This window comes from Peromyscus californicus, unplaced genomic scaffold (genome assembly GCF_007827085.1).
Source record: "Peromyscus californicus insignis strain IS unplaced genomic scaffold, ASM782708v3 Scaffold_13__1_contigs__length_99412109, whole genome shotgun sequence".
NCBI lineage: Eukaryota > Metazoa > Chordata > Mammalia > Rodentia > Cricetidae > Peromyscus > Peromyscus californicus.
In genome coordinates this window covers 6,605,861-6,676,405 of record NW_026294424.1, presented here as the reverse complement: position 1 = coordinate 6,676,405, position 70,545 = coordinate 6,605,861, and the positions used below count along the sequence as shown (strand labels likewise).

The following is a 70,545-nucleotide window of genomic DNA, read 5'->3' as shown; positions in this document are numbered from 1 at the left end:
TTTTCAGAGACAGAGTTTCCTCTGTGTAACCTTGACTGTCCTGGAATTAGCTCTGTAGACCAGGCTGGCCTCGAACTCATAGAGATCTGCCTGCCTCTGCCTCCGGAGTGCTGGGATTAAAGGCGTGCACCACCACCAAGCATTTGTTTGTTTTTTTTCATAGCGATAAAAAGTAAACTCAGGCCAGGTAGTGGTGGCACACACCTTTAATCCCAGCACTCATAAGGCAGAGGCAGGCAGATCTCTGAGTTTGAGGCCAGCCTGGTCTACAAAGTGAGTTCCAGGACAGCTGGGTCTACACAGAGAAACCTTATCTAAAAACAAACAAACTAATAAAAAACAAAACAAAGTTTAAAAAGATCAAAAAAAGTAAACTCAGACAGTAACCAAGCCCACTGCACTGGTCTCAACAGCCCACCATGGCAGCCGCCAGAGGTACAATAAAATCAACCAACCTCATGGCCAGGAAGCAAAAGAAAAAATATGAACCAGGGCCCACAACCCCCTTCAAGGGCACTTCCTCAGTGGCCCAAAGACCTTCTACTAGCCCCCCCTTTTTAAAGGTCCCCCACCTCCCAGTCATGGCACAGGCTGTGGACCAAGTCCTTCACACACAGGCCTTTGGGGAACATTTACCACCCAAACCCAAGGGCTGAAGGATGTTCAGAGTAAAATGTAGCTCAGCGGTGGAGTCTTTGCATAACATATGAGTTGTAGGGTTCAATCTCCAAGAACCCCCGCACACCACCATCATGAAGGGGCTCAGCTTAAACCCGGCTTTGCCTTTTCTTAGCTCTGTGACACTGGACAAGTGAGTTCATTATCTACGCCTCGATTCTCTCAGGTGTAGAAAGGAGATGTAATTCTGCCTCCCAGTCTCAGCCCCCTTCAGTGCTGGGGAGGGAACCTAGGGGCCTTCTACATGCTAGACAAATGTTCTACTGGGCCCCACTTCTCATGGTCTCTGGGAGAGCTTCATGACACCCTGTGGGTGGGGCCTCAGGGGTTGGGCCGTGACTGTGACTCCTTCAGTCCCAAGGTCTTTGCTGTCTGGGGAGCCCAGGCACTGGGCACCAGCAGCCCGTGACGCTCCCCGATGCCCTCCCCCGTGATTCACTGGCTGCCCTTGGGTTTCCTGTGGGTCTCCCACACAACAGTCGCAGTCCTGGTCTCACAGGGCACTAGGTTTCCAGAGCAGCTTCAGTTCCGTAGTAATAGTGGCTCATTTCTTTTTCTGTAAAAGAAGTTCAGGCTGAGGATGGCGGTTCCATCTGCAACCCTCACCCTTGGGAGGAGAGGCAGAAGGAACGAGAGTTCTGTCTACCTGGCTCTTCACTCCTGTCATCTCGGTACGCGGCTGAGACAAAAGGATGACGGGTTTGAGGCCAGCCTGGGGTACCACGTGAGCCCCTGTCTCAAAACAAAACACACTTAGATGTCTGTAATGGCCACTCAGCTTAACTAACTTGCTAGAAGTCATTGAATTCTACTCTCCTAATGTGTTTTATAACATGTAAAATTATACCTCAAAGCAATTTCTATGAAAAGATGAGGTTAATATGGAAAAACAGAGAAAATGGAAAAAAAAAGCCCAAAATATAAATGAAAATGCTTCACATGAATCTGAATACATAATGAACAGCTATGCCAAGGCCTATCCTAACGGTCCCTCCCTACAGTTTTGACACCTGATCATTATGTTTTTACAGATGGGGTCTTGGGCTACAGAAAAAGACCCTGTCTCAAAAACATGTAGGTTCTGGTGGTGTGGCCCAGAATTAGAGCTCTTGCTCAGCTTATACAAAGACCCCAGATTCCACTTCTTACAGCCCAGAACAAAGTGTCAACTATGTGTGGGAGTCCAGCAGCTGGTGGACGTCAGAAGACAACTCTGTGGAGCCGGTTCTTTTTCCACCTGCACATGGGTCCCGGGGTCGCCAGGCTGGAGCAGATACACTGTTAACCACTGAGCCGCCCCACCCCCCACCCCCATCCTCTTCTGCACTTATTAGACCAGTGGGTTTAGGCAACTGGCATTTTAAACAGTGAGCTGGGTGTGTCAAAATTAGAACGACTTAGGGAATGATCTTGTCTAGTCCTTTTGTTCTTTTGAGTGGGGAAACTGAGGCTCAGGGAGGGGCCGGAGCTCAGTGGACCCCAGGCCTAAGGCTGCAGTCCAGGCCTAGCCAAGGCTCCCAGCGCCACCCCCACACTGTGCTCTGAACAAATTGTTTCGTGTCTCCAGGAAAGGGGAGTTTATAAATTTGGCCACATTTTGGAACAACAGAGCCATAAATGGCCATGGCTGAGGGAGGCTGGGACGTACCTGACCTTTGAGGCTGGGGAGTGGGGGGAGGGAGAACCGAGCAGGCAAGGCTCCACCACAGCCCAACTCCTTCACCAAGGGAAAAGAAAAACAGGGAGAGGAGCTAGCCCAGCAGGAGGCTGCGTGGAGGCAGAAGCACCGAGAGGCCAAGCAGCTGGCTTCCCGTGCCTTCTCTTCTCCCTCCAGACCCCCGGTAAAATATATATATATATCATCATATATATCTTCAAGTTACAATCAGGCTCTTCCAATCCAAGAACTGCTGCGGGTAACTGTGTTTCCAGAAGCATCCAGGACTAGTCTGCTGAGCTAGAGCAGAGGGATAGTCAGAGGTACACAGCATCAGGTACCTAAACAGACTCCCAAGGATCAAGACTCACCACTCTGGCCTGGGAAAGCAAGCCCAGGCTGCTTAGCACGGCATTCAAGGCCTCCACACAACCTCTTCAATAACTTCTTTACCTGCAGATGTTTCATACATCCGCCCCTCCGGTCCAGCAGCAGATAAAGAGGGCCTCCCCTGCTCCACTTGAGATCAGGCCCGAAATTCCTTTTGTTGTTGTTGTTTGTTGGTTGGTTTTGGTTTTGGAGACAGGGTTTCTCAGTGTAGCCCTGGCTGTCCTAGAACTTTGTAGATCAGGCTGCATTCAGAGACCCACCTGCCTCTGCCTCTGCTGGAATTAAAGGCGTGCGCCGCCGCCGCCGCCGCCGCCGCCGCCGCCGCCGCCGCCACCACCAGGCCAGACCCTAATTCTGTAGTCTACAGTTCTCTTCCATTCTCAAAGACATTAACACACCGCTATGCACCCTTCTGTCTCCTTCATGAAGCTCCTAGGTATCTGCCCACCCAGACTGCATCAGCATGCCCTCTGGGATCTACTAGCACTGATGAGCGGATGGATGAAATCCTGACTAGCTGACCTGTAGCCCTGTTCATTGACGTACAGTGAAGCCTGGATTTTCTGAGACAATTCTGTTTTGGTTTTGGTTGTGGTTTTATCGTTGGTAGTAGTGGTAGTGATGGGAGGGGGGATGCTTGTTTGTTTTGAGGTTTTTTTGCTTTTGTCATTGTTTGGGGGGGGTTGTTTGTTTCTTTGTTTTTTGAGATAGATTCTAACTCTGAAGCTCAGGCTAGCCTTCAACTCTCCAAGTAGTGCAGGCTGGCCTCTAACTCAGAATCCTCCTGCCTCTACCTCTCAAGTGTTAGTTAGCACTACATGTGTGCACTACCTGGCTCTTTTTTTTTGTCTTGAGACAGAGACTCATTATGTAGTTCAGATCAGCCTCAATCTCATAATCCTCCTGCCTCAACCTTCTAAATTGTGGGGATTACAGACATAAACCACCACACCTAGCTCTCCTGAGTCACTTCAGTCTGAATGCAACCATTGAACAGTTCAGTCAACAAACATTGACTGAGAACCTACTATGTGCCAGGCATGTGCAAACAAACCAGATCATCCCAGGCATCGGAGGGGTTATGAGCGCCAAAGGACAGTGAGATTATGAGGGGCTGGTTCCACATGGAGCGGTCATGGAAGCCCCTTGCAGGAGCTGGCGTCTGAGCTGGGACCTAAAATAAGATAGAGCTGCTTGCTGAGTCCTGAGGGTGGTGACTTGATTTGGATTTATCAGCGCTCTGTGAGCCCAGCTTTCTGGCAGAAGCAAGAGGAGGAGCCCCAGCTGAAGGCCACCTAGAGAGTTCCAGGCCACCTGAGCTCTAGCTATCAAGACTCCTCAAAAAAGGCTGCTTCTCTGTGGTGAGTGGTGGCTGCGGTGGTGCTGAGAACAGTGACCAGAGCCAGGGACAGGATTAAAAGAGGGGGCAGGAAAGGTGAAGCCCAGTCTTAGGAAGAAAGGGGCCACCATGGGGGCTTCCTCTTGAGCCAGACACTGGCCCCCCGAAACCTTAGACGAGAGAGAGAGAGAGAGAGAGAGAGAGAGAGAGAGAGAGAGAGAGAGAGAGAGAGAGAGAGAGAGAGCGCAAACAAAACCTTCAGAGCCCCAGCATTTGGCTAACACCCAAAGAATGTTTGTTTATTTATTTATTTTTTTAAAGCTATGTTTTCCCACTGACTCTTCCGTTTTGTGTTTCTAGCAGCTGGAATCCACCCAAGGGAACAAGTTAGCTGGGACAAGCAGCCTTCCGCCCTTGTCATTGTCCTCCGGATCACAGCTCGTGGCTGCTAGAGCCTCATTTCCTGTGGCCTCAGTTGGGGCGGTCAGGGCGAGGTGTGGGGGCTAGATCTTCCCACGGATGCAGCTGGGTCAGCCCCGTTTCCCGGGAGGCCACTTCACTGGGGGAGGGGAGGGAGGGAGGGAGGAGCTGCCCCTCCCCCAGCTCAGGCCAGCAGCTGGCCCAGCAGGTTCAACAGTCCCCGGAGGCAAGGCCCCTAGGCAAGCCCACAAGAAGAGCCTCCTGCGCTGACAAGTCCACCAGAAGCCTAGGCCACGTGGCTTTAAAATTTACCAAATTCAGGCCATGTGACCTGAGAATGAGGTGAGGCTGGGGGAAAAATGCCCTTCCCATTTCACTTGAGTGCTGGAGGTCCAACCTCTAAGACAGAAGGCTCCAGGCATGTCAATCAAGCACCCCACATTTATTTATCTCACACACACACACACACACACACACACACACACACACACACACACACACACACTCTTTCTGCTGTCTCTCATCTGGGCCCCTCCTGGTTACAGTCTGGTTTTTTGTTTGTTTGTTTTTTTTAATTGATGCTACTGCTGGCTACCCACCCCCCAGGGCAAACTTACCACCTTTACGTCAGGATTATGTGTGACACGACACTCTTCTTTACAGACTCCCTCTAGGCAGCTTTGAGTCCTTCTCCGGATTTGCCCACAATGTTCCCCTACCTGCGTCACAAAGGCCAAGTGCCCGAGATACTACATCACTGCTTCCCTCCTGGAGCTAACACAACAAGCTGTGATGGTTTGCATAGCAATCTGTGTGATACTGTCTTCTTCCAAAGTTCTGTCAAAGATGCGTTGAGACAGACCGGAAGAGCAGTCATCTACATTAATGAGCCAAGCTTGAAAGCGCCACACATCCTTGCAACTTTCATTTCATTTTGGTGTCTGGAATCAGTCCCGAGGCCCTTCTTAACTGCAAGGGAGGCTGGGAGGTGTAACCTAGATGTATTTGAAGGAAGAATACAGATCTTCAAGTATAAAGACAATTCGGACTTCCCTGATAGAAGAAAAGGCGATGGAGCTCTGGCAGGAAAAAAAAAAAAAAAAAAACCTTGCTGTGCACTGCATATGACCTCTGCAACCCCTCCCCAGGGATAGGAGACAAGTTTCCTGGGCCTGCATCCTCCTTTTCCTGTGAAGGTAAAGTGAATTAGTAGTCAGCCCCTGGAGCCAAATGGCCCTTATCTCCCAGACAATCACCTCTACCTACGTGACGGTGTTGGGATGCAGGATGAGAACCTGTATAAATGCTCCAGCCTCCTTGATCAGGTTATGTCTCTGACAACTCCCTAGAGGGAGTGAGCACAATGGCCCTGAAGCAACGGCCCTCTTAATTTAACTTCTTATACGGATCCCACTTCCTTACAAGGAAGCCCTTGGGTCTCCTCTTGCTCATGCAGATTCCTGAGTACTAGGTGAACAGGTATGCACCCCTCCCCCAAGTACAGCTCAACCATCTCCCTCTATTTTGAGAGAGTGTGATATGTAGCATGGGTAAGTCTTAAACTCACTATGTAATCAAAGATGACCTTGACTTTGTGCTTGTGTGTGCCCATGCATGCTGCTGCATGCTTGTGGAGGTCAGTGAGTACCTGGAGGCTTGCCGGAGTACGGTTTGTGGGCAACAGTTCTCTTTCCACCATGTGGGTTCTGGGAATCAAACTTGGGTCATCAGCCTTGGAGACAGTGTCTAAACCTGCCGAACCATCTCACCAGCCCTTTGCTTTGTTTGTTTTTTTAAGGCTTTATTTAATTACATGTGTATGCATGTATTTGTGTGTGGGTATATGCACATGAGCGCAGGTGCTCATGCAGGCCAGAAGACAGCATTAGATCCCCAGGAGCTGGAATTTCCTGTTGTTTTAGTTAGGGTTTCTATTGTTATAAAGAGACACCATGGGCCGGGCAGTGGTGGCGGCACACACCTTTAATCCCAGCACTCGGGAGGCAGAGGCAGGCGGATCTCTGTGAGTTCGAGGCCAGCCTGGGCTACAGAGTGAGTTCCAGGAAAGGCACAAAGCTACATAGAGAAAACCTGTCTCGAAAAACCAAAAAAGAGAGAGAGACACCATGACCACAGCAACTCTTATAAGGGAAAAACATTTGATTGGGGTGGCTTACAGTTTTAGATATTCAGTCCATTATTATCATGGTGTGACATGGTGGTGGGCAGGCAGACATGATGCTGGAGATGTAGCCGAGTGTCCTATATCTTGGTTTGCAGGCAACAGGAAGTGGACTGTCTCACTAGCGTGGCTTGAGCATATATGAGACCTCAAAGCCCACCTCCACAGTGACACACTTCCTCCAACAAGACCACACTTACTCCAACAAGGCCACACCTCCTACTAGTGCCACTTCCTTTTGGGGACCATTTTCTTTCAAACCACCACACATATGGTCAAAACTACCTGGCATAGGTACTGGAAACTAAACTTCCTCTGGCAGACCAGTACTTGCTCTTAGTCACTGAGCCATCTCTCCAGCCTCTTTATCTTTTGAGACACAGTTTTCTTTTTTTTTTTTTTTTTTTTTTTTCTGAGACAGGGTTTCTCTGTGTAGCTTTGCGCCTTTCCTGGAACTCACTTGGTAGCCCAGGCTGGCCTCGAACTCACAGAGATCCGCCTGGCTCTGCCTCCTGAGTGCTGGGATTAAAGGCGTGCACCACCACCGCCCGGCTGAGACACAGTTTTCTTAACCTAGACTGGCTAACCAGCAAGACTCGAGCATCTGTCCCTGTCTGCCCAGCACCAGGGTTATAGGCAGACACCAACCACTCTACATGGCTTGTTTTCTGTGGGTGCTGTGGGTCCAGACTCTGAGTCTCATGTCTCTGCCTCTTAAGTGTTGAGATTACAGGCATGGCCCTGTGTGTGCTGCTGGGGACAAAACTTGAGAGTCTCATGACCGCTGAACTAGCAAGCAAGCGTCTCTAGCCTCGGCCGTCCCTTTCAATGACTGTTACAGAAATACATAAAACACATGTCCGTGGTGGAAGTTCATGGCCAAGGCTGCTGCCAGCTCACCAGGGAGAAAGTTTCATGCACTTGGGGAAGAGGCGTGGAGGACTTATCTGCTCATCCTGTCTCTCCCACACACAGGAAATCCTGGACAGGTCTTGAGCTGGAGGAGCGTCCAGCAGGAGAGCCTCAGGAACCACCTCCACATGAAAGGAAATGTTCGGGCAATGAGGGAACTGTGAAGCAGTTCTCACTGCCCAGAGACAAGGAAGGCTTGATGTTCCCAGTACCTGGCCCTGCTCACCCTCACTCCTGTTCAATGCCACGCTAAGCTGCCCTGTCTTAGGTTCCCTCCTGTGGAATATACAGATAGAATAATTGTGCTTTGGGAGTACCCTCAAATCCCCACACTCGACATCATCTGGCATACGATTTCACTTGTGAAAACTTTCAGGGGATTCAAGAAGCCGAAGAAGTCTGAGTGTGTTGGAAGCCAATGTTTGCAGCCATGAAGAAGAATTGTAGGTGGAATTTTCCATGGAATAAAAGTTTTTTAATATATATTTTCTAGATCTAGGAATGTAGCACAGTGGTAGGGCATTTGCCTAGCATGGTACCTGCATCCTCTTTCTGCCGTCTCTAGACTCAGCCCCTCCTGGTTCAAGGCCTAGCATCACAAAAGCTGACCCCTGGAAACAAGAGTGAGACTTTCAGTTTTCTCACACCTTCTGCGGGTTAGATATCCAGGAGTGAATTAGGAGCGTATTTCTGGTTCACACCATCTATGAGTTGATTTGCGCCTAGATATTAACTTAGAAAGGTGACCTAGGTGACAATATAGAGGTCAAATGCCATTGAAAGTCAAGTTTAAGCCCAGCAGTGGTGGTGCACGCCTTTAATCCCAGCACTCAGGAGGCAGGGGCAGGCGGATCTCTGCGAGTTTGAGGCCAGCCTGGTCTACAGAGTGAGTTCCAGGATAGCCAGGGCTACAGAGAGAAACCCTGTCTTGAAAGAAAGAAACAAACAAACAAAGAAAAAAGAAAAGGAAGAAAGAAAGAAAAACAAAGTCAAGTTTACTCTTATAATTCCAGTAGGAACTGTAGGCCTGACATGGCATGAACGGCCCAGAGGGAAGCACCAGTGTCAATCATAAAGCACGAGAGCCTCAGAAAGCACAGGCCACAGCTCCTGGGGAGGGCGTCATGAGAAGGCAGTGCAGGGTAAACAGTTGAGGACTGGCCACACTGGATCATTTCATTGGCTTTGAGGGTGTAAGGGTTGATGCTAATTGTTGGGAATGATAGAGGGTGGAGTGTAATAAGCTATAAAACAGATGGGGGTAGGTAGGCATGGCATCAAAGGCCTGCAATCCAGTGTTCAGGAGGCAGAGGGTATATGGGTTTGAGACTGGTGGCTAATACCTAAATCCCAACACTGGAGAGTCTGAGGCAGGAGGAGGATTGCTATGAGTTCAAAGACAATCTGAGATTGAACTCTGAACAGATTGAGACCCTGTCTCAAAAGAAGGAAGGGGCCGGGCGGTGGTGGCGCACGCCTTTAATCCCAGCACTCGGGAGGCAGAGCCAGGCGGATCTCTGTGAGTTCGAGGCCAGCCTGGGCTACTAAGTGAGTTCCAGGACAGGCGCAAAGCTACACAGAGAAACCCTGTCTCGAAAAACCAAAAAAAAAAAAAAGAAGGAAGGAAGGAAGGAAGGAAGGAGAGAGAGAGAGAGAGAGAGAGAGAGAGAGAGAGAGGAAGGAAGGAAGGAAGGGAGTGCTGTGGGATGTCTTTCTGTATGCTGTAAATGTGTGTTGCTCCCATTGGCCAATGCATTGGCCAATGCATTGGCCTATGGCAGGGTAGGATGGAGCCAGGCGGGAAAATCCATGAGAGAGAGTGGGAGGAGACGCCATCCCGCCATCCAAGGAGCAACATGTAATGGGGCACAGGTAAAGCCACGGAACACATGGCACTACACAGTTTAATAGTCATAGGTTGAGTTAAGTTGTAAGAGCTAGCTAGTAAGAATCCTGAGCCACAGGCTATACAATTTACAATTAATATTAAGCCACTGAGTGATTATTTTATAGGTGGCTGCAGGACTGTGGGGCCAGGTGGAACCAGAGAAACACAGGACCATGGGGGCCAGGTGGGACTGGAGAAACTTACGACTACAAGGGAGGGAGGGAAGAGAGAGAGAGAGAGAGAGAGAGAGAGAGAAAGGAAGGAAGGAAGGAGAAGAAAGGAAGGGAGGAAAGAGGGAAGGAAGGAAGGGTAGTTAAGTTCACTAACAAGTTATTACCAGCCTGGGCAACACAGCAACACCCTGTTAAAAAATTAAAATTAAAAAAAGAAGTATAATGAGTAGACTAATGTACCCACATCCAGCACATGGCCATTATCCTAGCATTTGGGAAGCTCATAAAGTTAATTTAGGAGGATTATAAATTAAGATTAGCCTGGGCTACATAGTATGACCATATCTCAAAAAAGAAAAAGGAGGAGGGGGGAGGAAAGGAGGGGGAGGGAGAGAGAAAGAGGGGAGAAGGAGGGAGGGAACAAATGACAGGTCACCTGCTCTTGGTAAAGTCAGAATGTTGGCTGTAGCGAGTCTTTCTCTGCCTTGTCAACCAGCTCCCAAATAATGACACGGAGACTTATTATTAATTATGAAAGCTTGGCCTTTAGCTTATGCTTGCCCCCAACTAGCTCTTATAACTTAAATTAATCTGTTTCTATTAATCTATGTTCTGCCACCTGGCTTAGTTTTTAACCTCTTCTCCATTTCCACATGCCCGACTTGTTCTGTGTCTCCTGGTGTCTCCCGCAAGCTTAGATTCATCTCAAGTCTCCTCTCTCTCTCTCTCTCTCTCTGCCCGGAAGTCCTGCCTATCTCTCCTGCCTAGCTATTGGCCATTCAGCTCTTCATTAAACCAATCAGAAGACACCTTAGGCAGAGACACACACATCTTTACATTGTAAACAAATATTCCACAACAGTTAGCCCATGACATAGTCACTCAAAGCCACTTCCACAGTGGCCCATTCTTATGCCAGGCAAGTCAAGGCTAGTTGTTGATGGGAGGACCTGACTCCTCCCACGTGGGCCTCACTCAGTGTCCCTACAACATGGCAGCTGGCAGCCAGCTTGCATGCTTCCCCTGGAGTGAGTAAGAGAGTGAGGCAGAGGCAACAATGGCATTTGTGAGCCACCCTCCGAAGTCCCTCTTTGGAATGAGTCACTGAGTCGAGCCTACATCCAAAGGAGGGGATGAGTCTCTGTCACTGTCTGAAAAGAGAGATGCTAAGGGAATTGTTTTAAAACCACTAGAACCTCCCTGATGACAGGAGTATGAGAAGACCAAGGAGACAAAATTGTCCAGGACAGCTTGAGCCTATTCTGATTCAACACCTGGGGCATAGCAGCAAGCCAGAAAGAAGGAGGAAGGCTGACAGGGAGGTGGGTGAGAATGTCCCACACTGAAAGTGAGCAACAGGAAAAAGAACTGGTTGCCAGACAGGTATTCACCTGATATTCCATGAGACATAGGATCTACGATGTCACATTTAACTCTGCATTTTTAAAAGGGTGTATTTCTATCATTTTTAATTACATGTATGTACGTGTCTGTGTGAGAGTATGTGCACATGAGTACAGGTGTGCTGTGGATATTGCTCTGTATAAATAAAACACTGATTGGCCAGTAGCCAGGCAGGAAGTATAGACGGGTCTGACAGAGAGGAGAGAGGAAGAGGAAAGGAAGGCAGAGGGAAGGAGACACCAGCTGCCATTCAGGGAGCATCATGGAGAGACAACAGGTAAAGCCATGGAACACGTGGCGACATATAGATTAACAAAATTGGGCTTAGTATAAGAGTAAGAGCTAGATAATGGTAGGCCTGAGCTAATGGCCGAGCAGTTTAAATAATGTAAGAGTTGGTGTGTTTATTTTATAAGTGGGCTCCAGGACTAGCGGGGATTGGCAGGAGCTGGAAAGAAAGCTCTCCAGCTACACAGGTGCCCTCAGAGACTAGAGGTATAGGATCTCCTGGAGCTGGAGTTACAGGCAGCTGTGAGCTGCCTGCCATGGGTGCTAGGAATCAAACGACAGCCCTCTTTAAGAGCAGTATTTGTTCCTCACCACTGAGCCATCTCCCCAGTCCCTTAATTCTTATTTTTATTAGCTAAATCCAGCAGCCCCAAATGGGCTATTATTCTTCAGTGGTCATTGTAAGAAACCATGAGTAAGTTTCTTAGGAAAGGGTCACAGAAGGAGGCCTTGGATGATCAAGAGAGGAACAGATAGCTCAAAGCCTTAGGCAAGTCTAGGGTCAGAGAAGAAGAGGTGACCTCATATCCAGCCTGGCTGAGATCTCTTCTGGTCCCATTCACTCTTCTCTGCTGCCACCATCCATTCAACACCCACCACTGCCAGCATCGCTATCACGGCCATCTGGTCTACCTTAATTCATTGCTGCTGTTGCAGCTCACTGGTACACTGCACGCCTGGGAGTCCCTGGGTCCCATCCCGGCACTGCAAATATATACCTAATGAAAAATAAATAAATAAATAAATAAACTAACAGGGTCAGAGATGTAGCTGTGTTGGCAGAGTGCTTAGCTGGCATACAGGAAGCCCTGGGTTTGTGTCCCAGTCTGCATAAAGCAGACATGATGTCACACAATGGAATCCTCACACTCAAGAGGAGTAAGGATGAGAATGTAGACAGATGAGAGGTGTAAGGTCAGCCTCAGGAACATAAGGAATTGAAGGCCAGCCTGAGCAACATGATACCCTGCCTCAAAAACTATGCTTTTTCCTTAATCTCTCTGCTTAAAAAAAAAATTAATGGGGTTGGGGATTTAGCTCAGTGGTAGAGTGCTTGCCTAGCAAGCGCAAGGCGCTGGGTTCGGTCATCAGCTCCAATAACAACAACAACAACAAAAGAAATTAATAATAATTGCACAGCCAAGAAATTGTAAGCAGAAGCACCTCTCTCTTCAACACTCTGAAAAATAACTCCTATAGATGAAGTGGGGGCTGTGGGTCATGATGCAAATGCCTCTGAGAGTTATGGGAATTCGTGTGTCCTCCGGGAGATCCTCTGAGCCTCCCACTCCTCTACCAGCTAAGCAAAGGTTTATCTGAACGGTGGACAGGGCCCTTTCCCTTGGACTGCATGTTTTCCTCCCAAAAGGAAAAAACAGGGACTAAAAAGACCCGGGTGATTCCTCTCGTCCCATCTCCAAGCCAAATTCAGACAAAATGTCCAGAGTGACCCAGATTTAATATAAACAATGGTGCATTAATCCTCACAAATACCCCAAAAGGAGTCCGAGATGGACTATTTTTAGCCCTTAAAACACACACGCACTCGAACACACTCCAGTCCCCATCACCCCCACTGGCTAAGTTTCTCCAATCGGTTTTTATAAGAAGATAGAATTCCCGTTAAAGGCGCTAATGGAACAGCTTCAACTCGAAGAGGAGGGAGGATGGTAAGAGGCTCCTGGCTGGGCATGATATCACCACAGTTGTGTTTCTCATGACCCAACAATGTGAGTGTTTGCTTTGCACGTTGGAGCTAGTGATGTAAAGACAGCTGGTAAACAGGCCCCAGACAGGCGGGCCTTGTGCTAGCCTGTGCTGCAGAAGTCTGGCCAGGGCCCAGACTCAACTTAACTCCTTCCTGGCCAAACTGACTGAGGTTTGGCCCAGGGACCTCCTCTCCCCAGGCCCTGCCTTTCTCCCAGACTCAGACCTTGGTGGGTGACAAGCCTCCAGTGAGGACTCACCCAGCCCTGTTTTCCTACCCACCCACCCCCTCTGCTCACCCCGGGGTCTTGAGTCTGTGACACCCCCACTCCCTGCACGAAGCCTCTGCTTCTCATGTTCACAATGGGGGAAGGAACCAGGTCCTTAACCTTTCTTTACACACCCATGATCCTTAAAAAGCCGGCCACCAGAGACTGTCATGTACACTCGAGGAATGCTCCTCTGGAGCAAAGCCTAGGCCACTTAACGGTAATACTGTCACAGAGCATGGTAGCATACATGCAGCCCCAGCTACTCAGGAGGCTGAGGCAGGAAGAACTCAAGTGGTTAAAATTAGCCTGGGCAACATAGTGAGATCCAGTCTCACAAATAAACCAATAATAATAATAACTACAACAATAACAACAACTTCTAGTTTGCTTCTCAGAGCCCACCAGGTCACTTTTTGTTGTGTTTCATTTATTATCATTACTATTACATTTAATTGTGTGTGTAAACGCACAACTGAGTGCACAGGCTACAGTGTGAATGTCAGTCAGAGGCTCCTGGGGATCGAACTCAGGTCATCAGGCTTGGTAACAAACACATACCCACAGAGTCATCTTGCCGGCGCTGTTCTGTTGTTTGAGACAGGCTCTTGCTATATACCCCAAACTGGACTTAAATTCCCAAGTTCTGGGATTAAAGGCCTGCACCACCACGCCTGCCCACCCTCACCCATAACTTTTTAAAACCAAAAGAATTTTTTGAACTTCGAAATCCATCCAGACTCAAGAATGTTGATCAGGGCTGCTAGGCACCAGGCTCCTGCCTCAGGAGGAACAGGATAAATTTTAAAAGTGGCAGCTGCCTCCTGCCAGCATGTCAGCCCCCCCAAAGATGGAGGGCTCTCTTCCTCTGGGTTCCCAGCAGCCAGCTCCACCAAAGAGCTTCATGCCCTGTAAAGGCTGAAGTGGTGAAGATGATGGGAAACTGAGGCCTGAGCCTGTAGATTGGCCTGCCCTGGATCTTTTCCCACACATGGAGCTCTGACTTCCCCAAAAAAGGTAGCTGTTCAATTTCTCTGCAGAATTCTCTGCTGGCTGCTTACAAGCAGCTCCGTGACCCTCCTCTGACATTCCAAGGCAGCCTCCTCCCAGCTAGCTGGTTTTCAGGCACTGATGAGTTTTCTTTGGCAGAAGGCTCAGCTGATATTAAAAAAAAAAAACACCAGGGGGCCCTATGCATTAAAGCCAGGGGTAGGGAAAGATGGCCCCAGGGGAAGCAAGAAGGAGGCCGGCAGGTAAGTCTGATGACCTGCCTGGGACCTCCAGACCCATTTTGTTTGTTTGGGGATTGTTTTGTTTTCTTTGGGATGGGGGAGATATTTGTTGTTGTTGACACAGCAGCTCATGTAGCTCAGGCTGACCTCTAATTTGCTATGGAGCCAGGATAACCTTGAACTCCTGATTCTTCTGCCTCCACTTCCCAAATGCCAGGCTGACTGGTATGTACCACTGTACCCAGCAAGTTTTTCTTTTATTGGTGTCGGGGATTGAACCCAGGGCCCTGCTCGTGCCGGGCAAGCTCTCTCTCAGTGCTCTGCATTCAGTCCTTTTAGACCCCTCTAGGACTGTACATGTGTTCATCGGGCCCGGCCTTAATCTTTTTGTGTGTTTCTTTGTTTTGTTTTGTTTTTTGAGACGAGGTTTCAATGTGTGGCCCTGGCTGTCCTGGAACTCACTCTGTAGACCAGGCTGGCCTCAGACTCAGATGTCCTCCTGCCTCTGCCTCCTGAGTGCTGGGATTAAAGGCGTGTGCCACCACATCTGGTCGGTCCTGCCTTAATCTTAACCCTGGAGAGTTATCAAGACCCATATGGAGTTGTCAGGAGGCCACTGTGGTCTGACCTACCCTTGGTGACTGTGGGACCCCAGATGAGTCTCTCACCATCTCTTAGAGACCCCAGCAAGTGCACCAAAACTGAGACCATGAACACAGATTCAGTCTCTGCAGGAACACTGGGTTACCGAACGCTGTCCAGATGAGTATGCTTGGCCATGAGCATGATAGAGAAACGCTGCCTGGCACTATGCTCAGCATGGGATAATTCTCCAGAAGTGGTGAGAACTTAAGCACTTGGTGTATAAACAGCTCGTTGTCAGGGTACCCACTGGGTTCCAGGGACAGTGTAAAGCATTTCGCAAGTTCTGCTTCATAGCAGCCTCTGAAATTCCTCCAACAGGGACTAGAATTTCCTCCCACTTCCCACAGGAACCAAGGCACAGAGGGGCAACGTGACCCCCACCAAAGGCTGCAGAAGTGGATCTGTCAGGCTCTCAGCACTTCATGCTGCCCCTTCAGGAGGAGCTGTATGCTGCTCAGTTCCTTCAGGTAGCTGATACCAAGCCCAAGCAGGCTGCCCCCTACTATGGCATATAACCTTAGGCTGTGGTGAGGTCTAGGGGAAGATTCCGAGGCCTGCCACCACCACCACAGGAACACTAAGAACTTTTGGAAAGTACTTTACAGGCTTTGAACTAAGACAGGCACCCTCAAAACCTGGTCCAGGTGGAAGCATAGAAAGGATGTAGTGGGATCCCAGAGTAGCTGGAGAAGGGAAGGTGAGGGAGGGGCTGGAAAGGCTGTTAGTTAAGGGGACCACCAGCAAGCCAAACCCTGAAAGAGTGTGGGTCCCTGCTCTTGCCTGTAGCCTGACCCTCAACATGATGCCCCCTCCCACTGGTACTCGAGAAGTTCAACCCAGCAGTTAAGAACTTAGCTTTAAGACTAGGAGGAGTAGCACATGCCTTTAATCCCAGAACTCAGGAGGCAGAGGCAGGCGGATGTGGATGTGTTCCAGACCAACCTGGTCTACATAGTAAGTTCAGGCCCAGCCAAGGCTACATAGTGATACTGCTGTGGATGATTGATTGATAAATAAAATGCTGGTTGGCCAGTAGCCAGGCAGGAAGTATAGGTGGGACAAGGAGAGAAGAGAATTCTGGAAAGTGGAAGGCTGAGGCAGGGAGATGCTGCCAGCCGCCACCATGAAAAGCGGGATGTAAAGTACCGGTAAGCCACGAGCCACGTGGCAACTTATAGACTAATAGATATGGGTTAATTTAAGATATAAGAACTAGATAGCAAAAAGCCTGAGCCATTAGGCCAAACAGTTTAAATAATATAAGCGTCTGTGTGTTTATTTTATAAGTGGGCTGCGGAACTGCGGGGGCTTGGTAGGACCCAGAGAGAAACTCTCCAGCTACATGATACTCTGTCACAAGCAAACAAACAACAATAAAAAAAGAACTTACTTTCAATGTTCTCTGGCTGTGTGTCCCTTTGACCCTCTCCCCAAAGAGTGACACTTTGCAGCTGTGAAATGGGATGTGAAATGGGCATCATGACAAAGCCCCCTTAGAACTGTCCTGGGACATTGCTTTGGTCTGTTCCTTCTACTGTAACCAAATACTTCAGACTAGGTGACTTAGAAGGAATAAAAATGTATCACTCATAATTCTGGAGGCTGAGTAGTCCGAGATGAAGGTGCCAGTAGATTTAGTGTATGACCTGGGCCCAGTCCACACAGACAGTGATTTCTATATGTCCTTGCATGGGAGAAGGTGGGATCAAGCTTCCTCGGGCCTCTTTTACATTTCTTTTAGAGAGTGATGGGTGAGACCGGGACTTGACTCTCTCCATCCTCCTAGCTCACCCTCCAGAGCATGGCAACTGTACCTGAGGCATATCTTAGGAGTGCTCTAATCCCATTCAGCAGGTAGAGCCCTCATCATCCAACCACCTCCCCAGAGCCCAGCCTCCTACTATCTCCACATCGCAGACTGAGTTGTAACATACACAGTTTATGAGAAGAAGGTGTGGTAGAACCTGGTCACAACTGTTCCCAGCACTCAGAAAGTAAAGAAAGAAATCAGGAACTCAAGGCCACCTCCAACTACATAGCAACTTCAAGGCCAGTCTGGGCTACATGAGACTGTTTCAAAAACCAAAAATAGGATGGCCACAATGGTTCAGCAGATAAAGGCAATTGCCACTAAGCCTGACAACTTAAGTTCAATCCCCAAGATCCACACAGTGGAAGGAGAGAAGTGACTTCTACAAGTTGTCATCTACCCTTCACACTCATGCTATAGCATGAGCACATGAATGTACACACATACACACACACACACACACACACCACAACAAAAACTTAAGAAAACAAAAAAAAGTTAATAATTTAGTTAATTTGTGAGTAACACACTAAGGCTGTTGTATGTGTGGGTAATGGTTGAAAAATCACCCTCTGGCATCTGGTCTTCAATCCTCGGAAGTTTCTAATCTAGAAGAATATATGAAGGTCCTTGCATTAGTAGCTCACTGAGTGGGTAGATGGATGGGGGATCGATCAATCGAGTAGATTGGCAAAGGAGTGGATGAGTGTAGGAATGAAGGGATGGAGGGAAGGAGGGATGGAATGACTTCCTCCTGGTGACATGGTCATGAAGGATCATGCAGGGCACTGGAGGATGAATAGGAGGAAATGGTTAGAGGAAGGCTGTCCAGGCAAATAGTTTTCCTAAGAAAGGCTTGGAGTTGAGAATTACTGCAGCATGGATGAAAGACTCTGGCCTTCTGTTCATTTTAGCACCTTGTCCAACAATATCCAGATGAGAGATTGTCTAAATGGAGTCTCTCTCAGGGTCTTCTGGAACACAGCCAGGAGGGTGAGTAGGGATCAGGGGCACACAGCCCAGTGAACAGGCAGCAGCAGGCCCAGCCTGGGGATCTGGCCTTGAAGAGCTAGGACTGGCCATATTTGGTTTCCAAGGAACTGAGAGGCCCTGCTGCCCATGCACAGGAGTAAGGCCACCCACAGTTGCTGAGTCAGGGAGGCAGCTAGGGCCAGAAAGAGAGGCCCCATGGAGAGGAGACTACAGCACAGTACTTTAGCCTTGGGCTCTAGTGCCAAGGAGATGTGGGTTCAGGGCTGAAGGTGTAGATAATTATCCTGAATTATCACACTACCAAAAAAAAAATGATGTGGGTCAAATCCTACCCAACTGCTGATGATTGTATGACTCTGAGCTTCAGCATCTCTTCTTAAGAAATTCCACTTCATCTCCAAAACAAGACAACACAAGAAGAATACATGCTGTTAGTGACTGTAGTGTACACCAGTTTGCTGTACCTACCATGCGCTGTAGGTCCTAAGGGCCTACCTGCACTGTCTTGTACAAGTCTCACCAAGCAAGGGAATGCATTGATTGATTGATTGATTGATTGATTGATTGATTGAGACAGGATCTCACCCTCCCTTGCTGGCCTGGAACCCACAATATAGAGCAGGCTAGACTCAAACTTACAGAGATCCACCTTCCTTTGCCTCCCCAGTGCTGAGATTAAAGATGTGCGCCACCACACTGGGACATTTCTTTTCCTTAAGTTCAGGGTCTCATGTATCTCGTGTCTCCTCTTGTAGCTGAGGATGATCTTGAATTTCCAGTCTTCCTGCTTCCATCTCCCAAGTGCTAACATTATGGTGCTAGAGATCGAACCCAGGATCTTGTGCATGGTAGGCAAGGGCCACATCCCCAGTCCTACTCTCTGGCTTTCTTTGTTTTATATATGGTCTCACATAGCCCAGGCTAGCCTCAAATTCACTAAGTAGCCAAAGATGACCTTGAACTTCTGACCCTCATTTCTCCACTTTTCAAGTGCTGGAATTATAGGCATGTATCATCCCACCCAACAAAAAACACTATTACTGTTCCCATGAGACCCATGCCTCTCATCTATGTCGCAGCTTTTAAGTCCAAGCCCTTGTTTATGGAGGGCACTCTATCTGGAGATTTTTGTACATCCTTCAGTGTCCATTGTGAAATAATCAAAGAGACACTGTGTGACCACCAAAGACCACACTGTGTGACTACCAAAGACCATAGCGTAGATTTTCAGATAAGAAACAGTGATGTGGATAAGAGACAGGACTAAGAAAGCTTGCTTCTTCTTTTACCACCAATCCTCCTCCCCTTTAGACAGCCTCACTGTGTAGCCCAGGCTGGCCTCAAACTCACAGAGATCCATCTGCCTCTGCCTCCTAAGAGCTTGGATTAAAAGTGTGTGCCACCATAACCTGCCACTCTCATTTGCTGTGGGATATTTGTCCAGTGTGTGAAAATGTACTGTTGTGACTGGTCTAATTAAAAAGCCAAACAGCCAATAGCTAGGCAGAAGGTATAGGTGGGACTTCTGGGCAGAAAGAGAACTCTGGAAAGGAGGCAGAGTCACCAGCCAGATGAGAAGGAAGCAACAAGGGCAGTATGGAGAGATGAGGTAACAAGCCACGAGACCGAACTTAAATAAAAAAATAAATGGGTTAATTTAAGTTATAAGAGCTATTGGGACAAGCCTAAGCTAAGGCCGAGCTTTCATAATTAATAATGTCTCCGTGTCATTATTTGGGAGCTGGCTGGTGGGACAGAAAAAGACTCCCTACACTCATACTGCCCCTTCAAACATCCCGGACAGGCTTTGTGAGTAAGACTTGGCTCTTGTTCTACAAACTTCCTGCTTCCAGACTGTTGCCAACGCCTTTTACAGCTTTTCAGGACACCCTTGAGCCAAGTGTAGGCTAGCAGGATGTGTCCATGCAAGGCTGTAGCACTCAGGAAGTTGAGGCAGGAGGATCTGGGGCTCCACAACAGCCTGGGTTTCACACTGAGATCCTGACTCACAAACAAAGAACTCTAGTGGATGGTGGTTCGTGCCTGTACTCCCAGATCCGGGAGGTAAAGACAGGAGGATCAAGGGGTCAGGGCCAAACTTAGCTACATGAGAATTTGTATCAAAATAAGTAAATAAAACAAGTGGGGCTTGGGAGGCGGCTCAGTGGGTAAAGCATTTGCTATACAAGCATGAAGACTTGAATTCAGATCCCAGGTACTAGTGTGAAAGTTCAGTGTAACAGCACACATCCAAGTGCATACACACACACACACACACACACACACACACACACACACACACACACACACACGGGAAAGTAGGCTAGATAGTCATCCTTATTTCACAGACAGAGAAACTGTGGCTTGGAAAAACGAATCAAGTTGCTTGAGAATTTAACAGTCAAGCAGAGAAGAAAGCAGAGGTGGACCACAGGGCTGTCTGGCTCACATTCCGGTGCTCTTTCCCCACCGCAGGAACTGGTCTCTGACACTCCTGAGAGGGGAGGCTTCACCGCTCCTCTCACCCCTACACAGATGACCAAGATAGAGGAGAACGTCAATCTGAAATCTGCGGAAGAGGTCAGAGGGCTGGGACGTGCGGCTCTCGGCCGAGTGCTTGCCTTGACTCACAAGCCCAGGCCTTCAGCTTCTGTCCCCAGCAACGGGAAAGAAAAGAAGTGGAGATGGGCGGGGGGAGCAAGCAGGAAGAGCATTTTTCTTTTGGACCTTTTTCAAAGAAGTAAAGTAGGTCTGCTTTGAAAACTCATAAAAGATGTGGGTGAATGAACAAGCTGGAACCCTTCTGAACCAGATCAGCTCCGCATGACAGTCAGAAGGCCAGAACGACTCTAAGCCTATTAGCTCATCTTGCTCATCTCGTGGCCACACCTACCCACCAGGCACTGTGCCCAGAGGAGCCTTTACCTGGCAGTACCTCCCAACTCTGGGACATCACCTCCTAGAAAGCTTCCTCCTCAAATGGGACAGACACCAAAGGAAAGGGAAAAAAATATGATGACTTTTTACTATTACCGCCAACTCATAAAACACAATAGCAGACATTGATCTCAGATATAACTAGAAAAACTACCTGTGTAAGTAATTCACCATTTTGTCTAAGTGTTTTCAATAGGCAGGGCCAGGGAGAACATGTTCTAAGATGGGCATATGGCAGTCCTCCCATGAGGGAGAGATACAGGCAATTCTATTCACTGTCTTTGGGTTGAGAGCCACAGAAAATTCTTCTGGCTACCTTAACTTAAAAAAAAGAAAGAGTTATTGGAAGGAAGTTTTAGTTGAGTGTCCATTGGAGTCTGACAACTATGTTGAAGCCACAGGGATATCTAACAGGGATTCACTCCCAATGACAAGGACAGAAAACGTCAAGAATAAGCGAAAGAGCCAGGCATGGTGGCCCACTCCTGTAATCTCAACACTTGGGAGGTACAGGCAGGAGGAACCAAGTTCGAGGCCAGCCAGGGGTACATGAGACCCCGTTTCAAAGATAATAATAATGATGATAATAATTAATAAAAAATATATTGAGGCATTTAGAAAAATGGAAGGGCCAGACTGTGTGTAATTCAGTAGTTCTGTGTTTGCCTAACGTGAGGTTCTAAATCCAACTCTCAGCACTACAGGGAAAATGGATCAGGCATCGCTCCACTGTCTCTCAGATTCTCTCATTTCTCTCTCATTAGTGGTCATATTACTCTACCTACAGAGAGAATTTATTTCTCCTTTATCAGGGGCTCCGGTGTCCAACATCTCTACATTTCGTATCCCATGGCTTCAGTGACCAGAGCTCCTATCAACCAAGGAGTTTTCAGTTCTGGCAAGAGAGAGAAAACAAATTTGGAAGGTATGTGGTTGACCTCAACTGCGTCATACATCTACATTTGAACCAACCAACTATGAGGCTTATTTATCACAAGACAGCAGGCCTGTGAGAGGGCTCATGGAGTAAAGGTGCCCGGGGTCAAGCTTGATGACATGTGTTCAATCCCTGGGATTGACTCCATCAAATCGTGTACAGTATGCACCCACCCCCACATACACGAGTAAATAAATAAACACATATAATAAAAAATGTTTTAAAAAGGACCTCCTCATGGTTAAGGGTCAGAAGAAGGAAGAAGCAGAGATAAGTAGGGGAGCTGGGGGGAACTGGGGGAGCATTATTCTGATGTCTGCTATGGAGATAACATATGCTGTCATAGACATGCAGGAGTAGTGCCGTGGGTGTCCAGGGTGGAAGCCCGCAAGTCTGCAGAAATCAGGGCAGCTTTTTGGAAGTGATAGCATTTGAACTGGGCCTTGAAGCTGAGATCAATGGTCTTAGATGTCAGTTCAGAGACCAGCCCCAGTAGGTGGAAAGTGTTGACTGAAGATCTATATATTATTGTCTTCATCAAGATCTGTATAGTTTTTTAAACTTAGACTATATATATATATATATATATATATATATATATATATACATACATATACACACACACATATATATATTAAGGTGGACAAGTTAGCTCATAACTGTAATCATAGCACTCTGGAGGTTGAGGCAGGAGGACTGCCATGAGTTTGAAGTCAGACAGGGCTACATAATCCATCCCAGGCCAATCTGAGTTCTAGAATGAGACTCTCTATAACAACAAATAACACCACCAACAAATCCCACAAAACAAAAAAAAATTTTCATTTTGGTTGGACCTGATGAAGCATACTTGAAATTGCTATCTCAGTGGGGGAAAGAGGCAAGAGGATCATTAGTTCTGGGCTAGTCTATGCTACGTAAAATCCTTGTTCATGGGGCTGAAGAGACAGCTCGGTGGTTAAGAGCACCCACTGCTCTTTCAGAAGAGCAGAGTTCAGTTCATAGCACTCCCATCCGGTAGTTCAAACAGCCTGTACCTGCAGCTGCGGGGGATCCAGTGCCGTGTGCTGGCCTCCCGAGATACCCTGGCCTCCCGAGGTACCATGCTCTCCTGTTTTCTCCCTCCCCCATCTAAGCTCCAGGGAGCAAACTCAAGTTGTCAGGTTTGATGCCAAAGAGCCTTTACCTGCTGAACTATCTCACCTGCCCTGTTTGTTTACATTTAAGACACGGTCTTGCTCTATACCCCAGGCTGGCCTCAAACTCATGGTGATCCTCCTGCCTCAGCCTGCCAGGGTCACAGGCGTGAGCCATCATGGTGGGCCACAATTGGTTTTGAGTTCTTTCCATTTTTATGCAGATTGCATCCAGCATTCCACACGGCACTTACTGATGTCTTCCTTGCCTCCAATCCAAGATGGTCCCTCTCTTTCCCTTAAGACCTTAGCTCTCTTGCTCTATTTAAATGATGGAGGTTTTCCCCTGTGTTTAGACCAAAGCTTTGCACTTCTGGGAAGAATATCAAAGAGGCGATGGCATGCCCTTCTTAGTGCATTAGATCAAGAGCTACTCTCTGTGTCAGATTTATTGCTGGTCAGGTGAACATCAATCACATGGTTCAAAGGAGGGTCAACTGGGTTTCTCTTGCCCAGTACTGCTTTGTACTTAGTGTCTTGGGGTGGCAGGGGAGGGGATTCTGAACACCAGGCACAGGTGCAAGTTTCTTATCACAAACAGTTTTTAAAATGTGTTGCCAAACAACGTACCTTCTTCTTTTATCCCACAAACGCCAACTGCTTGTTCACTGTGTGGCAGGCCCTGTGGAATGAGCATTGAATGAAGATGCATGGCGTGATTATGTGTAGCTCCATGATCTCAGTGGGCCTTGGAGCCCTAACCACAAGTGGGGACGAGTACACCTGTGGTGGTTAGAATGAGACTATCCCCTGTGATGGCTAATTTCATGTCAACTTGACCCAGGCTAGAGCCATCTGAAAGGAGGGGCCCTTAACTGAGAAAATGCCTCCATCAGACCAGGCTGTAGGCAAGCCTGTAAGGCATTTTTTAAATTAGTGATTGATGAGGGAGGGACCAGCCCATTGTGGGTGGTGCTATCCCTGGGCTGGTGGTTCTAGGTTCTATAAGAAAGCAGGCTGAAAGCCAGGCGGTGGTAGTGCACGCCTTTAATCCCAGCACTCAGGAGGCAGAGGCAGGTGGATCTTTGTGAGTTGGAGGCCAGTCTGAGTTCCAGGAAAGGCGCAAAGCTACACAGAGAAACCCTGTCTCAAAATACCAAAAAAAAAAAAAAAAAGAAAGAAAGAAAGAAAGAAAGAAAGAAAGCAGGCTGAGCAAGCCAGTAAGCAGCACTCCCCCATGGCCTCTGCATTGGCCTCCAGGTTCCTGCCCTGTTTGAGTTTCTGTCCTGACTTCCTTTATGATCAACTGTGATGTGGAAGTATAAGCCAAATAAACCCTTTCCTCTCAAGTCACTTTGGTCACGGTGTTTCATCACAGCAATAGTGGCCCTAACTAAGACATCCCCCATAGGCTCTGGCATTTGAACACTTGGTTCCCAGTTGGTGGCACTGTTTGGGAAGGGCTAGGAGGTGTGGTCTTCCTGGAAGAAGCCTCTTGGCTTCCCAGTTCACTCTCTTTGTATGGTTCATGATGTGAGCCCTCTGCTTCCTATTCCTCCATCATGGACCCTAATCTTCTGGATAAGCCCAAATAAACTCGTTTTATATATAAATAGCCTTGGTTGTGGTGTTTTTCCACAGCAAGGGAACTGTAATGAATGCAACACCTTACTACTCAGTGTTGCTGATGCTTATGAAACTGACGGGGGTTACCAACATTAGTTCTGTGGCCCCAGCCCTGGCCTTGCTCAGCTCTGGCCTGCACCTCTCTGTGGTCCGTTTGCATCCTGCCTTTGCTCATGCCCACAAGCTTCTGTCTGTCCTCACCAACACAATTTCCTCCTCCTACTGGCCAAGCCTTACCTGTGATGTCATTCCATAAGTCTGGGAGACACAAGGAGAGTCCTGTCAAGACTAGTTCCTTCTGGAGCCTTGTCAGCAATTACTCAGTGTGCCTTGAGGTGCTGAGTGACACCTGGAACCTGTGGGTGGCGGACAAGAGATCTTTCCTCCTCTGGCGGCAGGAGGTGAGAGAAGTAGACATTGCCTTCCTCTAACAGTGTTTTAGAACTGGAAAAGGAAGCTGCTCCACTCCACAGAGTATTCAACATATGTATGTCTCACTACAAGAGCTGTTACGGTAGCCATAGGTGGTAGACAGAGGCCTTATTTCAAAGGTAAGAAAATCGAGAGTTCGAGGCCGGCCTTGTCTATACTGTTATGCCCAGATTGGGACCCCAAAGACAAACCACCACAGACCTTAGGTTCAGAATGCAATTAGCATGGTTTATTTCTGTTTACAAGCCGCGGACAGGGAAGCTCGATCCAAAGCACTCACTCGTAGTCGTGAGGCCAGGAGGAACTTGCCTTTTCTTTGTGTGGCTGGCTTTTTAAAGGCAAAATCCACAAGCCCTTCAGGGGGTTTGGGGGAGTTTTGCTCGGGTGCAACTCGGATTGGTTTATTTTTATCTCTGTTCTCTTTTAATTGGGTGAGGGTATGTAACCTTTGAATTTACTGGTTGGTGGTTACAATTTATTACTTTGGGGGCAGTCCAGCACAAGTCCCAGGCTTTGTCCTTGAGCCACCATGGGGGCTGGCTGGTCAAGCACGTACTGCACATAACTCTAAGTTGGTGAGGGGCCCCAGAAAGTAAACATCTGGCTAAACTTTGAGCAGTCTTTTGTTCATGGCCCTCCCAGAAACTGCTTGCTCAAGTCTCAGGAAACTGAAATTGAGGCCTGATCTCTGAGAGAAGACTGAGCAGCCTGTTATGGCATCTGCTTGGTCCTTTCATATACTGAGACTCCATTTCAGAGGGACACACAGAGATATAGACATAATATACGTGTACTTAAAATTATAGCACAAGGGGAAGTACTTACTCTGAACCAATCACCTAAACTGACTTCACTTAACTTGTTGAGACATGATTTTTTTTTTTTCTAACAGCATCACATGTGGTCCACGCTGGTCATGTAGCTGAGGGTTTCCCTGATTCTGATCCTCCTGCCGCTACCTCCCAAGGGCTGGGATTACAGTGTGCACCACCACACCCTGAGAGACAATTTTTAAAAGCCAAGAAAGGGCAGGTGAGATGGTTAAAAATGTAAAAGTTCTTGCTCAGCAAGCCCCATGTCCTGCGTTGAGCCCCAGAACCCACAGTAGGAGAGAACTGACTCCTGAAAGTTGTATTCTGACCTCCACACGTGACCTGTGTGCTGCCACTGTCTCTCTTCTCTGCCTCTCTCTGTCTCTGTCTGTGTCTCTGTGTGTGTCTAATAAATAAAGTAACTTTATATATATAAAGTTAATAATAATAATAATAATAATAAACTTAAAAACAAACATAATGGAGGTACAAGTAGTGACCTCATGAAACTCAGCCTGAAGTCCTGGGGGGTGAGTTTTAAAGCTGGTGCCTGCACCGGTCACTGCTTCTACTTGACTTTTTATCCAAGATCATAATGATCAACACAATAAAAGCTGAAGACACTTTGGAACTCCTACAGGGCCAAGAAATGTCAGCTATTCCTATCCTGCGGCCAAAGAGCTGAGTTCTAAGACTTGTTTACTCACAGCTCAGAAAGCATCAGCTCAATGGCCCTGTCTCTGACAACTCAGCAAGGCCACTCAATAACACACAGGAAGCTCTCCCTCCAACCAGGCTCAATAGACCCTCGGCAAGTCAGAGGGTTGGGTTTCCCAGGCCCATCTCCTAGGGGAGGAAGAGGCAGCTGTTGGCTGGGTTTCTGCCTGGCTAGCAATAATTGATGAAAACAGCCTAGGGCTGCTTTGATGGCATTCCCCAGGTGGGCCATAAAAACTGTTACAGTCTAAAGCCACAGCCTTACCAGAAGGCCTACAAAGCCTTTGCCTCAAACTCCCTGTTGTACCCAAGGCAAGCCTTGAACTCTTGATCTCAGCACTGGGAAAGCAGAAGCAGGAATATCTATTTGTAGCTTGAGTCCAGCCTAGTCTCCACAGTGAATTTGAGGAGAACTTGGGCTATATACAGTCTGTGTTGTGTGTGTGTTTGTGTTCCTGTGCATATGTATGTGTGTGTTCATGAGAGAAAAAGAGAGAACTAGAGAAACATCCCACCCCATCACCCCTCTTTCTTAATGCCAAACTATAAACTATAAGATGCATATGAATGCTTGAAGAATCTTGTTAATATTGTCCTTTCTTATCTATGGTGAATACTTTTCACAATCACTGTAAACCATGTTTCTAGCTCTGTACTTTCTATGATTTTTTTCATGTATGTTACAGTATATAATATACAATAAAAGAGTAAAAGCAATAATAATGTGTTGTTTGGGATGGATGGTCTTTCTGTATGCTATGAATATGCGGTGCTACCGTTGGTTAATAAAGAAGCTTCCTTGGCCTATGGCAAGGCAGAATAGAACCAGGCAGAGATACAGGGAGAAGAGGGCAGAGTTGGGGAGACGCTATCCAGCTGCCCAGGAAACAAGATGCCAGCAGACTGATAATGCCACGGCTACGTGGCAAAATATAGATTAGTAGAAATGGGTTAATTTAAGATGTAAGCGCTAGCTAGCAATAAGCCTGAGCCATAGACCAAACAGTTTGTAATTAATAATAAGCCTCTGTGTGTTTATTTGGGATCAAGTGGCTTCAGAACACAAGAAAACTTCCGGCTGCAATAATGAAAATTATTATTATGGCTGGGCAGTGGTGGCACATGCCTTTAATCCCAGCACTTGGGAGGCAGAAGCAGGAGGATCTCTGTGAGTTCGAGGCCAGCCTGGTCTACAAAGTGAGTTCCAGGAAAGGCGCAAAGCTACACAGAGAAATCCTGTCTTGAAAAACCAAAAGAAAAGAAAAGAAAAGAAAAAAAAAGAAAGAAAGTTATTATTATGGCAATAGACTACAATAAAATTGCCAGCATTGCTGCTGTTGTGTTTTGGGGCTATTATCAAGAAATACAAGAAAGATTACTTGAGAGCCAGGCATGGTAGCACACACCTTTGATCCCGGCATTCAAGAAGAAGAGGCAAGCAGATCCCTGTGAGTTTGAGGCCAACGTGGTCTATATAATTAGTTCCAGGCCAATCCAGGGCTACATAGTGAGACTCTGTCTGGAAAAAATAAAAAAGAGTTACTTGAGCTGTAACAGTGTTAGGGAGATCACTGTCTGTAAATTGCTTGGCTCAAAAGCATGAGGGCCTAAATGTAATCCCCCACACCCACATAAATAGCTGGTGGCTTGAGTTTTTAATCTGAGTTCTGGGGAGACAGAGACTCAGGGATTCCTGGGTCTCACTGGCCAGACAGCCTAGCCCAAGCACCAGGCCCTCGGTTCCAGGGAGAGACCTGCCTCAGAAAACAATAAGGTGAATGGCTCCTGAGGAACCACAGCTGAAGTTGACCTCCAGCCTCCACACACACACATGATCATTCACACACACACACACACACACACACACTTTTTTTAAATTAAAGAACTGTGACAATATGACAGATGATCTGATAGCATAAGTGTAAGGAACACATGTAAGGCCTAGGGTGAACAACCCTGGTCAGGAGTGATAAGCAATAGAATGATGTAAGTAAACCACAAATGGAGTAGTGATAAGCTATAAGCTATGTGTGGAAGTAGGGATAAGACTAGAAACCTAGCCAGGAAAGAATATAAAAGATGAAGCCTCAGATCCAACCAACAGAGCTCGTCAGGCCCTCGCGCGAGACGACTCTCCTCTGCCAGAGACGTGAGATCCTGTCCCCAGTGCAGACGTGGCTGAACTGAGGAAGGCTGACCCAAGATCCAGAGGAACAGACATGACAGTCTGGACCTGTGCACCCGGAGAGGTACTCCTGCTCCATTTGGAAGACAGGATGAATATTGCTTGTAATCTTACTGTGTGAATAAATGAGTGTTATACCAAGTCTGAATCAAGAGTGATTATTCCTCCCCCGTAACTGGGGTATGTGCTCGCTACAATAAGTTATGGGATGATCGATGGGAAAGTATTTCACACAGTGTGGACATGCTGAACAGAGATGATTTACACTCAGGACAGGATGACCAGAGATCTCATTAGCTGCTCAGAATGATACACAAACACAAAGTGTTTGTTTCTGGTATTTCCCATGTAATATTTTTGGGTAGTTACTAACTGAAATGCAAAGAAGAGTAAAACACTATATGGATCCTGACTCAGGAGGCCTAGTATGAGGTCTGTGTAAGAAGGTGATGTTAGATCCAGGTGTGGTAGAGTATCTTTGATCCCAACACTCAGGAGGCAGAGGCAGGCAGATCTCTGTGAGTTAGAGGCCAGCCTGGTCCACAGAGCGAATTCCAGGACAACTAGGACTGCATAGTTAGACTGTCAAAAAAGAAGAAGAAAGATGTAAAGTTAGAATACCATGTCATTGTTCGTGAGCCCAGAGCTGATGCACCACATATCACTTGGGAAGTGAGTTGGCATAAAAGGGGTGTTGCGATTCCTTCCCTGCTTCCTGCCTAACAACCCAAGAGCCCAGCTGCAGGCTCTTCCTGAGGACCACTCCCATACACAAAAAGTGTATAATAAATAAGACTCCCTCCCCTGCTACATAGGCCGATTCTTACTGTCTGTCTCTGGTGCTGGGGCCTGAACTCTCCTTGGAGTCTGCCATCCCTCCGTCATCCATGGCATTGCCAGCTCTTCTAATGCCTTAGTCCTCAGTAAGCTGTCTCAGTGGCCTGTCGAGCCACCTGCCCCACCCAGGTCCAGCAGGCCGAGAGTGGGCATCTCCAGCAAGGATCTACTTACAGTGCGGGGCTCTGAGGAGCAGGCTGATGGAGGAAGACTGCAAACCAGGAAACTCAAGCCAAACAGAGAGAAAGGGAACCCGAGGTTTGCAGGGCCAGGGCTGAAACTCAGGGCCTCAAAAATGCTCCACAGCATCCCACTGCTGAGCTACACACTAGCCCTAAAAGTTTCTTTCTCAGTCAGCAGTGTGCATCACGCTTGTGTGTGTGTGTATGTGTGTGTGTGTGTGTGTGTGTGTGTGTGTGTGTGTGTGTGTTGGGAATTGTGCCCAGAACCTCACACATGCTAAGTATGATTGGTTTCACTGAGTTACACAACCAGGTCAGACCCCAGAAAAAATTTGGGGTGAACTAAAGCAATAATAATGTTGAGAGAACTTTCTCTCTCTTTTCCTAGAGACATGAATTTTTGTTTATTTGTTTTTGAGACAGGATTTCTCTGTGTAGCCCTGGCTGTCCTGGAACTCACTCTGTAGACCAGGCTGGCCTCAAACTCAAAGAGATCTGCCTGCCTCTGCCCCTCAAGTGCTGGGATTAAAGGGGTGCGCCACCACCGCCTGGCTGACTTACTGTATTTTTAATTATGTGTCAGTGTGTGGATGTGTGCAGGTGAGTGCAGGTCCCTGTGGAGTCAGACCTCAGATCCCCCTGGATCAGGAGTTACAGGTGAGTGCAGGTCCCTGTGGAGTCAGACCTCAGGTCCCCCTGGATCAAGAGTTACAGGTAGCTCACAGCTGGGAACCAAGCTTGAGTCCTCTGGAAGAACAGTGCAGACTCTTAACTGGACCCCTCTTTTATTTTGAAATCATTACCTTTTCTATATTTTATTTACTCAATTTTGTCTTGTGTGTATGTGTGAATATATATGTGTACCACATGCATGCAGTTACACACAGAGGCCAAAAGAGGGCATCAAATCCCCTGGAGCTGGAGTTGCAGGCAGTTGGGAGCTGCCATGTGGATGCTGAGAACCCAGCCCAGGTCCGTTGTAAGACAGGCAAGTACTTCTAACCACTGAGCTGTCTCTCCAAAACCCCAATATCATTTATATTTGTTTGGGTTTTAGGTTGGTGTTTTTGTTGTTTTGTTTTGTTTTGTTTTGAGAGAGGTCTCCTGCAGCTGTGACTTTGTAGGAATCTTAATAGGGTTTATTTTCTCCTTCAGTTCAAAAACTAAGAGACAGGAAAATTCTCAGACACAGCAGAGCAGCGACAGGTAACAAGCTTTATTCACGTCTAAGAAGTGTATCTATACACACAGAGAGCAACACACACGAAGACTTCCTGTAGAGCAAAGAAGGGACTCAGAATTCAAAACCCATGTTTTCCCTGGAGACCTAGGGGTTTTAAGTGTTTTTGGTGGCCTGGGAAAGAGCCCCTTCCCCTAATTTTGGATAGTTCAGCTTAAAGAAGGGGAGCTGGCAGTCTCCCAGCCTCAGGACATGTTCAGCACCAGTCATGAGTCTGTCTAGTCCTCCTGGGAGGGCCAGCCGGAAGCAGCACCCTGCTGACCAGAGAAAAATCCTGCCAGGCCATTGTCTCAGGTCAGGAAGATGAGGAAGAACCTGGGACTTCCTATTGTTATTAACTATCTATGGCCCCCTTTCCTCACTGTCTGCCTGTCAGGGATCTGTCTGTCTCCTAGTTCCTTCCTGCCCAGGTCGAATCCCTATGACCTATGAACTCTTGACCTTGCTGCTTTCACCCACTGAGTGCTGGGATTGCAATCATGTGCCACCACGCCCAGCTGGAATTTCTGCAATTTTGGTGCCACTTGTGATGGTGGCTTTCCAATGAAGACCCGCTTTTGCCCAGGTAACACAGGGAAGTTTCTGGTACTTATAAACAAAAGTGAGCTTGGTGTGGCAACTGCCTTTAATCCCAGCACTTGAGAGGCAGAGAGAGGCAGGCGGATCTTTGTGAGCTCAAGGCCAGCCTGGACTCCAGAGTGAATCCAGGAAAGCCAGAGATACACAGTGAGACCCTATCTCAAAAAAGGCAAAACAAAACAAAAGGCAGTTTTTGTTTGTTTGTTTGTTATAGTTGGCCCAGGAATGGAACGTAGGTTCTACCTATGGTCTTGCCCATGGTACCCACATAACCCCTTCACCCACTCTGCCACAGAGCTATGCCTCCAATTCAGAACCTTCCTTAACACCCCAAAGTATAGTGTCCTCCAGAGTAGGACAGGATGATCCCCACCCCCACCACTTCAGCCCAGTTCCTTCCACCCACCCTCTGCAGCTTTCTTAGGCACATTTGCTTCTTAAAGGGACCAAAACACTTTTAGGGTGCCGCTGGGCATTTAAGCCTCCTTCAGTAACACAGAAGGGCTTCCCAAAAGTTATCCTGGGGATTACTCATGGCTTTCTCCCAATGTTTTCCTTGAAAATTTTGAGAGGCCCCCTATAGTGGCTTGAATAAGAATGGCCCCCATAGGCTCATGTATTTGAATGCTTAGCCATCAGGGAGTGGCACTGTTTGAGAAGGATTAGGGGGTGTGGCCTTGTTGGAGGAAGTATGTCACTGTGGTGGGCTTTGAGGTTTCTAAAGCCCACACCTGGTTCAGTCGTGTGTCATGTCCCGTGTCCCCCCCCCCCCCCCCCCGTGTCGTCCCCCCCCCTTCAGATCAGGATGTAGCTCTCAGCTACTTCTCCAGCACTATGCCTGCCTTGCTTCCTTCCATGATGATAATGAACTAAACCTCTGAAACTGTAAGCAAGCCCCCAGTTAAGTGTTTTCTTTTCTGAGTTGCCTTGGTCATGATGTCTCTTCACAGCAATAGAATAATAACTAAGATACCCCACTTCTGAGGCTTCCTGATTCTTTTCCAACCCCTCTTTGCATCAATCAACTAGTGACTAAATTGCTCTCTAATTGCAAGTGAGCTGACCCAGTCGAAGCTCCTACCCACCTCTCCGATGGGCAGCAGCAGCCTCCAGGGAAGTGTCTTGGAGAAGCTCCCCAAATGAGCTGTTCCACTTCTTTGATGTTAGACCCTATTCCAGACCTGTTTTGAGAAAGACCATTTTACCACTGGCTTCGTGGACACCCTTCCACCATTGGCTTCATGGAGATCAGAGTCCGAGGGAGCAAAGAACAATTAAATCTGCTCTGGTAATAACCACTGTTGACAGGGTGCCTATACTAATTTTCGGGAGCTTCAGGCAGACACTATGGAAAGGACTTTCTTTTTCTTTTCTCTCTTTCTTTCTCTCTTTCTTTCTTTCTTTCTTTCTTTTTTTTTTTTTTTTTTTAATATAGGGTTTCTCTGTGTAGTTTTTGGTGCCTGTCCTGGATCTCGATCTGTAGACCAGGATGGCCTTGAACTCAAGTGCTGGGATTAAAGGCGTGGGCCACCACCGCTGGCTTTTTTTATTTATTTTCATGTGTGTTTGCCTGCATGCATGTGTACCACGTGAATGAATGGTACCCGCCAAGGTCAGACGAGGGCATCAAATCCCCCGCCACTGGAGTTCCAGACAATTAGGAGCCTCCGTGCCCACAAAGGAGGTGTGGTTTATTGGCTTCAGGAGCCCTGGTTGGTCCATGGCAACAACTAGGGCATGTTATTTCAAGGTCCCAAGGGTTACTATGTGAATTCCTTGATTTTTATTATCATTGTTATTTATTTATTGTGGAGGAGTCAGTGCATGCTGTGGGGCTGGTGAATGCCTAGAGGGAGGAGAAGCCAGAGGATGCTCAGTGAGCCTATATTATGACACGCACTTTACCCTGGAAGATATGTGCTAGAGGAACATACCACCACAGACATACACTGACTTATTGTGTATGACTCAAAGCTAGGTTGGGAGATACCCTGTGTACAGTGAAAATGCATCTTCCTCAGGGGCTGAGTGGGCCGACCTCAGGAGAGAGGAATTCCACAGCCAGTGTGCATTTCTGGACGGTTAGATGCTCTTCGGTTAGTTCATCTCTCTGGGCTTCAGCCGGCAGCCTGTGTTGACATCAATTTACATCCAGTGAAGGAAGATTTTGAAGAACCTCGAGGGTCTGTCTGGTCAGAGTTTGGGGTGAGTCTGCTACAGAGCAGAAGTCGCTGATGGCTCTTGAACAGTAAAATAAAAAGGGAAAGGAAGCAGGCCACCTGTGCAGAGGGCACAAACCATTCCATGTGGTTTAGAGCCAACAATTAGGGCTTATGCAAATCAGATCTAATCAGACCTAGCTCAAAAACTTTCCATGGCTCCCAGCAGCCTGCAGGGCAAACTTTTTTTTGTTTTGTTTTGTTTTTTGTTTTTGTCTTTTTGTTTTTCAAGACAGGGTTTCTCTGTGTAGCCCTGGCTGTCCTGGAACTCACTCTGCAGACCAGGCTAGCCTCGAACTCACAGAGATCCGCCTGCCTCTGCCTCCTGAGTGTTGAGATCAAAGACATGCACCACCACCGCCCGGCCTAAAAACTCTCCTTTCTTACCTCTGTCCAGACAGGACTGGTCAAGGCTGTGCAGATCACAGGCCAACACCGGTTAGCTCTCTGTTCCACCGTCTTAGAATTCTTATTACCTTTCTTTAATTACATTTATTCAGTTAATGTGTATATGTGTCGTGTGTGGGGAGGTGTCAGAGGACAATCTGTGGAAGACGTTCTCTTCTCCCACCATAAGGATTCTGAGAATCAGAACTCAAGCCAGGAGACTTGGCAGCAGGCCTGTTGAGCCATCTTGCTGGCCCAGATTCTCAGTTTTCTGAACTAAGATCACCGTGTTTGGTAGGAGAGCAGGGGCTCCTCTGTTCGATCCTTGTTGCCCTCACCTTTCCTACCCACACACCACTTCTCTCTCACCCTTTGAACTCAGAGAAAGCAGAGGTGTTGTCTTATTCGTGTTTCTATTGCTGTGATGAAGCACCATGACCAAAAGTAAGTGGGGAAGGAAAGGGTTTATTCGGCTAACCATTCCACATCACTGCTCGTCACTGAAGGAAGTCAGGACAGGGACTCACACAGGGCAGGAACCTGGAGGCAGGAGCTGATGCAGAGGCCATGGAGGAGAGCTGCTCACTGGCTTGCTTCCCAAGGCTTACTCAGCCTGCTTTCTTATAGAACCCAGGACCAGCAGCCCAGGGATAGTGCCACCCACAATGGGCTGGGCCCTACTCCACCAATCACTAATTAAGAAAATGTCTACAGGCTTGCCTTCAGCCTGATCTTATGGAGGCATTTCCTCAACTGCGGCTTCCTCCTCTCTGATGACTTTAGCTTGTGTCAAGTTGACATTTAAAAAAAAAAAAAATTAGCCAGCACAGGCAGAATCCTAGTCTTGCCTTAAAGATAGAGGGCGCCAGGCAGGGAGGAAGGGAATGAAAAGGGCCCTCTGCAGCTATCACTTCCCTGGGCTTGTTTCGGAGTATGAATCTCAGTATGTCAGCTTCTTCTGAGACACTGTAGCAACCAGTTTCCAGACGGCTTGGTCAGTGGTTGAAAAACCCGTCTGATGCAGACAGCAGGTACTTCCATTGCCCAGACAAGGCTGGAGATCTGGTAAGGAGAAAATTCTGTTTTATGACCTAAAGACCAGCCTCTCTTGATACCCCTGCCCTGGTGACAAGAAGAAAGGAAGGGCCTGGAGGACTAACTGTTCTGCCTGGTGCAAAGGCCTCTCCCTCAATACAGGTGCTGGCAGGCTCTCACTGCAGAGCCCCCTCTGTGGCGTGGTCCCCCTTCCCCATCTTCCATTTCCACACACTACGCTCACTCTCACTCAGGCTTGCCTGCGCTTTCCTTTGCTCACGCTGCTGCTTTTGACACACAACTCGGATGGCGGAGCTCCCTTTTTCTTGTTTGCTACCCCCACCCCCACCCCTGCACCGCCCCCCCCCCCAACAGCCGTGGGGAGCTCCAGCTTGCCTGCCCTGTTGCTTTCTTTCTCAAACACTAATAAAATTGTCATCAAGTTTCCTTCTGGATCCATTTTAAATTACTTTATTTACAAGACTAAGATCCTGCAAAAGAGCCCCTGTGTCCCAGGATTACATCAGGACATTTACACACACACCGGCTGAACCTGGAATGCCCTCACCCGTGGCTTTTTGTTTTGTTTTGAAGTGCTGTGTCTCGCGTGGCCATATGTTCTGCCCCCGTCTCCCGTGGTAGTATGTTCTGCCACCCAGCCTTGGTTCTGAGTTCTGAATCTACTTGTTTCAGAACTTGCTCATGACCTGGTGTGCCATGAATGCACCAGGACATCCTGGGCACACATGGACAAGTTGAAGGGCTACACAGAGAAGCCAATCGCCTATGAAAGCTGGGAGACACCACCGAATGAGCCATATGGATGGCTGACTTCTGACTCACAGAGAAGGACTTGATCCCAGCGCTTCTTAAAATACTGGCCTCTAGGCCTAGAGAAAAAGCTCAGTGGTTTAGAGCACTTGTTCCTGTGGAGGACCTGGGTTCAATTCCCAGCACCCACATGACAGCTCACAACCATCTGTAACTCCAGTTTCAGGGGGTCTGACGCCCTCTTCTGGCCACCTGGGGCACTGCATGCACACCAATACATACAAAAATTTTAAAAATAGGAAAAATAAAAAAAACAAAGTACTGGCCCCTAGATTTGTAGGTCAGAATGAGGGCTCTGTGAGAATGTTGCAGATCCCATGTCACAGTGAGCAAGACTGGACCAAGAGGGCAGTGATTAACATAAATGTAACTGCCTCCCTTTCCCCGCTTCTGCCTTACAGGACCGGCAGCCTTATGCTCCTGAACCAGACTTACCTCGAGCTGGAGAGTGGATGGCCCTGATCAGTGGCCATGACCTCAAGCCTTTGGAGCTCTTTCAATGGATGAGAAGAACCAGAACAGGAACTGTAAAACAGAAGGTAAAATAACACTATTCCAGCAAACACTTTTCCACAAAGTAGGAAGCAGACTCCAGCTACTTGTCATGGCCACACAGCGAGAGGCAAGGCCCTCACTACAGGCTTGTCTTATTCCAGGAGCTAAGATACTGACACCTGAAGCCTCCTGGGGTTGGGCCCCGACTCCTGCCACCATAGCTGCATAACCTTGGGCAAGTGACTCTTCTCTCTCATCCTTATTAATTAATTATTCATCTTAACAACTTAGGGCCTACCTCCAATGCTGTGGGACTTGATTGGAAATTGCTTAGCATGGCTGTGGGCAATACCCTTGCTACTGCTTAGCCCTGGGCCCAGAGGGACACGGCACAGTTACTTAGGGGTCTAAGCAACCACTGGCTACCAAATTTAGTCGTCATCAGGGGCAAGTTGCTTAACTGTGTGGCTCTCAGTTGCTTTAGTCCATCAAAAGGACTCAGAATAGCTTTATCCCATCGAGTGGTCGTGAGGGATAAGTGAGTTACTGTGGCTGAGCTTTGATTTTTTTTTTCCATAAGCACTTTCTATATTTTTAAGGTTCTGAAGGCTATTCAAGGCCAGCATGAGAGGATGGGGCCCCCCAGCGTCCCCCCCCCCCCCACTGACTACAGCTCCAGACACTGCCATTTGGCTATTATTAGGCCCGAAGTCCTCATCTCAAATCCAGATGGGGCATAAGAGGAGCAGGCAGGGTCTGGGCTGGCAAGTGAGTGGCTGGGAACAGGGCTGGGAGGCTGGATGTGGCTTTGGGCCCCACCCTGCCTGCAGCTGGTCCTGCAGCCACGTCTACACTTGGCTCTGAGGTTGGCGCTAAGCACTCCCTCCCACCACGGCCGCCTCCTCTGGGAAGGTTCAGAGGCCCCTCTGCAGTTTTAGCACTTTCCTACAGGTCCCCACAGGACCAGACTGCACAGAAGCTTGGAGTCTATACTGCTTGCCTCCGGAGCCATCTGCCTCCCCATCCATGGCTCTTCATGCATCCATTAAGGGTTCCTGGGTCTGCTGAAGGGGAAAGGCCCAGGCATCTGCATTCAAATGCCAGCCCTCCATCAACATGCAATGTCAACTTGGATGGGGATCTCCTTGTCTCTAAACTCCAGTTGTTTTAGTCTGTAAAGTGGACATATCCTGGCACCTACTTGACAGCGTGTGCAGGCTTAAACAACTCAAGTGTACACAGTAGGTGCTCAATATGTGCCAGGACTGATGTTATTTCATACTTGGGTGGATCAGACCCTGGGAAAGAAAGGTGTTTAAGAGGCTAGAGTCCATAGTGGCTCTACTCTTGACTTGCTGTGTGATTTGAAGCCTGTTCCTCGCCCTCTCTGGGACTCAGGTTACCTACCTGTATCATGAAGTGCACATCTTGAATTTTGGGATGGCGAGACCCAGCTCCTGAATTCACGAGCAGTAAGAGAATTCTCTTTTTAAAAATCTGGCAAAGTGTCACATGGACCACCCTCCCAAAGGGCAGCTGATTAGTGACTAGGAACAAGGGTCTGACTTTGAGTTGTGGGTGTCAGAGGACTTAGGCTTACTGGGACCACCTCATCCCCGTAAGGGTGACATCTCACAGGCCTCAACCTTCAAGGGTCCTTGTGACGTAACTGCCACACACGTACTGAGGACCAGGATCCAAATCACCAGATGTATCCCAGTGAACCAGGCCCTCCTTCTCCCAGCACCAGGAACCCCTTTAAAGTCATAGGAGGTCCAGGTTGGCCCACATGAAACCCTCCCCTTTGTCCCTGGGCTGTTCTTCTGATGTCCACTCCGCCCAGTAGGTGTTTCATAGCCCCTCCTCTCCTCCAAAGACAGGAGTTTGTTAAGCACAGTTGCCTGGAGACAACGCACACGGGCTAGATGACATCATGGATGAGATGACCTTGCCAAACCGGTTTGAGAAACAGGTCATCCATCAGTGCTGCTCCTCAAGCTACTGGCGGTGACCTTGGGGGCCTCCAGCTCTTCCCATGAAGAGAAAGGGCCCAGCGGGGTCCCATCAAAGAACCAGTTCTCTCTCAGACCTTGGTCCAGCCTTGTTTGCCTGACAGTTCCCTTTTATTCTCATTGTTCTTATCCGCTGCCTCTCGCTGTCTGCGAGCTGCCTTTCCTCCAGTCTCTTGGACACCAATCTAAGCTTTGCTCTCCGCAGCCTTGGGGATCCAGATACCTTCTCTCCTCCTGCTTCTGCTGCGCCACCAGTCACCAACCCGCCTGTCACTCCCCAGTTCTTTCTGTTGCTCCGCAGCCTCCTAGACTAGCTCGCACTCCCAGGATCAGACCTCAGCTAGCCTTATAGCCCCCGACGGCCACGTATCGGCATAGCCTAAGGTTAAGATCTTCCTGAATGGCTTGTGATTTTATGTTGTCCAGACTGGTGGGATGCTTAGAAAAACACCTCCATTGTGCAGAGGAGGAAACCAAGGCTCTGAGAAGCCTCAGGCCCCGAATAAGGCAGAACTGGGACCAGAAAACATAACTTTCCTTGCCTCTTGCTTGGCCCCAGGTGTGGTGGTGGTGGTGGTGGTGGGGTGTCGAGGGGGCGGGGGCAGAGTGAGTCAGGGAACCGTTGCTGCCAGCATGGTAAAAATCATCATTTTTGGACTTGAGCTTTGGAGCAAAATATTACCCTTGGCCCGTGAGCTGTTTCAGCCACTCCTCCCGAACTCTGCCAGGGCAGGGTTGGATGTGGAAGAATCCAGAGCCTTCCTGTTATAGCCCTTTGGAGGGCTGGGAGCCAGTGAGTCCTCAGTCAGTCCTGCATTTTTTACAGATGAGCAGATAGAAACTCAGGCCTCCCAGGTGCTTCAAAATTCATTCATCCTTCTCATCTGGCACTCAGGGCTCTTCACAAACATCACCACCGCTATTTCCTATCCTACCTACCCCTTCACCTCCTTTTCTCACTCACCAGCCTCCCAGCCTTTGCTCATACACTTCCTTTTCCATCAGATGAGTTTCTTCATACTCATCTTCAATAATATTTAGCATATCACCACTTCTAAGAAACCCTCCAAGATTTCTTCCATCTTAGAAACACCAAGGTTAGGAGAGGTGCTTTGGTACTGGGCAGAATTCCGGGGTGATGGCGCCAATACCTCCCTGGGTTTCAGCTCCCTCCTTGTAGAATCAGGCCATCTCACATAGTGGTTATCTTGGTGATCTGATGTACAGCACCTGCTGGGCATTCTCACAGGGCGTTTACTCTTCCCTGCCTGTGGTTATATAGTTCCTCACCACCTGCCCTGGGTCACCCTCTGATGCCCAGATCACCATCACCACCACCAGACACCTCCCCCCCTTTGCATGGCACCATCCCTTGCAAGAAGGAAGACAAAGAGGTGGGGTAGGTCAGACCAAAGGCGGGCCAGGGCTTGACCTGCCTACACCACAGTGAAGGAGCACAAGCTCTAAACAGGCAGTCGGGCTTTAGCGCTGAGCAGACGGCTCACTGGAGCAGACAGCTGCCACTCAAGCGGATCCTGAGACCCTGAAGGGATTTAGGCGTGTCCAGAGGGAAGGGTCGGTCCCCAGGGATGCAAGGTTTTCAGTACGCCTGATGTGGCCTTGGAGAGCCTTCATCCTCATTCTGGAGTGTAAGCTGGTATCTAGGCCAAGGAGAGGGCTTGGAACGCCAGCCTCCACGCTGGGTACTTCTTCCGCCTGACCCGCAAGCGACTGTCTTCTCTCGGTCTCATTTACCAATACATAAGATGAGAGGACCATCTCTTGAGTGTGGGAGGAAACGAATGTACAGACACATAGAGAAGACTCTCAGAATGGGCACGGGGCCTCTCTCCAGGTGTGTACAGGGTGGTCTTGGAGAACTCTGACCTGGAGCTCTCTGAGACAACAAGACCCACTCGGTTCCCACAATCCCACGTTAGAGACGTTAGAAGCACAGATTAGAATCAAGGCTAGGTGGTATAAACTGTAGCTCCATTACCTATAGGCTTTTGTCCTCATCTGTATAATGGGACAATTGGAATCTCATTGAGTTGTTATGGATATTATAATCTGGTACACGACACACACAAAATAAATAAATTGGTGCTCTTATAGTTTTTATTTGACTTACAGTTTTTACTTATCAAGCAGGATTCCAGACTCTATCTAGCCAGGCTCCACCCCAGTTTAGGCTCCACCCCACTTTTGTCTCCACCTAGACCGGTAGGGCAGCTCCACAGCCTCCAGGGCCGGACGCGCGGGGTGGCTTTCTCTACTGGGTCTGAGGTCTTGGGTCTTCTGGCTGACTCCTTATTTGATCTTGGGAATATTGGCTCTTTGGGGCCTTCTGTTTCCCCCATTTGTTGAGGGTTGTGAAGTTCATGGTCCATGTTTAGGACTACGAAGCATGCTGTATGGGCAGGGGAAGACGTACTACCGGTATGATTGATCCTGCTCCATCTCAGAGGGTCCTTGGCGACTCGATACAGGGTCAAGATGCTGCTAGTCATCCAGTACTTACCCTGAGATGGCAAAGACCAGGTGTCCCGCAAGCGCTGTGAGAGTAGGCGGAGCAAGCCTGAATACTGAAGCCAGTAGTGGGTGGAGTCCGGAGAAAGGATGTGGTCTCAGGAACAAAGGAAGGCGGGGAGGGGCTGTCTGGACCTTTCAGGGCTTATACGATCCCAGGCTATTTGCCCGGCTTGTGGCACCCTCCTGGACTTCGGCTTAAAGCCTTCATCCTGCCGAAGACCACCCGAGGAGGACGAGGACACCGCGGCAGCAGCCCCCCAAACTACAATACCCAACACCCCTGGACGGTGCGGGGCGGGAGTTTAGCGGGGGCGGGGCCCAAAAATTGAATTCCCCCAATAGGACCGGAGCAGGGGCGGGACCCAACAGGGAATTGGCTGGGACGGCTTGGCGGGGCGGGGCCAGCCAGCTGGCTGGCGCCGCGGGACAGGCGTCTGCCGCAGAGTCCAGGGGACGTTGCTGAACCGGCCTGGGATCCCGGGCTGTAGTGCCTCCCGTCCGCTCGCCCGCCTGCCCGTCTCCTCTGCATCCGCCGGGTCCCGAGCAAACTAACACGAAACCGCACGGAAAGGGCGGGTCGGATTGAGAGGTGGGTGTGAGGATCTCGGGGCGACCCTAGGAGTCTAGATGTGTCCGGGGGGTGGGGTGGTGAAACCTGGATGTCTGGACAGGGATTCTGGAACTCCCAGGTCCGGTAGCCCCAACCAAATTACGGGAGCTTTAAGCCACACGATTAAGGTTCTGAGACCTTAGGGAAGGCACCTATGGACCTTGAAGAGGGAGGCTCCACGATCCTCAGAGACACTAATGTGTGGGGAACTGATACCTTGAGGAAGCTTTCCCACATCCCGACCCCCTCCCGCGGTGTCTTAACAATCTCCAGGACCTCAAACTATGTAGCATGAAGCCATCCATGGGAATGGTGGCAAGCAGTGACAGGAATTTCTGAGCAGAGTGGTACTAGGAACACCCTTGCCCAACATGAGGAAGCCCAGCATGTCCACAATATCTAAGACCGGTGTCCATTAAATGACATTGGGGAGGGGGAGTTACCCTACCCAGATAGAGTAGCTAGATTAGGAGGCAAAAAACCTTGGCGAGCTCAAGCAGTGACTTGAGCGGACGGAGTTCTTCAAACTCCAACTAGTGTGCATTAGGACTCCCCCAGACCCATTCACCGGATGGGGTGACTCACACTAAGTGACTGTTGTAGAGAGAACGGATGATTTGGGGATGAATCAATGGACGTGGGGGTCCTGAGGCCATTTCAGTCATCACATTAACTAAGTGTCCAGGTGTGCTAGGCCATGGATTCTCGAATTCCAGAGACTCCGGGGCTCCAGGAAGGAGAGAGTTGGGTTGAAAGGCTGGCACCAGGTTTAGGGATCCATTTTGATGGGCAGCAGTTGGACAAGAAACAAACATCCTGGAGTCTTGGCATTTTGGGGAGGGGACTTCAGAAGGCAGAAATAACCACAATTTGTATTAGATTCTTCCTGCCCTTTGATTGTGAGTTTTACTGACCCCCTGTGATGAATCTTGGGCCCTCTCCCATCCTCTCATTTTGCCTGAAGTCCAGAGGTCGGGTGGCTCAGCTCCCCAAGGCCCCTTCAGTGGGGAAGTGAACTGTAAGTGGATTCTAAGTGTGTGAGCCGACAGGGAGAGCTGGACACCTGGCTCCGGAAGGTCAGGTCAGTTGGTGTCGCAGGGAGGAAAGGCGTGAAATGGATATACGCAGAAGGCTGGTTCCAACAACGGATAAGACACAAGTAGCCCCCAGACCTATGGGAATGAGTGACAGTTGCCGCAAGACTTGGACATGGACTCAGCCCACAGCCAGATGCCCAGTTGGTGGAGAGAAGGCAGGTAGAGGGGTAGGCCGGGCAGCCCTAGAGATGAGTGGGTGTGACAGGAAGCTAGAGAACAGCTTGCACCCCCTGGTGGTAAACAGCTTGGGTGGGCCTTGCTGATTCCTTTTCTCAATCCAGGTCCATGCCCTCCTTGTTTAGAGCTTAGTCAGGATGCCAACTTAGACCACAGGGCAGACTGGTAGCCAAGCTGGTGAGGCTGGAACAGGAACACCTATTCTTGGTTAGTGAGTTTTTCAGCAAACCACTGGAGGGCAGAAGACAGTTCCTAGCCAGGAGCCACCTGGCAGGGTAGGATAGGACAGAAATGAATGTTATGGGCTAGAGAGGGAAATCGAGGCATAAAACCCAAGGGACTGAGATTTCTACAAGCTCCAGCAATGACTGAGATTTCTACAAGCTCCAGCAATCTAACTCATGTCTGCCTCTTGCAGAATTCCCAGAGTGCCACCAGGAGCTGACGCACATAAGGAGCTAGGGGCCAGCAAGATGGCAGACGAGGCCTTAGCTGGGCTGGATGAGGGAGCCCTCCGAAAACTGGTAAGTAGCCCTATTACTGTACGTGTGGTGGGCAAGAGCCAGCCCTGGGATATAAGGCCGCTACTTTTGTACTTTTCATTACTTAGGAAGAGGGAGGGGTTTGGAAGGGAGGGTAAAGGATCGGCTTCAGGTTGGTTCCACTTGGCCGATCCACAGGCCCTTGTGGCATGTGCCTGTCCGTGTCCGGTGCTGAGACCTGGTCCCTACCCACCTCCAACTGTCATCTGTTTAAACAGTAACTTCTGGGGACTCGCCCATGGGCTGCTACAGGTGTGGGAAGGCTGGATCTGCCTCTCCTGGGCAGCCCGGGCACTGCCCACTCCTGGAAGCCTGCCCAATGATAATGGTAGCAGCAATGATTAATAAACCAGACCACAGCAGTAGGTTGCTGAGTACACCATCTTACAGAACGTTCACACGTGCTCCGAGAGCCAGGATACCGCCACTCTGTGTGGTGAAATCACATACCCAAACGCTCCAGGTTAAAAGCTTTACCAGGGTCCAAACTCCAAAGGGGATCTTGGGATACCCAGAGTCTGGAAGAACCATGAGAGAGAAATAGACTGTGGGCTCTTATGGGTTCTGTGATGTCTAGTCTGTTGTTTTCTTATGTTAGCCTCAGTTTTTTTTTTTTTTTTAACTTGTTTAAAAAAAAAGAAGGTTGCTAGTGTGAAACAAGGTATGGTCCTAACTTGAGGATAGAGGCTGGAGTAGTCCACTCCATCCTTGTTCACCACCTTCTTCCTACCCCCGTGTACAGGGAGGCAGTAGGACAACACAGCAGGGCAGTGATGTGTGTCCATCCGCAAGGCCATGCAAGTAGGCCATGGGGAGAGCGGCCACCACCCAGCCCCTGATCTCTGTTCAGGGCAGGAAAGTAGAGACTGACCTTCTCTACCAGTGTCCCACAGCACCACCCATCTTTGCCCCTAGAGGCAGAGGCTGGGACCTCTTGGCCTAGTTGCCTTCATCCCCCTAGGCAGTTGGCCTGTGTGTCCCGGGGCCAGCCTCTTAACCTCGTTCACGGCAGCCACTCCTTGCTGTGTAGCAGCCAGGAGATGGGGTTGGGTCTCCGAAGACGCCCACCAGCCATCTTCACCGTCCCTCAAGAAGTCAGAGTGAGTCCTCGTGGAAAGCCAGGCTGGGTGTCCATGCACTCTCATCTCAGAGGTTCTCCAGCATCAGATCCCACTCACGCAAGGTTTGGGTGCTGGGAAAAAGTTACAGGGAAGAACGGGAGCAGTAGTTGACAGACGCACTTCCTCCCAGCCCCGGGAGGAAAGGACAAGTGAGACCTGACCCCGTCTCGGCCCCGCGGCCCCAGGCCCACCCCGGCCCTGCGCCTCCACCTCCCCGCGCCCGCCATTGCTGCGCCCCAGAGCTGTGAGAGGGTCCCACCCTCCGGCCTCGTGGCAGGAACGGGGGCGTCCCAAGCCCGGCTCCTCCCCGCGGGGCCCGGCCTTATATGGGAAAGCTGTGCCCAGCTGACTCGGGGAGCCGCAGCTGCTTCCGGCCCCGCTCCCGCACATTCCTGAGGTCGGGGTGGTGGGCTGCGTGGGACAGGGGCACCCGGGGACAAGCACGCCCGCGTGTGCCCTCTGCCACGTGTCTGCACGCCTTCTACCTCCCGGCCGGGTGACCTGGGGAAGCAGCTTAGGGGCTGTGAACCTCCCTTCCTTTGCAGATGGGGCGTTAAAGCCGGCGGTAGCGGGGGGCTTCCTGCCGAGCTCCTAGCAGCAGCGCCCGGCTGGAGACTGGGTGGGTGGGGCGTGGGCGAGCCCCGCGCTAGTGGCCGCAGCTTGCGGCCCTTCAGCGCCCCCTGGCGAGGCGTTTCCCCGTTGCTCTCAACACTGCAGGCAGCTCTGATCCTGGGTTTGAGGGAGGATCTGGAGGAGAATCGCTTCTTGGGCAGGTGGAGAGACTAAAGTTACAGAGATGCTAGGTCGGCCGGACGCCCCCAGCAGCAAGAGTAGAAAGCGCCAGAGCCCCAGTCCCGCCCCCTCTCCAGGCTCCCGCAGGAGGAGGAAGCACCCTCTTTCCTCCCAGGAGAATTTCACTAGGCAGTTTCGGAAACAGTCCCCTTCCCCCTGGTGGACAATAGCTCTTTGTATTTCCTTCCCTCCCTCCCACAGTCCCCTCTACACACAGTGGGGGTTACTGAGAGGGTGGGGAACTCTGGACACAGTAGGAACACTGTGATCTGACCTTTGGTGTTTGAGAGGGTGGGGAACACAAGACACACAGCAGGGACACTGGTCAGAGCTTTGCCCGCAGTCCCAAAAGGAAAGATCATGCCAGAGAGTGGCCAGCAGAGTGAGGTCCATCTCTCAGCCACGCCATCCACTTACGGGATTCAGAGGGAGGATCCCAGTTTCCAGATCGAGACACTGAGGTACCCAGGGGTTGTAGAAATGGCCAAGTTCCTATCTTGTTCTTTTTGTCCAGGGTTTGGAAATGGGGACCCATGATAGAAAGGATTAGTTATTGTATTTCCAGGCCTTTACCCTCTGGACCAGCTGTCCCCCAAGGCCACCAATCTCCAAATATTTCGGGGAAGTGAGCATCGTTCCCTTGGTTGTAATAAGGTCTCCTAAGGCTTTGACATTTCTAGACCAGGCTCAAGGGGTCTTCAGTATAGAACATCAAAGTTCCCACCGTGACAGAGACTCCAGCATTACTGTTATCTTCAGCTTTAGGCAAACCTGGCAGTCAGAGAGACTGACGTTTAACGTCTCAAGTTATTTGACCATAAACAAGACACTCATTTCCCTCTTATCAGATGGAAACAATGTATCAAGAATAGATAAAGGGGCTGGAGAGCCCAACAGTTAAGAGCGTTTTCTGCTCTTCCAGAAGACCCAAATTTGGTTCCCCCCACACCCACATCAGGTGGCTCACAACCACTTGTAACTCCAGCTTTGGGTAATCTGATGCCCTCTTCTGGTCTCCACAGGCACCCATACACATGGAGGATACACTCATACAGACACACGCATACACATAAATACAAATAAATCTTTAAAAAAGGAAAAAAACTCCAGAGACAGGCAGGCGAATCTCTGAGTTCCAGGCCAGCCTGGGCTACAGAGTGAGTTCCAGAACAGCCAGGGCTACACAGAGAAATCCTATCTCAAACAAACAAACAGAAATGACAAGTGGGGATTTAGTGCAGGGTCCGACACAGTTTAGGTCTCAATAAATATACCAATAGTTCTGTCTTGTCTTTACCTCCTACTCCTGGCTGACTAGAACAGAGAGGAGAGGTGATGCGTTCTGCATATGCATGTTGTACACGCAGAGGAGACCACCTCTGAGTCTCTGCTCCCTTCCCAGCTCCTGCTCTGTCCCAAAGGCCATTGTCCTACCTGGAAAATTAGAAAGTAGTGACAGAGAGGTTAAGGAATATGCCCTGACTTTAGAGTCAAGATTGGGACCTGATAGAGCCTCTGGCCTGAGCTTCGGGGGGACTGACTCTCCCTAGCTCCTCAGGAATGTGGATCTTGGAGGACTGCCCCCCAAGGCTTTGCCCGCTCTCTTCAGATTAAGACAAGCTGGGTAGTGGCAAAACTGGACCAGCTCACACTCCCTACTGAAGCCTGTTCACCTCTGCCCACTCTCCACCTGCACTCCCCAGCTCCCCAACTGCGAAGGAAAGACCAAGGAGGAGGACTGAAAAGGGAGAGCTAATCACCTGGCACTTTTCCTGTTCCTCTTTGCCTACCAGACCTACACTGGAGGCTTGGCTCTGCTACCGCCCTGTAAGCCAGCCCTGAGCCAGGCCTCTTCCCCAAGATCCCTTTGAGGGGGCACTGTGCCAGGTGGTGTGGGGAGGGCACCAGGATTGCCTGCACACCATAGAGGAAGTGCGCTTTTCTGAACCTGTTTCTATCAGGTCCCCAATTTTCCTCGAACTGCTGAGCTGAGAAGCTGATGAGAGCTTCCTTCCGTACTCTGTGGACACCTCCGGGGGCTCTAGGTAGACTCTAGTGCTAGCTGCCTTGTCCTTTTCTCTAGGGGACCAGCCCTTCCCATTCTGGGTCTTCACTTCTTCCATGGTGGCTAGGACTAGGCCAAAGTCAGTAAAGAGGGAAAAGTAACCCTTAGCCAACCAGGGAACTAGGACTCTACACCACCTTCCTCTGCCTCAGTTTCCCTATCTAACATCTTTCCCAGCAGGGCCCTGCTACTCTGGGACTAGATCACCAGGGGACTTCAGCTACCTGAATCACCCTTCCCTTTCCAGGGACCTTGTTGGTAGCTCAGAAGGGTTACCACACTCTTCCTGCTGTGGCTCCCGGGTCTAAAAGGCTAACGAAAGACTCAGGAGAGCAGGTGTCAAGTCACATAAAGGAGTGCCTGACGGCTTGGCGCTTGGCTTGGGTGGGTGGTTGCTGGCTCTGCACTCACAGAAGGTGGTCTGTGTACCACAGTGCACAGTGGGTTCCTCGGGATCTTTGGCGTCATGAGCTAGGTCTCTCCTAAAGATCTTGAGTGGGAGGCAGGCACGTGGAAGGCTTAGGGTAGAGAGACTGGAGACAAGCCTCTCATTGTGCCCCAGGCAGAACTGTGGGCAGCTGGTGCCAGTCCTCTGCCCCTGACAGAATGCCCTACCCCTCATTCCCACCTGCATTGCAGCTGGAGGTCACAGCAGACTTGGCAGAGCGGCGGCGGATCCGCTCCGCCATCCGGGAGCTGCAGCGGCAGGAGCTGGAACGGGAAGAGGGGGCTCTGGCATCCAAACGTTTCCGTGCCGAGCGGCAGGACAACAAGGAGAACTGGCTACAGTGAGTGGCAGAGGGGGCGGGGTTTGCAAGTGCAAGTGTGCCAGGGATCTGCTCATGTGGAGATAGGTGTGTCCACAGCCTGTGAGCATTGGCGTGCACAGGATATTTGTGGGTCTGGACCAAGTGCCAACTGTGGCTGTACAGTGTGGGTAGCATGTGGCGTTCGTGCCTGTGTCCACAGATGTATAGATATCGATGTTTGCTCAGAGGTTCTGCCCAGACAGCTCCGTGTCTCTCTGTCAAGGTTCAGGCCTCTGACCCTGACCCTTTCCTTGGGCTCACATCCTCCAGCCCCTGTCATGCAATGGTAGTTAGGCTCATGATGTCTCTGCAGCTCTCAACAGCGGGAAGCTGAGCAGCAGGCTGCCCTCGCACGGTTGGCAGGGAAGCTGGAGTCCATGAATGACGTGGAGGAGTTGACCACACTGGTGAGGCCCGGGGGAGGCAAGAGGTAGGGGAAGGGTAAATGAAGACGTAGACTCCACAGTCCATCCCCTGTGGCCTGCCTGTCACCCACAGCTTCGGAGTGCCGGTGAGTACGAGGAACGCAAGCTGATCCGAGCTGCCATCCGCCGTGTGCGAGCTCAGGAGATTGAGGGTAGGTACCCTGCCCAAGACCCACCCTTGCCCTGCAAGCTGCTGCCTACAGCATGCCAGTCACTTCCTGACACTTGCCTCTGCCCTTCCAGCTGCCACCTTGGCTGGGAGACTGTGCAGTAGACTTCCTAGCAGTGGCTCCCGAGAGGGTAGCAGGAGGCAGGCAGCTCACAGATTGGACCCTGGTAAGGTAAGGAGTGTGGGTGTGGAGGGAGGACGGGCCAGTGTCTTGTGCCTCTTGTTGCCAACAGAACAGGGCACAGTGCCTGTGTTCCTTTGCTACACTGTCATTTGACTGGGAGCTGGCCCTTGGCCAGTGTTTGGGGAAACCCTGGAGTTCATTTCTTACACTCTCAGGCAACTCCAGCCATGTGCCTTCCACTCCAGACCTTGAACTCGGGTTTTTCCTCTCAAAGCCAGCCTGTCTACACAGCTCCAAGTTACTGTTCCTTCCCTATCGCTGCTCTTATGGATACATTGGCCCCTCTCCAACTTCCACTCCTACTCCCCACCCCTACCCCTCCCACCCCGCCTGTGCTCAGCAGCCGGTAGGCTCTCCTGGAAATGCAAGTCTAGTCCCGGTACCTCCCCTGCTTAAACACATCCCATGCTGCCCCTTCCCCTCCAGACAACCTGCATCCTTACCTCACCAGGGCCTGCCGTCAGGCCCCTGCTGAGCGGTGCGCTGTGTCATCTCTATTCTTGAGGTAGTGTGGGAGAGAAGTCATGACATACGGTTGCCACTAATGGCCAGCAGAGGGCGCTAGCTGCCCAGTTCTGCACAACTCGACTTCTCCCTGACTAGCCAGACGGAGGCCAGAGCTCTGCTCTAGAGGTCCTTTAGGAGTCGGAGTCCCCAGCCAGCCTCCTGTTAGCACCAACCATTAAATTAGGATCCGGTGGTTGTAAAACCACCTTGGGCACTGACTGGCCTTCCTTGTGCAGGTGCGCCCACAGGAAGCCGTGCCCAGCCTCTCTGCTTTGCATGGCCTGCTCTGTCAGCTCCATGGGTGGGGGGAGCGCTCGGAGGCAGAGAAACCTTGGTTGTTGCATCCTGTGGGTGGGTCCGCTGCAGGTACCAGAGCAAGAGCAAGAGAAACAGCAGACAGCAGCGCCAGAGCCAACCCCAACCCCAGCCCCAACCCCTGAGGACACCAGCCAGGATGTGACCACGGTGACTCTCCTGCTGAGGGCCCCGCCTGGGGGCATGCCCAGCTCACCACCTGCCTCACCTGACAGTTCACCCACCACTGCTTCTCCTGAGCCTCTGCTAGAACCCGCCGGAGCCCAGTGCCCTGCTGCTGAGGCTCTGGACGGCTCTGAGTCACTTCCTCGCCCTTCGAGAACTCCCAGCCCTGAGCCCCCCATGTCACCAGCACCCCCCAGCTCTCAGGGGCAGGTCATCAGCAAGGTGAGTTTGGTGAGGGGCAGGGATGCCAGGCAGGTGAGTTCCTTGGTCTGAGAGCCCCTTCCTATGTGGTGTCTCCCTTGCAGCCCCTGCCTGGCCCCACAGAGCCCTCTAACACCTTGGGCCCCGCCAGAGGCTCCTCCAGCACTAAGAGAACAGGTGAGGATCCCTGTACAGGTTGCTACAGGCGTCTGCTGGCCCCTGCTCCTGCTCCCCTTTCCCTGCCTGTAGGATGGCTTCTGCCGCTTCAGCAGCTCTAGCTTTCTCAGGTTCAGGCAATCCCTGACATTCCCCACCACTGCCCCTGAGGTATTCCCGCCCCTGCCACCCATGGCCAGAGGCCTCCTTACAGCCTTGAAAGGCAACAGGCCTCAGGCACATTCTTCTCCCCAATAAGGGAGTACACCCATCACCCAGCTGGATCTATGGGCAGTACTGGCTGGGGGGTGGGGGGGGCTGTCCCCTAGTCTCATCAGTAAGGAGAATCTGGATACCTTCCTCTGGCCCAAACTTACCCCTGGCTCCTGAGAGTGTCCACGTCATCCTGGGGTCAGTGCAGGAGAGAAAGGAGGAGCCTCCAAGAGAGCTGAGTAGACAGGCCTCGGCAGCGAGTGAGCTGACCATGGCGAGGAAGGAGGCTGCAGAGGGGTTGAGATAAATGTGACATGGACGCCACCCCACCGTTTACTTTTCTTTCTCTTCCCTCCGGTATGGCTGCCACCTATTCACCAATCTACCAGATCTGGCCAAACCACAACCCTGCCAACGCTCCCTATCTGTGCTCAGTCCCCAACAGCCAACCCCAAATCGAGGTACTGCCCATATTTGCCATCCCCAGGTTCTGGGCAGTCCCTATCCCCCCCAGCCACTGACAGCCTCCTTGTCTCTTCCAGGACCGTCCCAGTTCCAACGGGCTGGCTCCGTGAGAGACCGCGTCCGCAAGTTCACGTCCGATTCTCCTGTGGCTGCCAGGCTCCAGGATGGCCCACCCCGAACAGCCCTCACTTCACTGACCCCCACAAGGCTCCTGGGCCCTTCCTTGGTCGGCACCACCCCTGCCTCCTCCTCCTCTCGAGGTCCCAGTGACACTTCCTCCCACAAGAAGCAAAGAGAACTTGCTCATTCCCTGGCCCAGCTTCAGAGCTGCCCTCAAGAGGAGGGCCCTGAGGGGCGGGGCTTGGCTCCCAGGTCCCTTGAAAACAGAGCAGGGGGGCCCAGGCCCTGCTCAGAAGAGCCCAGTACCCCCGCTGCCTGTGGGCATTGGCACTGGGGAATCCGGGGGCAGTATGAAGACGACGTTTACCATTGAGATCAAGGATGGCCGTGGCCAGGCCTCCACAGGCCGGGTGCTGCTGCCCACAGGCAACCAGAGAGCAGGTAGGTTTCTCACTGCTGGGGCGGAGTCCTTGCCACCCCTCACTCCCAGTTCTGCATGTGAGACCAGTGCTAGGGCCGGTGTCCAGGGTGTCACTCACCTTGACTGGCACTGCCCTCACTCCACCTGGCTCCAACAGCGGCCCTTCTCCCCAACCAGAATTGACCCTGGGACTGCGGACACCCCCGACCCTTCTCAGCGCCAGCAGTGGGGGCAAGAGCGCCGTCACCCATGTCAGCAGCCCTGGCACTGTGACCCGACTGGGCAGTGTCACTCACGTCACCACCTTCAGCCATGCCTCCCCTGGTAACCGAGGAGGCTGCAACTTCAAGGTGAGCCTTTCTCCTCATTCCACCAGCCTCACCATCCACCACCTGCAGAGACGGCTGAGGGGTGCAGGGCTCGCAGGCTTTCTCCGCCATGCTCCGCCACCACTGTGCGCGCAGAGCAGCCCAGGCCCGAGAAGGAGCGTCGCTGCCAGTAGTCCACAGGGAGTTGGTGGCATGGCTAAGCTGGAACCACTGTATCACCCAAGGACATATCTGAAATCATTCTTGCCATGTGCTGAGCCTTTTATTGTTTAGTTTGTTTGACGTGGACTCTCTTGTACCTTGGGCTGGCAGTGATCTCAGGACATAGCCAAGGGCTGAACCTGAACTCAGTAATCCTCCTGTCTCCACCCCCACCCCAAGTGCTGGCATTACAGGTGTGAGCCGCCATGCCTTGATCCATTTGCTGACCTCTGATCCTTGTACCTAAACTGATCAGTTCATTCTTAATGAGCAAGTATGAAGACTGAGGCTCAGAGAAGGTGGTGGGGGCTTCCTCCTACGGCACCCCTTACCGCCCTGTTTGCACTCAACACTGGACATCAGCCCCAACGTGTAGATCAGCTCACAGGCTAATGCAAGCTCCGCCTAGTCCATTAGGAGATTGTTGATTAGCATCTTCGCCGTGGGGGCAGGGCAGAACCACTGATGAAGACAGACAGGCAGGGGGGTACCAGGCAAGTGAGGCACCAGCCTAGCAGGTGCCACGGGAACCGAATACGATGTATTCCTTCTATTATTCATTCCCAAGCCCAGGATCAACTGGCTGGGAGCTCAGCCGAGGAAGAGATTCCTAGTGGGCTACCCAGGTAATGCCCTCTATGCTGTATGACAGACTGAACGGGTCTTTGAGGTGAGGTGGTCAGACTGAGCTAGCTCTGGGTCTTCTGAGGGGTAACAGGAAGAGAATGGGAACGACAGCAGCCTTCTTGCCACAAAGCAGGGCCCAATAGGTAGGGATGGGTGTCGTGAGGGATGGTTACAGGCGAGGCTCTTGGGGAGAATGGGAGGTGTCAGGGTAAGGCGGCTCTGGCACCAACAACTCACCTGTCTCCCCATCTGAGGAGAGCAGATGATGTGTCCATGCTGCACTTGCACAGCGGCTAGGGTTGGATCTGAGCACCGTGGCTGGGCTGGAGGACGTGTCTCTCAGGGCCAAGCCCCCATTCCAGCAGATTGCTTTAAACCCCACCTCTTTGTGCCTCCATTTCCCTGGCTCGTTTAAAGGTTTCTGAAACAGCATGGCATGAGAGCAGAGCCGTGCAGGAGTCCAGCAAATAAAAGTCTCGCAGCTGACATACATGGCGTCTCAGTCCATGCCCTGTGCTCCCTGCCTCCTGCTCCCGTTTGTCTACCTATGGGTCATGGGGCTCTGGTCTCGGTAATCCTTGAGACGTGCAGCAGCCTGTCTGCCTGTTTGCGCAGGCTACCCATCCCCCTCCATCCCCTCCATAGATGAGCCCAGAATAGGTTTCTATTTGGGCAGTTGCTCCAGCTGGCTGGTAGCAGGCTGGGAGGCCAGCAGGGGCGGGGCAGGCTCACTGCCCTTGCCTTTGCCCTCAGACCAGCTGCAAAGACTCTGATGCTGCCAGCGTAGACAGCAGCCCCTGCTCCTGTCCCCACCATTGTACCCCAAAGAATCCCCGCTAGCACTATGCCGGGAGTACCAGGGCCTGGGCCTGAGATGGCTGTGGCCTTTGAGGAACGGTTGAGCCAGGCATTACAGGAGCTGCAGGCTGTGGCTGAAGCAGGCCGGTCAGCGGTGACCCAGGCAGCTGATGCAGCCCTAGCCACTGTAGAGACTATAGAGCCCGTGGCCCAGGCAGCTGAAGAGCTCCGAGCAGAGACGGCCGCCCTGAGCCGGCGGCTAGACGCACTGAGCAGGCAGGTGGAGGTGCTGAGCCTGCGGCTGGGTGTTCCGCTTGTGCCGGACCTGGAGTCTGAGCTAGAGCCCAGTGAACTGTTGCTGGCTGCTGCCGACCCCGAGGCCCTCTTCCAGGCAGCCGAGGATGCTGGGGCCCCTGTGGCCCACCCGCCTGCCTTTAGCACCCGCCGCAGCTCCTCTGCGGGTCCCTCTCGCAGGAGCAGTCTCGTAAGTCAGTCTGTGGGAGGGACTTGATTTGAGCCCAGCTCTGCTGAGTGTCTGTAGATGTACCAACACTGTCTCAGCCTCAGTTTACCTCACTGTACAGAGGACTAGACACTGGTACTCTAAGATTGGGGCAAGAAGGTGCCGGGCTCTTACCCCGGTGGCTGTCTTGCAGCTTCAACCAGGCCAAGCCTCTCTAGAGCAGTTGCTACCTTGGCTCTCCCTACAATCATGACAGACAGAGGCCCTGCTAGGAGGGGAGGGCTATAGTAGCTAAGCTGGGCCTTGGTTTCAAGGGGCGAGGGGGGAGTTCCCCTCGGGGAGACAGGTCAGTGCTGAGTGCCCCTTAGATACTGGTTCCCAGCAAGGTGGGCAAAGAAGGAAAAGGTATGGAGCTCCAGAGAGCTCTTGGCTTGGGGTAGCCTCAGTCAGCCACCTTCTTAGGAGCCTCTGGGACCTGGTGCCCCCAGGCCGTATCACACTCACAGAGGGCCTAGCCTCAGTTTCCCCTATGTCATAACAGGGACAGTAAAATCCCCAGTGCTTATACAGGTATTTTCTACTGAATGGAAACCATTGTTACTACTGCCACCAATCTGGGTTAGTATGATTCCGATATGTGGGAAACTATACAAAGCTGCCAGTTTTACTACAGTGAGCCTGAAACCAACATGGCCAGCCTACATTAGCAGGCCTAGCAGGCTGGTGGTTATTTCCAGTGCTATGCCCGCAGCCCCAGGATCTAATCCTCTCCCACCCACATCCCTGCGTAAACCCTACGCCCTCTCCACTCTCTGTAGATGGAGCCAGATCCCGCAGAGCCTGCCTCTGTGACAGTGGAAGCCGCTAATGGCGCAGAGCAGACTCGAGTGGACAAAGCCCCAGAGGGGCGGAGGAGCCCCCTGAGTGCCGAGGCGCTGATGGCCATTGAAGATGAAGGAGTCCTGGACAAGATGGTACGTTAGCTCTGGTAGCCGGGGGCTGGCAGAGGGTAGGGATTGGCAGGCCCCAGGTACGCATACAACTGTTTTATCTACAGCTGGACCAGACTACGAACTTTGAGGAGCGGAAGCTCATCCGGGCTGCACTCCGTGAGCTCCGACAAAGAAAGAGAGGTAGAGAGCCAGCGGCCCACTTAGATCTAGCCACTCCACCCCTCAGTTGCGCCCCTCCCTCGTTCGGGAGTCCTTCCATGGACGCTGCAGCTCAGTAGCTGCCCTCCTCATGCCATCTGCCCGTGAGCCATCTGCTCCCTGGCCTCCTTGCCCTGTGTCCAGCTGTACATTCCCAGTCACTCCCCTCGGCCCTTCTCCCCTTGCGTCTAATTGCTGCCCACTGTCGGGTGCGCCTTGCCTCAATCCAGATAATCCCCCAGCTGCTCCTCTCCCCTGGCTTGCCTCCCTTAGCCTCTGCCCCTGTGTGTGGCTGGTTCCTCTTTCTGCAGTTCTCTGGAGTCGGCTCTTGTCCCCCTCATACTCTAGATTTACTTCTGGAACAGTTGTTCTCTGGGAACAATTACTCCCCCACCCCACCCCACCCCACTCCCAGCTGGCAGTCAAATGCCTCATGCGTCCCCGACAAGTGCTGTACCGCTGTGCTCCGTGTGCCCCGATGTCCCCTTTCCGGCCTACTGACGTTTTCTTCCAGTTAACCCTCTCCACCAGCTTTTCTCTCAGTTGTTCTTTCCCTGGATCCGAATGCTTCTCCTCATCCTCCCTGAGGCTAGTTTGAAGGTCCACCACTCAACTGCTGTGTCCACGCAGCTCTCTTTGGATGTCAGCTATTCCCTCCTGACTCAGCTGCTTATTCCCATAGGAACTTGTCTTGGATCCAAATACCCTGTGACATCAGCTCTTCTCTATTCCCTCTTCCACCTGCAGAGTCCATCACCCCCAACACACACACTCAGCTCGGTGCCAAGTTACGGCTGTCCCCCCCCCCCCCGCCCCCGCCCCCTTTTCAGCCATCCCCAGAGAGGCACTGCTTTCCTGTGCCATTGGTGTTTCTAACGAGCCGCCTCCACTCCCTCCCGTGTGCCCCCTTGTGTCTGTGCATGTGTGCTGTGTGGCGCTGGGCCGCCGCCCTTCTGGGCATGCATGGGGCATCCCCTGCCCAGACCAGAGGGACAAGGAACGAGAACAGCGACTACGGGAGGCCCGGGCCCGGCCAGGGGACAGCCGAAGCAACATGGCTACGGAGACCACCACACGGCACAGTCAGCGGGCAGCGGACGGCTCAGCTGTCAGCACAGTTACCAAAACTGAGCGGCTCGTCCACTCCAGTAAGAGGCCGAGCAGGGCTTGGGGCCCAGGGCGGGCTCAACGTGATTCCCTGTACCTCTCACACGCTTCTGTGTCCTGTTTCCTGCCCCTCCAGATGATGGCACACAGACGGCCCGCACCACCACGGTGGAGTCAAGTTTCGTGAGGCGCTCGGAGAGTAAGGCCACCTGCTCCCTCCTCTGCCTGCCTGCCTGCCTGCTCACCTCCTTAAGTTCTTCCTTACACACTGTGTCTTCAACTACACCCTCACCATCACCTCTCTACTGCGGCACTTCTCTCCTATGGCAGCCTCCCCTCGTGTTTCCTCAGGTCCAGCCCGGGTCCTCACCTCACTCCCTTTTCCACAGACGGCGGCGGCAGCAGCAGCAGCAGCAGCACCACAGTCCAAACCAAGACCTTTTCCTCTTCCTCTTCCTCGTCCAAAAAGATGGGCAGGTGAGCATGGGGCGGTGCCTATGGAGACCTCACTGCATACCCATTCTGCAGAGGGGCAGACTGACCTACTGAGAGGATAAGCATGCAGTCAGGGAGGTCCCAAACACGTCCTGCTTGCTTTGTGATCTTTCTCAATCCTCAGCCACACCACAGGGTAGGGGTGGAGGACGCTGGTGGAGACCAGACACTTGCTCTGGGTTTCACACTGAGCCTTAAAGAGTGACCTACCACCACTCACTGGCACTGCCACCTTCTAACCTCTGCAAACCACATCTGGGCCATGTGTTGATGACTTGAGGCACTTGTGAGGGAGAGGTACACCCCACAGTACAGAGGATACAGGGCTGGAAGAAAGCAGACCACAATGATTCCAGTTCTCAATTGGTGACCTGCAATGCAAATTCCAGACCTGCAACTGTGTCCTCTGACATCCTACAAAAGAGGCCTTTATTTCCTCATTGTCAGTGGAAATAGTGTGGATTCCTCTCACCTCTTGTAAAGTTTATTTGTTAACATATTTATTTATTCATTTTTGTCTGTGTGTGTGTGTGTGTGTGTGTGTGTGTGTGTGTGTGTGTGTGTGTGTTACTGGGTATTAGAACCTAGGGCCTCATGTATGCTAGGCAAGCACTGCACCACTGAGCTACATCACTGGCCCTCTTTGTTTTTTTACTTTGAGGCAGGGTCTCTCCCTAAATTGCTTATATTGGCATTGAACTCCCTCTGTGGTCCAACAGGCTATGAACTTGCGTCAGCTACCTCAGTATCTGGAATTATAGGCTTACATTTTTTTTTTTTTTGGATTTTTGCGCTGTGGGGAGAGGTGGGCACATGACAGAGTCTCACTGTGTGTCCCAGGCTGGTTTTGAACTTGTGATCCTCCAGCCTCAACCTCCGGAGTTCTGGGATTCCAGGAGCACACCAACACATCAAAGTCCCTTGTGGTGTTTAAATAGCACAGTGGGAGGACTGAGGGTGTAGCTCATTGGTAGAGCATTTGCTTAGCACACAGGAGACCCTGGATTCCTTCCCCCAGCACTAGAAGTAACAAAAGGACACACAGTAAAGTCTTAAGAGGCGTGAGCTACCACTGTTTCTATTTCATGCTGCTCACTTGACTACTTTTTATTGTTTGGTATAGGTACTGGGGATTGAACCTAGGGCCTTATGCTTCCTAGGCAAGTTCTTCACCAGTACGCCGCATCCCTGCCCTTTCATTTTTTAATTTTGAGTCAGAGTTTCCCTAACTCATCCAGTCTATCGCTTAGATGGTTCTCGAACTTGCAGTCTTTCTGGTTCAGCTTCCCCGGTAGCTGGGATTACTAGTCCGTGCCACCAGGTCTGGCTCACTGTTATTACTTGATAATGCCTACTAGGTTCTGAGCTTGCTGAGAACTTGGCAGTAGGACACACATCCCTAGAAAAGTGCTGGGGATCAAGCCTGATCAAACAAGCTTGGCTGCCTCTCGTGTTTGTGCCTTTGTGTACTGCTCTGTAAAATGGGTGTGACAAGGACACCCTCTGTTAAGACCACCCTCCACTCCCCCTACCCTCCTTCATTTGTTAGTGAAGTCACTGGTGGTAGTTGATGCAGTATAAGACCTCTCCTAAACGCTGCTCCATAGCAGCCCAGGAGGACCCCCATGTAGCCGTACAGAGAGCTACACCAGTTTTGGCGTTTCCAATACCAACAGCATCAAGCTGATGATCCTGGTCTGGTGCCAAGAGAGTGGACCCCACTCTTCCTCCAACCTAGCATTCATTTTGTCACCCTCCAGCATCTTCGACCGAGAGGACCAAGCCAGCCCACGTCCTGGCAGCCTGGCAGCCCTTGAAAAACGTCAGGCAGAGAAGAAGAAAGAGTTAATGAAGGCACAGAGTCTGCCCAAGACTTCAGCATCCCAAGCACGCAAGGCCATGATTGAGAAACTGGAGAAAGAAGGCTCTTCAGGGTGAGTGGTAGGAGGTGTGAGCTGGCCAGTGGAGATGGTCTGGGCATTGGGGATAGGGCCTGAAGCTCAGTGGGTGGAGCTGGAGATGGGAGAAGCAGGGTTCCAGTTGTGATTGAAAGTCATGGAAGATTAGACCAGGGGTCCGAAGGGTAGGCTGGCCCACTAATGGAGTCTCGTGACCCTCCTCCCCACATTACCCCCCACAGCGGTCTTGGCACACCCCGTACAGCTGTACAGCGTTCTACCAGCTTCGGAGTCCCCAACGCCAACAGCATCAAGCAGATGTTGCTGGACTGGTGCAGAGCCAAGACCCGTGGCTACGAGGTGAGCCCAGTGGAACTCCTCAGCTTGGTACCTGCTCCTTAGAGTTAGTTCACAGCTCCCATGTACTCTGGCCAGAAATGTGAAAAACGTTCTCGGATGGGAAAACTAAGTATCAGGGAGACCACGTGTCCTGCTCTGGATCCCAGAAGGGCTCAGTGAAGGCCGTTTGGGTTTGATGGGTATGATTCAAGGACGGCTCCGGCTCTTGGAGTCCATCCAGTGTTACACAGAGTAAATGTAAGCGAGGAATGACTGGAACATGCCCATAGTCTTAGCTAAGTGGCATTGGGCTTCTCAGTAGCCCCTCCCCCTAAAAATCACAGTTCAGAGGATTCATACACCAAATTGGAAGAGGCTCATGGTTTGTTTGTTTGTTTGTTTTTTAATTTATTTAATTTTATTTTTATATGCATTGGTGTGAAGGTGTGTCAGATCCCCTGGAACTGGAGTTATAGACAGTTATGAGCTGCCATGTGGGTGCTTGGAACTGAACATGGGTCCTTTGGAAGAACAGCCCATTCTCTTTAATGCTGAGCCATCTCTCCAGCCCCAAGGCTCATGTTTTGACTACTCACTTACTGTATCATTTTGAGCAAGCTACAAGGTCTGTCTGAGCCCAACGGCCATGGGTCTGGGGTGCCAGAATGTCGGGCAGAGAGGGTTAGCAAGCATGGGAAGGCTGCCCCCCAGGGTCCTGACCCGCCTCTACCTCCCATAGCATGTGGACATCCAGAACTTCTCCTCTAGCTGGAGTGATGGGATGGCCTTCTGTGCCCTGGTGCACAACTTCTTCCCAGAGGCTTTTGACTATGGGCAGCTTAGCCCACAAAACAGGCGCCAGAACTTTGAAATGGCCTTCTCATCTGCTGAGTAAGTAGGGGCCCCATGCCTCCTGGCGTCAGCTGGGCTGAGCGGCCCTGAGACCCCGTGGAAGTGGCCAGTGGTACTGTGGGTCTGCAGACGAGACCCCCTTCCCCAGAGAGTGTCCGTCCTCCTCCACCCATGCCCGCCTGTCGCTGAGTGTGCCAGGTGCCCACCGGAAGGAAGGAGCGGCAGGCTCGCCTACCCACCAGGCTACAGCCCACCAGGTGGCCCTGTCCATAACTTCTCCCTCCTCCCTCTGCCCCTACCCCTCCTCTCTCCACTTCTCTGTCCTGCTCTCCCTCCCACTACCACCAGAGCTTCCTGCTCCCACGGGATCCCGGCTGGAGATTCCAAAAGGAGGCTCCTGGCCCAGGCACCGTGCCCGAGTGACCTATATAGGCCTATATAGGACATCAAAAGCCCTCCACTTTGGAATCGTTGCCCCTTCTGCACACCGCACCCAAGCACCCTCCTCCATCTTTTTCTTATTCTCCCCTTCTCTTTCTGGTTCCCTCCAGGATTTTTCCTCCTCCTCCCCCACTCCTCTCACGCCTCCCTCACCCCCCCCTCCATGGGGCACAGCCCTCCTCTCCAACCTCGGCACCAATGCCGTTGCCCCCCTCCCCCCTGCGTCCCCGCTTGCCCCAAGAGTTCTCTGCACCTGTGACTGGTTTGCCCCCCCCACCCTTGTCTGCACCGCTCACCATTAGTGATGGGTAGTGAGCAGCACGTCCACCATCGGGAGGGGGCATGCGGGAGGCTGGCAGATGCGGCACTGATACCATAACTGAACTCATGTCTCTGTGTGTGTATGTGTGTGTGTGTCTCTGTCCTCCTTCTCTCTTGGCCTCTCTCCCTCCTTCCTCCACCGGGTCCTGCCCCCTGCCCCTTCCTGGCCCCCTCCCCTCCCAGGACCCATGCGGACTGCCCGCAGCTCCTGGATACAGAGGACATGGTGCGGCTTCGAGAGCCTGACTGGAAGTGCGTGTACACGTACATCCAGGAATTCTACCGCTGTCTGGTCCAGAAGGGGCTGGTAAAAACCAAAAAGTCCTAACCCCTGCTTGGGACCCCACGGTGAGACATGTCGCCTCTCCCACCCGTCCCATTTCACCGGAATCTGCTCATCAGTGCACAGAGAGGGGTGAGGGGAACGGGGGAGGTGCGGGGGTGGGGGGGGCTCAGAAAAGCCGAAGGAGACAGGCAGGACCCTAGGTGACACTATTGCCAGTGGGTAGTGATGACAAGGGAGGAGACCGATAGGGGAGCCCAGGAGGCCCCAGACTCAGGCTTCAGGCCCAGGATGGCAATCTGTAAAAAAGAGAAAAACTCAACTGGGATCTGAACAGTTCAGACTGAAGGAGGAGAAGGAGCTGCAGACACAGGAACAGGCCCAACAGGGCCAGGGACAAGAGAGATGGAGAACATAGCATAACCTGGAAGGAAGGGACTTGATGAGAGGTGGAAGAGGGAGACCACAGTTGGAGGACCCAGGAGTCAAAGGTATCCAGACAGGAGAGGCGTGCTGAGGCTAGCATTCTAGAACATTCCTTGGGTGAAACTTGAGATAGTCAAGATGGAGTAAGAGCAGAACTAGAGGAAGGGACAGAGCCTGATGTGGTGGTGCATGCTTGCAGTCCCAGCATGCAGGAGCCTGACGCTTGAGGGTCACGGTTGAAGGCCAGCTTGGGCGACATAGCAAGACCCTGTCTTTTGTTTGTTGTTGTTGTTTTGGTTTTTTGAGACAGAGTTTCTCTGTGTAGTTTTTGGTGCCTGTCCTGGATCTTGCTCTGTAGACCAGGCTGGCCTCGAACTCACAGAGATCTGCCTGACTCTGCCTCCCGAGTGCTGTCTTTTCGTTTTTTGAGACATGGTTTTTCTGTGTAGTCCCGGCTGTCCTGGAACTCACTCTGTAAACCAGGCTGGCCTCCAACTCACAGGTATCTGTCTGCCTCTGCCTCACACGTGCTGGGATGAAAGGTGTGTGCCACCACTGCCCAGCTACAAGACCCTGTCTTTAAAAAAAAAAAAAAAAAAAAAAAAAAGGTAGAAAGACAGGGTCCCTGATCTGGTTTGGAGAAAGGAGGGTCAAGACACAATCAAACTCAGAATGTGCCATATGGGGAGTTGGTGGTGTCCTTCTCCAAAATGGGGAGCTTGGAAATGGGGCCAGTTCAACAGGAAGATGTTTCTGGCTGGCTCCCCTAAGCCATATGGCTTTCCCATTTGGTCACCTTACCTCGGGGCCACAGGAAAGACTTCTGACCTGAACTGACTGTCCCATTACAGATAAGGAATTCAGAAAGCAAGTTCAGGTCACAGAATGATTCCAGACTCTCCATCCTGTGGTTCCTTTTATAACCCCACCACTGTATTCCCACCAGTTTTGTAGACAGAAGTAGGTGGGAGGCAGAGGTAGGATCCCAGAAGACGGCAGAATCTTATCCAGCATCCACAAGGGGTCAGAACCAGGACTGAAGTAAAGATAGAGGTCCAAAGGGAGCCAAGGGATTGCTGGAAGATACGTGACTCAGAGATCGTCAACAAGGATGTCCTGGGGTACCCTCCTGGGCCAGGGTCCCTGGTGGGAAGGAACACATGTGCACACACACTCAGGGCCAGGTGTGGAAAAACAGACTTGGTACAGTCTCTCGGTCATATATGGACTTTGCTGCTCAGCAGGCCACTCTGAAGAAAAGAGGCTACTGTAACTCGGATCGGGTAGGAAACTGTGACTCAGCTGCGTGCTGTTGCTTTAGTTGCCTGGTGTTTGGCTTGTCACTTGGGTAGCCTGAACCATGTACCCCAGTATAAACAATGGCTTTATAAGGTCTCCAGGGAGGCATCACTGGCAGGAGGGAGCTCCGGACTGGGGGAGGGAGGCTGGGATCCCTGGGAAGATAGCTGCAGTTGGAAGATGCTCCAGAGAGAGGCCGCCTCTTCACCATGGTACAGCTGGGTAAACAAGCCAAATGTGGGGTGGGGATGACCCCACAGGCACGCACATAGCCCATCATAAGTAGAGCCGGGTACCTGTCACTTATCCTGAGTACTTCCAAGGTCTCAAATGAAGTTGGGAATGACTAATAAGCGGGGAGAGGCCAGGGTCACAGGAGAGAGCAGAGTCTTATACAGCACCTAGGAGTGATCCGAGGTAGAACCCGGACAGAAACTTTTCTGCTTCTCAGCATGGTGAGGAGCTGGGCTGTGATCCCAACTACGCCGGAGGCTGAGGTAGGAGAATCACAAATTCGAGGCTTGCCTGGGCTTCAGAGTGATTTCAAGACCACCCCCAGCAATTTATTGAGACCCTCAATCTCAAAAGGGAAAGAGCTAAGGATGTAGCTCAGTGGTCGGGAGCTTGTGGCTCAAGCTTGAGGCCTTGGATTTAATCTCCAGCACCACAAAAATACAAAAGTGGTCTAGGTGGGCTGGGAGTCGATCCCTGCCGCAGTCCTGGGTTTGAAGGTACCAGTTAACCTGGGTTAGCCCGTGTCTGGGGAACAGCAGCAATCTGCTTTTGCCTTCCCTGCCAAAGTAAGCTTATGGAGCAGCAGTAATGAGGGGCCGGTGCACACTAGAGGCCAGGAGGGAGAGTAAGCTGAGCTTGTACCCCATCTTAAAGCTGTGGGGGAAAGGTTCTTACAGTAGGGCATAGGAGCAGTTGCCAACACCCAGGGTTGTATCCCATTACCAGGTCTAACCTGGCACCTTCTGAGCTGTGAGGCTGAGCAGAGTGCAGCACGCTGAAGGAGAATCAGAGGGCAGTTGCACACTGAACACAGTGTAGGGTGTGGATGATCCAGCTGATATGGCTGGGGTCCTCATCTGCCTCCCTTGCTCCACCCAGTGCAGCTGGTAAGGGCTAAAGGAGCACTCCTGACATATACCCCCTGGCCTCCATTTCCAGTAGAAGACCTGTTCCCTAGGAGAAAGCGCGTCACTAGGGACTCCTGGCCATAGAGAGACTAACCAAAGGGGATGGCTCCCAGGAGTATAATGGCCTAGCTGAGACTCTACCAACAGGGGTATACTAACTAGTACATGCGCAGTGGGTCCTGTGGAGAGGAGTTGGGGTCTAGAGCCAGAACCTGCCTGCCTGAGGTGGGGCATGGCTTACTCCCCAGCTCCATCTTTCCTCTATGCTCAGTCTATGGGCAGAATGGCCCCTGGGTTTGGCCGTGGCTTTCCGTTCCTGGAAAGTGTTTCTAGTCGATGGACAGTCTGGAGTTTGTGAAAAGACCAACAGGCTGCAGCAAAGACCAAACCTCGGGGCAGAGGGACACAGCAAAAAGCAGGCCGGCACTGATAACAACTCCTGTGCCCCTTCCCCTGCAGGATGCTGGTGGACTGTGTGCCCCTGGTGGAGGTGGAGGACATGATGATCATGGGCAAAAAGCCCGACCCCAAGTGCGTCTTCACCTACGTGCAATCGCTGTACAACCACCTGCGGCGCCATGAGCTGCGCCTGCGCGGCAAGAATGTCTAGCCACTCTGCTCACACCGCCCAGCCCGCGCTGCAGGCTGTCCCCATCCCACCCCAGCACCGTCCCCGTCCCTCCCCTCAGTGCGCCTGCTCACCGCCGCCGGGTCTGTCGAAACACCCCTCCCCCCTTGTACACACGCAGCGTTTTGATAAATTATTGGTTTTCAACGATCCTGACTTCTCTCTGCTGTCTTGGGGAATGGCATCGGGTTGTGAATTATAACAAAATGTCGCCGACTCCCACTGCCAGGCAGTGGGAGGAGTCACCCAGGGATGTTCAGGAACTCCGATTTGATTTCCCACACCATCTACTCGCAGCAAGTAAAGAGAAGAGCCCCAGTAACGGCAGAAGGCTATTTAGTAGAGCTAGGGAGGGAAAAGGGAGGATTGAGAGAAATTCCCCCCCCCCCCACCCCATTTCCGTTGCTTTGGAGACTGGCGTCCGCCCTCAGCAAGGGAGATGCTCCCGGGATGCTGAGCGCTTCATTCTGTCTCCGGGGCGCTGGCAGGGGGTCCCAGCTCCACTGCCGCTCCAGGTTACAGGTCGGCGCGCTCTGAAGCGTCCTCGGGAGGCTTAGCGGGAGCCCACAGGTGCTCGGGGGGCACCTGCGCGTCCGGCGCCGACTTGCGGTAGAAGCCGAGCTCCTGAACCAGCATATTGATCTCTTCGCGGGTCATTTCGCTGAGTGGGATGCGCTGAGATGGAGAAAGGGCGGGGTCAGAACCTCAGCACCGCCCCGGGGGTCCCCTCCCGCCAATGGCTCACCTCTAGTTCCAGGTAATTGCGAGTTAACAGCACGAGTTCGGGGTCTGCCCCAGGGAGGTGCTTCATCACCAGGTTGTGGCTGGAGGAGATGTCAAGGGGGTGGGGGCGGGGGCAAAGAGTGGTGGTGGCTCCTGGGTCCCCTCAGCTGAGCACTTTGAGCCTAGGTGGGCACCCAGTCCTCATTTACTGTGAGATTAGGGTTCAAAGAAGTAAAGGGCCCTTCTTTCCACTAATAATCTCTCTTGCTTACTTAATTTCGAGACTTCCTCAGAATCCTCTGGACAGCCAATATCAACCTCTTTGACAGACAACAATTATTTTCTATCTCTGTGAAAACTAGAAGCTTTTCCCAGGTGCCCTCCTCATCCCCCTTGCCCAGAACAAGAGAAGGATACTACAGAGGAATGTCCTGAGTGACAAAGGCCTTCACCTGGGGAGGAACCACAACATCAGAAAATGGGACCTCAGACCCCTCTAGACGTGGGGAAATGAGGCCCACTGAGGTCACAGAGCAAGCCAGGTCCAGTCTCCCACCTCCAAGTACAGGGATTCCTCCTCCCTGGCCCCCAGTCAGTAAGCAATGTTGCTTATTCCCTAAGGGGACCCCTTCCTTCAAACTCACCTCCTTTAGACGATTCAACTGTCATCCTCCACAGGTCTGGAGAGAGAGAATGGTTTAAATCAGGAGTCTGTCACTATACAGCCAAGACCATGCTATCCTTAAGACTGAGTTGGGTAAGGCTGTGAGCTGGAAGAGCAGCATGAAGCTGTGGAGGAAAAGGTCCTGTGGGCAAAGAGATCTCTGTCCAGGTTGGGAAACTCAGACCTAGAGACACAGGGTAAGGGATGAGGGAGAAGAAGTAGGCATGGGTTTCTGCCTGCAGGTTCCTGAGAGCTGACCAATGCCCAGGAGATACACCACGTTACAGCATTCTCCTTTCTTCCAGTAGAGTTCTAAACCTGGCCTTTGGCCCTTGAAGCCTCATGGGAGAGACCAGAAGGAAACAGCTCAGAACTGCCCTAAGGGCCCTATTAGAGGCACCTGCCATCTGGTCCCTACCCCACCCCATGTGGAGTTAGGCCTGCCAGCCACCTGTGGTCCAGCTCCACAAACCATCTGGCTACCCTTCCCTGACCAGGGAGGATGAGTGGACCCTTGGTACTCCCTGAAGGGAGGCCACCTCCTGACAGGAAATCCAGACCTCACCACCACTTATTTCAGGCCTCCCTTACATTCCCTTTTCTCAAAAAATAACTAAGGTCCATGAAGAGTCCATAAGCATCTCAATCACTTAGGAAGAGTCTAGGGGAATTCCTTAGTGGGGGTGGGGTGATGAGGATGGTGGTCCAGGGCTGCTGTGATGCGGTTGGTATCTCATTTCCCTGCCCTCTCCTCCAGCTCCGGCATAGTACAGTGAGGGGAGGAGCTTAGAAGGTCTTTTCTCCCCCCAGAAGATTCTTGAACGCCAAACACTAAAATCGGGGTGGGGGGAGAAATAATATGAAAAAGTGGGGTTATCAATGGGGAGGGGTCTAAGGAGCAGTTTTAGGAGAATTATAGCCTGGAAAAGAGGAGAATGGGTGTCCAGAGACCCACGGTACGGCCAAATTGGGAGCCCAGCAAGGAAGGGTTCAGAGTGCCAGGCCGCAAGGTCGACGTCTATTGCTCCCACGGAGCATTCTGTGCATCCCGTGGCTAGGAAATAGAAGGGATGATTCCGGCGCCATGCAAGAGGGAAAAAGGGAGACTCGGGGATTCTGGTATTCCTGAGACCAGAATGAGCTGTATTCCAGGGTTGAGGGGCTGCGGGGTTCTGGGACTGTCGTACTAAGGATGGGAAAAGACGCACTCACCTCTACCCGCCCCCTGGCCAGGCCTCGAAGACGGTTCCAGTCCGGTCGGTAGGTGGTGGCGGCGGTGGCTGGAGCCACAAGGGCCGCGAGAAGCAGCAGCAGCGGCGGCGGCCACAGTAGGATGCTCATCTGTGCCTAGCAGGAGACGTTCCGCAGGCTGCACCCAAACTCGGCCGCAGCGCCACGTCTGGCCCGCAGGCTGGCCCCGCCCCAGCAAAAGGCTCCGCCCACCCATAAACCACGCCCCCAGAGCTAGAAGCACCGCCCCATCCAGGCTCGTGTAGGCGCCTCCTACTAGCCCCCAGCCTTGCCGCAGCTACTCTCTGGTCCTCCAGACTTCACGTTCCCTGTCCTGACAATTTCCGTACTGCATTTGCCCACTGAGAGTGGGCTCCCGCAGGATGCCAGGAGACAGCGCCACTTCGCGCCACCAGAGGGCGCAGGCGGGTCGCAGGCGGACACGAGGATATCTGGGTCAGACTTAAGGAAGCAGAAACCTAGGAAATCTTTATATTCTTTTGATGTCTTTGAACGATATTCCGATCAAAGCTTCAATTCCCCAAAGCCCACGTTGTAGAGAGGACTATTACCTATGCTCTAGCCTGAGAAGGCTCAGCGGATAAAAGTGTTTGCCATGTGAGTCTGATACCTGAGTTTGATCCTCCAACAGCAAAAAAGTGAAAGGAAAACAGCGGCTCCCAAAAGTTGTGCTTGGTACGCTTCCCTGCTCGCGCACCATGGCGTGGGCGTGCCTACACAGATATAATATATATAATAAATATATTTATTTAAAATGGTGGAATAAACTCAGGAAGGTTAAAAAAATACCTCGGATCACAACGCACACATAATAATAATAAATGTAAATTCTTAAAAAGGAGTTTTACCTAGAAAGGTTGAAAGGGTTAATATACATAATACATCTTATTAGAACAGTATTTGGTCAGAGATGGCGGGAGTGGGAAATAGGGGAGGTCTGACTCACTTTGTACAGCCCCCCCCCCCCCACACACACACCTGTCCCCAGCTGTCCTTGAGCTGAAAGCAATACTCCTGTCTCAACCTCCTGAGGACTGAGATTAATTATCAGGACAGATTCTGGCTGTGCTGCCTTCCATTATCTCTTCTTCCCTTTCCTCATCAAGACTCCCCCTCCCGCAAGGAACTCCGTTTTGCAGATTAGGAACTGTTTCAGAAATGTAAAAGAGACCAAGTTACGACTTGATCTGAGTTTGAACCCTAAACACCTATTTGGATCATTTCACCAGACCAAAGACGACACAGGTGCCATTTCTCCTCCTCACGCCTCCAGCAGACACAGAAAGTACAGTCAGCTCTTTGTCACCCCAGAGTCAACCAGTCTCAAGCTGGAAATACTGGGACGTAAAAACTGCCTCTGTACTGAACATGTACAGACTCTTTTCTTGTCATTATTCCAACCAATAGAGTGTGACAACTATTTATAGCATTTGCATTGTATTAGGTGTTATAAATTATCTAGAGATGATGTAAAGTACAAGACAGGGCCACACAGATTTTAGGGAAATATTAAGTCATTTTATCTATGGGTTTGAGCATCCTCATATTTCGAGTTTGTGTACGGAAGGGTGCCCTGGAACCAATCCCTGGCAGACAGCAAGAACGCACTGTGCCCTTTCCCACTGAATCCAGAGAACCCTGTCAACACTGAGCCAAGGCTGCTTTGTGATCCGAGGTATTTTTACCTTCCCGAGCTTATTCCACCACTTTAAAAATGCATATTAAAATGGGATTTGGGGGGCCAGCAAGATGGTTTAGTGACTACAGGTACTTGCTGCCAAGTCTGATGCCCTGAGTTCAATTCCCAGAACCCAGATGGCAAAAGAAGAGAAGAGACTCCCACAAATTGTCCTCTGACCTTCACATGTGTGTGGTGTCAAGCATTCATGCACACACACACACACACACACACACACACACACACATACAAGTAAATGTAAAAAACATGGATTTTTGCGTGGGGGGACAGCGTAACATGTAGGCTCAATTGCTGCACAATCATGAAGACGTGGGTTTGGATCCCTACACCAGTGTGAAAGCTGACCATGATAATGAAAGCACTTAAAGAGACAGGGCAAGAGGATCAGAGTTCAAAGTCATCCTCAGAGGGGCAGGAGAGATGGCTCAGCAGGTAAGAGCACTGGATGCTCTCCCAGAGGACCCATGTTTGATGCCCAGCACCCACATGGCCGCTCACAACTGTCTGTAACTCTAGTTTCAGGGGATCCTATGCCTTAGCTTACCCTCTGCAGGCACTGGGGGAGCAAATGTGATGCACAGATTTGCTTGCAGGCAAAATATCCACATATATAAAATATGAATAAAAAATTTAAAAAGTCATCCTCAATATCATAGTGAGTTCAAGGCCAACCGAACCTATAAGACCCTGACTCAAAAATACACACACACACACACACACACACACACACACACACACACACACACGCATGCACACACAGAGGAGCTAGAGAGGTGGCTCCAGGGTTAAGAGTATGAATATGTTCTTCCAGAGGATCAGGGTTCAGTTCCCAGCACCCACATGGTAGTTCACAACCATCTCCATCTAATGCCTGTTCTAGGTATTCGATGCCCTCTTCTGGCCTCTGTGAGCACTGCACACTTGTGGTGCACAGACATACATACAGACAAAACATCAGAACATACCAAATAAAAGAAATCTTTAAAAATACTACACACATACACAAAGGATTTTAGCCATGTGCTGATGTGCACACTTGTAATCTCATCTCTCAGGAGGTGGAGGCAAGACAATTGCCTCAAACTCAAGGCCAAATTTGGCTACAGAGTAAGAAGCCCCTCCATCTGCTTCTCACTGGCTTGATTGTTAAGATTTTGGAACAAGCTTAGAGCTGCAGCGGTGACTCAGTGGGTTAGGTACTTGCTAGACAAGCACAAGGACGTGAGTTCAGATCCCTAGAATCCATATGAGAAGCCAGTGTACCAGGCCATGTTTGTAATGGGCATCAGGAGACAGGAAGACACTGTGGGCTGGCTGGTCAGCCAGTCTAGGCAAATGTGAACTCCAGGTCCAGCACATTTCAAAAAATAAAGTGAAGGGCTGTCTACGCAGCCCAGAAAGTAAAGGTGTTTGCTGCAAAGCCTGATGATTTGAGTTCAATCTTTGGAGCTCACAAGGTAGGACAGAACCAATTTCTGAAAACTGTCCTCTGACCTGCACAAGCAAGCCATGGCATGCCCATGTCCACACACAACAAATACATGCAACAAATGATCTTAAAGCTGAGTGTGGGCCCGGGCGTTGGTGGCGCACATCTTTAACCCCAGCACTCGGGAGGCAGAGGCAGGCGGATCTCTGTGAGTTCGAGGCCAGCCTGGGCTACCAAGTGAGTTCCAGGAAAAGGCGCAAAGCTACACAGAGAAACCCTGTCTCGAAAAACCAAAAAAAAAAAAAAA

The 70,545-nt window shown here is 51.0% G+C and overlaps 2 protein-coding genes and 1 long non-coding RNA gene across 3 annotated transcripts; 1 reads left to right on the top strand and 2 right to left on the bottom strand.

Moving 5' to 3' along the window:
* Positions 1-34,658: 34,658 nt before the first annotated feature.
* On the bottom strand, positions 34,659-41,415 carry LOC128109137 (uncharacterized). The gene is made up of 3 exons (XR_008217683.1): positions 41,108-41,415; positions 36,515-36,604; positions 34,659-35,275 (listed from the first exon to the last, which is right to left on the bottom strand). It is a non-coding gene; the product is annotated as an uncharacterized LOC128109137 (long non-coding RNA).
* A 153-nt stretch (positions 41,416-41,568) lies between these two features.
* Positions 41,569-64,622, top strand: Smtn (smoothelin). The gene is given in 21 exon segments (XM_052736326.1): positions 41,569-41,707; positions 43,421-43,526; positions 48,162-48,310; positions 48,645-48,738; positions 48,830-48,908; positions 49,000-49,097; positions 49,983-50,318; positions 50,402-50,474; positions 51,056-51,127; positions 51,209-51,558; positions 51,560-51,692; positions 51,850-52,022; positions 54,909-55,064; positions 55,148-55,223; positions 56,225-56,389; positions 56,485-56,547; positions 56,738-56,825; positions 58,604-58,777; positions 58,984-59,101; positions 59,820-59,971; positions 64,304-64,622. Coding segments are annotated over 20 exon segments (2,751 nt in total). The 5' UTR covers positions 41,569-41,707; positions 43,421-43,475; the 3' UTR covers positions 64,455-64,622.
* Positions 64,623-64,791: 169 nt separating this feature from the next.
* On the bottom strand, positions 64,792-67,282 carry Selenom (selenoprotein M). The gene is made up of 5 exons (XM_052736328.1): positions 67,072-67,282; positions 65,840-65,875; positions 65,613-65,647; positions 65,218-65,296; positions 64,792-65,147 (listed from the first exon to the last, which is right to left on the bottom strand). Exons 1-5 carry the CDS (start codon positions 67,198-67,200, stop codon positions 64,989-64,991), a joined length of 438 nt encoding a protein of 145 aa, XP_052592288.1. The 5' UTR covers positions 67,201-67,282; the 3' UTR covers positions 64,792-64,988.
* Between the last annotated feature and the right edge of the window lie 3,263 nt (positions 67,283-70,545).